We start from the raw sequence: 72,089 nt of genomic DNA, 5'->3' as shown, positions 1-72,089 counted from the left end.
ACTACCATGACGCCTTATTAACAAGTAATACCGATTCGAAATATCACATTTTCTGCCATTTAAATTCTGACAAATGACTTTTGCAGACAAATTTACAAAAACTAAGCTTTTTAATAGTTAATATTAAAAAAAAAAAGTTTAATCAATAATTCGCTAGAGCGCCAGACAGACTAATGAGTTATCATTTTTAATTAATCTCATTGGCTATAGTTACTCTTGAAACGTCAAATTAGTAAAATCTAGTGAGTTTGTCAGTGACAATAATTTCTCAAAAGCACTTTTAACACGGTTAAAAAGAGTTAGGATCGTACAGTCCCAATTATATTGTGAAAGAGAATGCATATGGATTCAGAATCCACTTTTACGCCATTTAAGAGAGCTAAATATAGTGAGAGCTTTACAAACGCCCACGTATCCAACAGCTATATTCGAAATTCAAAAAAGTCACGTTAAGTGTTACTTGCAAAAGATTTTAGAAAAGCCAACAGTGGTTTGGAAAGTGGAACCCAAGTGGTTAAACTGAATTCTTGTGGTAATTTCTGAGCTATTCTGCTATGAACGAAACAAGTTAGAAAAGTGGACCGCTCAACGTGTCCCTTAGGCTAGAATTACAACACCGAAGACCAGTTGGAAGTCGCAGTGCTAATCTACTTAACAACGCCCTAAGGGTTGACTAGAATTCCTCTTCAACTTTGCGCAAAACTAACTAAGAATTTCTTTCTAAGTTCCTTAACAAATACCGCTTCACATTTTTTTTCTCTCGTAATGTATTACCGAGGGAGTTGTAGCTATGTAACACCAATTTATTTACCTAGAAGTAATAAGATAGCTGAAGAAAAGTTTAACTAGAGAACCACTGGAACTAGTTAATTTTCGAAAAAGTAGGGAAACCTTATGAGAATCGTTTGTTACCAAAAGGTCTAAGCCTATAGAATTTTATCGTAATTTTCTGAAGAAAATCCATATCTTCCCAGAGATTTAAGAGGCCAGAGTGAGAAGCAAAAGGTCTATTTTTTGTTTCAGTAACTCAACCAACCCGCATAGCCACGCCCTGAAGAGGACAATATATTTGTCGAAACGTTGGCAAAAAGACGAGTTTGTTTTTTATTTGACCGATTCCTCGCCAATCTTCCATCCTAAGTAATAGGGTAATTTACATATAACAAGAATAACAAAAAAGCAGATCGTTTCGTTGTCTAGACAAACAGCGTAAAATCATAAATGCGGTTTTTGAGAAAATTTAAAAAAAAAATCATTAAATTATAAAATTCCACTGGATGAGGTGATATTTTGGGTTGGCAAATGCTGGCCATGACCTTTTTGTAAGGTCATCTAGATGTACCTAACCAAAAATACCAAATTTTAACTTACTTATTGTAGGATGAAAAAATAAATGCCATTTCAGTCGAGTAAAATTTATTTTGCCGAGCTTTCTGCCTAGGGACTAGGTCATCTTCAGGGCTGTGGAACAGATTTACAGATTGTTAACAATAATTCTATTAAAATGAATATGTATAATGTAACGAAATTTACACAAATTATTTACCTAATTGACAAAGCAATATTTTACATTACAGGGTTGGTGTGTCTTCTGCCTTGTCTGTTCATAGGCTGAGTGTGATCTGTCTGTATGTAATATGTGTTAGGTTGTGTGGAAGTCAGTGTTGCCAATTGTTTGATTGTTTGTCCTTTTCCTAAAAGACCAGATTGAAAAGGACAAATAATCAAATCTTATATACGAAATTGAATGCAAAGACTGTCACAAAAAATATATAGGCGAAACATCACAATATTTAAAAAAAAGACTGTACCAACACGCTTACGACACAAAACTAAAAAAGAACACCACAGCACATTCCTTACACAGCACAGAAAATCACCACACTTTCGATTTCCCAAACACAAAGATACTTAAATCAGAAACCAACACATAAAACAGGAAAGTGCTAGAAATGATACACATATCTAAGACAGAAAACAGTTTAAATTTCAAAACAGACACGAACAATTTAAACAACATATACGCAAACTTACTACAAAATACTTGACAATTGGCAACACTGACTTCCATACAACCTAACACATATCACACACAGACCGATCACGCTCAGTCCATGAACAGACAAGACAGAAGACACACCAACCTTTGTAATGTAAAAATATTACTTTGTAAACTAGGTAAATAATTTTTGTAAATTTCGTTACATTATACATATTCATTTTAATAGAATCATTGTTAACAAACTGTATATCTGTTCCACAGCCCTGAAGATGACCTAGTCCCTAGGTCGAAAGCTCGGCAAAATAAATTTTACTCGACTGAAATGGCAGTTATTTTTTCATCCTATTGAAACTATAAATCAGTCACCAAAAAGAATGAACAAAAATTACTTATTGTACCTTTTTGAGTCACTGTCGATACACCCACACTCGCACAACTTGTAAAAACAAACTTTTCCAGGGATATTTCCATTGAAATTTCAAAATTTAGAAATCAGGACGCCTACTCGAACTTGTTTTGACCAGTAGACCATAAAGAAAATCGATTTACTATTATTAGATACCTTGATTAAATAGCAAAGAAAATACTCTTGAATATAAATTAATAAATAAATGAATATAAAATCTACCATAAACTGTGTTTAAAATTGGTGCGAAAATTACTCTGTATGAATAGAAAATAATAAGGTAGTTATTTTAGTAAACCAAGAGCCTTGAAAGCCATCAATATTTATTGTTTAAAATTGGATAATGGAGTTGCGCTTTTGCACAGATAGCGGCAAAGTTTCTATTAAAAAGTTAAGACACAAGCGGTAGACCATTTACTTGGCTAATTGAAACGAAGTGAAAATTTCAATTATGATTAATTTAGTTCTAAGTAGTTGATGAGTTGCCAAGGCACGATGCCAAAAGATTCCATGCATTATTTATAACGTAAATATTTAGAACACAATTACATATTTCCTTTAATGAGAAATAAAACGGATTTCCAATGATTCTGGTTATTTTTCTCATATTTAAAAAAAAATAATTAATTGTATTCATAGTTTCTTGTGATAATGCTCTGTTTATTTACCTGTTTTATAACTTTCTGTTACAGGTGTAAATAAGCCTAATCTCGCAGATGAGTTTTTTTTACTGGTATACTTATTTTGATAAATCAATAAATAAGTTAGTAAGTGTAGTGTGAAAGGAAACATAAGCGAAATCGAATTATCTACTCCAAAGTGATAAATTTACGTCGAATGATGGATGGAAGTCGATAATCGGTCAGGGATACGATAAACATGAGCGCTATAAAGGATGGAATCAACGTTAAAAAAAGACCTTACTTTGTAGTTTAACAACCCAACCATTAATGTAACCATTAATGAAATCAAAATATTTCCAAAAAATATATTTTAGTGAAACTTATTTTTCATTGTGGAATACTTTTTGAATGCAACATTTTGTGCAGTAGACTAACAAAATATTTGCAAGTAATCCTTTACATAAAAAGGTTTGCACATGACTAGGAGTAACTGCAATAAAACCAGACTAGTCTGTAGTTCATAGGTCCCTAAACTATGGCCCGCGGGCCACATTTATCCGGCCCTCGCCGCACTTCAAGGAAGGGGCATCTCTTTCATTGGTGGTCATTGAGAGGAGCACTATATGTGGCGGTGCCGCAAGGCGCTGCGTCGCTCAGGTACAGTACTACTTCCGATGACGCGGGACGGATGCGTCACGGCTACGAAAACACTGTAAATATAACAGCAGAAGTAGGAAGAAAGGCAAAGCACTATAACCAAACCGGACATTGACCATCTCATTAGCCAAAAGCAGGTCCATAGTTCCCACAGAAATACTGGGCAGTTTGGTGATTTAAATTTACTTGTTCTTTATTTGAAATATTCTATTTGGTCCCGTTTTTTTTTGTTTTTTTTTACTTTAAAATAGTTTGTTTTATAGTTCGGCCTCCAAAGGTCTGAGGGGCTGTGAACTGGCCCCCTGTGTAAAAAGTTTGGAAACCCCTGCTGTAGTTCAAGGGCCGCCAAAAGTTTTTTGATTATCGATTATTATTACCCCTAAAAAAATTTGCTAATTCCCCTTATCGACCCTCTGTATACAAAAATAATGTTAATAACAGAACTTACATGTTTCCTAAATGATTTATTTAAATTTTTACGTAAACCAATGAGAAAGATGTTCTCGATGACGTTTGACAAGATTAGCAGTGTTTGGTTCGAAATTTGGTTAGTTTCAGACTTGAATCGCCTCGAAACTTCACCTTCAATTAGTTACTGTGCTTTGTTAAAATGGAGTTAACAAAACTGAAGCCAGGATTCAACCATCTAGGAGCTTGGGATTGCAATAAAAAAGGGAAATGCCGTAATATATAAGTTTTGGATATTTTTGCGTAATATTTAAATTCGTCCAAAATTTACTAGAAATTAAATTATTAAAAATCATTTTTGCTTCAAGATCAGCTGATAATGCAACGATTTCATCTTGCAAATGACTGTACTAACTCTGCTGTAATTACAAATGGCATTCTAAACAAAATCTTATTATACTGCATTACTGCCAATAAATTTGCGATTTAACAGCATTAGTATCCATCGACTTCTAGATCGGATCGATCCCTAATTACCCAGGGGCCAATATCGACCAATATCTCATGATCCCTCCTGTAGTTCAATGAAGAATGAGTTCAGTCCTATTAGACGCATTGAACTTACCTATATTTATCTGACACAAATTTCATTATAATAATATTAAGCATATTAAGAAATGATATTATGAAATTACCGGCCATCTGCAGCGAGACCGTAGCTACTATTAAACTATTCTTAGATTCATTGCATGACAAGGCTTTTTCGTGTTTGGAAAATATACATGAAAATTATCTATCCATAATCAACTTCATGTATGATATAATCAACACCTTCATTATTTGCATTGCTCAAGAATATTTTATTCTCCTGCCTTGTTTTTTTTATCAAACTCACTAAACAAGAACGTGTATTTTTGCAAACTTCTTTAAAAATATTCTGTTATACTCAATTTATTTTCTTACAGAACAAAAGAGACGTTCTAAGAGTTAATGCACGTTATTTATTAATAATATTTATAAGAGGAAGGATTAGTGCAGTGGTTAGTTTTCTGATCGTAGGAGCTACTTATTGCTCCAGTGATAGATAGTGTGTTATGTAAGGAGAGAACACTATCCGGTAAGGCACTGAAAGATTCAGAGCTCATGACGCACCTTAAATTGCAAAAACAAAAACAAAATCTAAGATTTTAACATTCAGAAACAATCACTTAGAGACGTAACATCAGCAGAATCAGAGTTAAACATTTGAGTGAAATGTTTTCACAAACTCCATATAAAACAGTTAAAATATGACTGAAATATTCGAAATTGAAGTTTGAGTTAGAATTCGAGTTTGTGAGTTAGAAATTTGTGAATAAGAGTGAATCGTATTAGCGCAGAATATTTGGTTTAATTAAAAATAATAGAAAGCCCTATTTTTAGTGTCTGAAATAGTTAACTTTGAATTTCAGAATCTATTTGCATTAGGGTTACAGTAATGTTTTTGTTTGTCTACAGGAGGCCAAATAAAGAAAATATTCTATTTCTTCGCTAATTGTAATTGGTTGTATTGTATTAGAAGGGCGGTTCCACCAAAAAGGGGAAGGAACGCAGGCAATCCGAAATTGTTCTCCGCCCACGCCTCATCTCATGAGAGATACTGGGCCTTTAAAACAACAAATCCGGCTAAAGATTGCCGAATAGCAGAACAATAAACTAACAAAGTAGCGACAGGACATTAGGGAGCATGGCAACTCAATTGCCCAGTGCACTGAATAAACCTAGAGAGGTTTGGTAAAGATTACCAGATGCCACAATCTCCGGTAGAGAGACATTTAACCTCCCGAAGACACGAGGAACCTAATCTTAGAATAAACTGGACACACCTCTTACAAAGTGCCGCACAGTCTCATTGGACTTACCACGGCCAGCACAAACTGGCGAGACTGGGTAAGGCCGACTTTGAAAAGATGGTACGCTAAATTCGCATGTCCATTCACAACACTTGAACCAACTGGCGGATCCGGGACCTGCTAAAGCTAACCGTAGCCGTTTTCGACAGGCCAAGAATTTCCTTAGCCTCTCGCACAATTCATTCACTCTCTTAGAATTTGAAAAGAAGGAAAATTAAATTACTGAGTGTAAAAAAAGAAGAAGAAGAAACATGGTATAGTTGAAGCTATTTGGTTGGTGAACAGCTTGAAGGCAACGTCATTAGAGACTCCGTTATATGGGTGACAGGAGAGAGGAGCTTGCCAAGAACAGCGTCATCACCAGGATAGTGCGAAATAGTACGATAATGAGTGAAAAAGAATGGGGGTTAGGGTTGTGTAATGTGTGAACATCAGGGACTCTGGGTGTAGACAATTAGAGAATGTATATGTAAACTTGCGGGGGGTCTGGAAGAGCGGGAAATTATAGGGAGTGAGAGATAGGGAGCCGACGAGAGAAAGATGATCGGGGCAGGGTACAATATATAAACAGGGAGAATTACAGCAGGTTTGTACTGGAGAGTTGGCTTCGCTCCAGGATATCCTACCACAGTAACATCACCACGCTGCCGTGAGCACAACCCCTACATCAGACGATACAGTCTGGTACAATGCTGCTGGGAGGATCTCTCAATCCTAATCACCACCACCCTCTCAGTCTATCCATTCTTACACGCATCCTCCATCTCACTTCCCTCATTTCACGCTTGAAAAGATCCTTGCTGCAAGCTTTCACAGTGTAATGTGCAAAAAATAGGTCCTCTGTAATCTCCACCGTCTCATTACTGGGCAATATATATATATATAATTAGCCCTCCAGCCTCATCTATTTTTAATCTAGTTCTATATATAGTTATACTATCGAGGTCGTCGACGAGAAAACAAAATGTATTTTACTGTTACTGTATGCATTTCTAGCCGGATTACGCCAGAGATTGCAATTAGCAAACCAGATTCTCGCCGGAAGCCCGGTTCAAAAATACAAATGTTAGCTAAATTTGAACGCTATGTATGACCAGACTATGATCTCGGCTAGTAGTAACTGAGGTACTTATTCCGACCTATACATCGTTAAATGTCCCTAAATTATGGAACTTAAGGGGTTATAGGCAGTCAGAGGCGCCAAAAAAGTCATTTTTTCAAATTTTTTTGAGGGAAAAAGTGTTTACTTTTTTATTCGGGAACTTTTGCGTCATATCAGTCCATGTTTAAAGAACTTATTGTAATTTTTTCGTTACAAATTAATAATAATTGTACTAATGGCGAATATTTTAATGCAACACGTCAAAAAAATGCAACCCTCTCGTGGACATGATATCTTGAGACTGGGTCATCTGAAATCAAAATTTCGAAAAGATTTCGTTAGTAGACTTTATCTCGTACTTGACCGAAGGATTTAGAAAAAAATTGAATTTTTAATTTTTGGGACAACTTTAAAGTTTGATTCACGATTTTCACTAAAAAAATTGACCATTTTATGTTTGTAAAACAAGTTCTATTCATTGAAAAAAAAAAAAATCCTTCGTCCAAGATCGATTTTAATATGTGTAAAAGAAATACGTAAAATTTCAAAAAGATCGGTGCAGTAGATTTTGAGATATCGTGTCCACCGACTTTGAAAACGTAGTTTTGAGAAAAACGCGTTTAAAGTTTTCAGCGGTTAAAGGTTTGCGAATAAAACCTGGATAATCTTTTTTTTAAACTTACACAGTGTCATCGATTCCAGGCCCATAAAATAAGTCCTCCATGTCTTCCAAAATGTCCAAGTTTTCCGATTTCTGCTGTCTGCGTAGGATTCTTGCCTCCCGCGTAGCAAGTTGAGCTCTGTGCTCAGCGATGGTAATTCGAACGGTCGGGGCTTGTAAACCCTTTCACACTTACAATTTTGCTCGGATCGACTTGAAATTTTAGGACAACATTCCTGAGATACTATACTTTAATATAAAAAATATAAAAAAATCGATTTTTTTCAAATTTCTGACTGCCTATAACCCCTTAAGTATTTTATGTTTGTTGCCCTATAAGTGTACCTAAGAGTCATTCTATGTTCTATAGAATGGTGCAATAAATATGATATAAACATATAAATATAATATATATGTATAAATAAATGTAATACAACGGCCACTTACTGAGTATGAATTTAAATTTCATGTATTCAAAAGTTTGTAGGTCCAGGTTGCACGTACTCGCTACAAAAAGTTTTCATCAGAACTTGCACTCTGATTCCAATCCTCTTGTCCACCAGTTATCATCTCACCACCATCCAGATCATCCTCCTTAGCGATTAAAATCAGCCAGTAGCCTCGCGATTTTCTCTTTTCTGAAGATCTAATCCTGTGAGACGACTTAGGGAGTGTTATCACTGGGTAACTTCTCAATTAGGGAGTTTGTAGAGGTGCCAGTTATTGTCATTGTTATACTAATAGTGCATCTAGCGCTGGTCTAACTAAACAAATAAATGAAAAAAAAAGTATTCAAAAATTAAAGATTAATTAAATAATTTCGTTTTTATTTTATTTCATATTTCTTATATTTCGTTTTTAGAAAAGTCAGTTAAATGTGTTAATCGTAAAGTTTTTTTATTTAATAACTTATATTAAAATATATCGTAAAATTGAATATAGTAATCAATTATTATAATAGTTGAAAATAATTTAAAATTTGCTACCGAATTTTGCTTTTGTATTAAGGAAAACTTAATGGAAACTATCAACAAATTAACGGTGCAAAGTGATCGATTTAGTATCACGGAATACAAATCAAACGTTTGACATTTTTCTGTACAAAATCAGCACTAATTTAGCTTACCTAAATTTAGCGCCTAGATGAAATGATTCTCTTTTTCGTTCAAGGAATGCCATAAAACTAGAGAATATGGTTCCGCATACTTAACTTCTGTAAAATGTTTAGAGCTGTTAAACGATTGCAACTGGATTGCACTTAGTAAATTTGTGCACCACGCTTATTGCTATAGACAGTTATTAGAAATTTATAAAATAAAAATAAAAATAAAATAAGAAAAATAAATAAATAAAACCTGTAATTTGAGAAATGAATTTAATTTAATTGCAACTCTCTCTCCAATCACTATACAGGGTGTTCAGCATAAGACTACGGTAACTTCGGGAGGCGATTCTGGGCATCATTTGCAACAAAAAATTCCATATAAACTATGGCTCGATTCGGCTCCGTTTTGTAGATATTTTTAATTTTATGTTTTTTCAAGGTGTTAGTACTTTTTAGCAAAAAGTTGTCTATATTTCTCAAACTATTAAAGCTACAGCTATTTTAATAAGCTCATTAGAAAGAAGGTTAAATTTCCTTTTAAATAAGCTAATTTGTATTCCAAAAAAATAATATCAAGTATTTTACTTTGTGGCCCAAACATAAGAAATAGCAAGTTTCTAAATTTTTTCCAAAAACTTTGAATTCATTTTTCTCAAAAACTTTTTATATGAAAAACCGTGCACTATTCAGGAAAAACATCTACATACGATCACCTTTCGAACGGTATACAATAATTGGGGTTATGTTAAAAATTGATGCAGAAATCTGTGATTAATTGCAAAAAAGTAGGCCTCAAAACAACGTCGGCGTTATGAAAGGAATTCTACCAAAAGAATATAACTGAACAGAATCATCAAATCCAGTACGATTTTTTGCAAACGTGAAATTTAATAATTAATTTATTTAAGAACTATATTCAAAAATATAAAACTTACATTGAAAGTAATAAAATAAAATAAGAAGAAGAAAAATGAATAAGATGTTAAATGAGTGATAAGTACCAATTTCAAAAGAAAGGATTTTCGTTTATCGAGTTTAGATCTGTGTGTTATTCTTTAGTTAATTAAAGAAATATTCCAAATAATGTGAATAAATCATCATTTCATCATTTTGAACTACTCAATAAACTTTTGGAATTAACAGGTTGTGAAGAGCTAATGAATAAGCCGAGAACTTACTTATCGCTATAATCTCCAAGTTAAAAACTGATATGTTTTATTCTAATACGGCTTATAAAAACAAAGAAATACAAGAAGAAGAAAAGATAGTTTAAAGTCTACATTTTCATTAGATATTTAGTTGTCATTTTGCTATCAATATGCCAACTCCAATATTCGAATATTGAATATCGCGATATGTCATACATCATTATTATTTTTAATGTAAGTTTTATATTTTTGAATATAGTTCTTAAATAAATTAATTATTAAATTACACGTTTGCAAAATCGTACTGGATTTGATGATTCTGTTCAGTTATATTCTTATGGTAGGAGAATTCCTTTCATAATGCCGACGTTGTTTTGAGGCCTACTTTTTTGCAATTAATCACAGATTTCTGCATCAATTTTTAACATAACCCCAATTATTGTATACCGTTCGAAAGGTGATCGTATGTAGATGTTTTTCCTGAATAGTGCACGGTTTTTTCATATAAAAAGTTTTTGAGTAAAATGAAGTCAAAGTTTTTGGAAAAAATTAAAAACTTGCTATTTCCTATGTTTGGGCCACAAAGTAAAATACTTAATATTAATCCTTATACAACTGTCCTACCGGACAGTTTTAATTATTTTGGAATACAAATTAGCTTATTTAAAAGGAAATTTAACCTTCTTTCTAATGAGCTTATTAAAATAGCTGTAGCTTTAATAGTTTGAGAAATATAGGCAACTTTTTGCTAAAAAGTAGTAACACCTTGAAAAAACATATAATTAAAAATATCTATAAAACGGAGCCGAATCGAGCCATAGTTTATATGGAATTTTTTGTTGCAAATGATGCCCAGAATCGTCTCCCGAAGTTATCGTAGTCTTATGCTGAACACCCTGTATAGTATATTTACAACACAATGAACTAAAATCCATTTGTCATATAATTTAAATTTAGTGTAAAAATTATTGTTCAATTTGTAAAGAGAACTTTTGCTTAAAATATTTTGTCTATTGTACTGTTATTGTAGGGAGCTCGCCTGACGGTCTTTGACCAAGGCATTCACGTTTTTTAGATTTTTTAAAGTATTTTTTTTTTTTTTCTGTTGTACAAAAAACGTTTAAATAAATAATAAAACTAGAGAATATGAAGAACTTGCAGAAACAATTTATTGGTAGATTGTAACGATAGCTAAAAACTAAAATTCTAAACATGCCGACAGCTTCAATTTTGTAACATATATAAAAGATTTTTGCCTTTTTAAGGAAGGAAAATAAGAAATGAATCCGGAGATGCTAGTTTAATAATTTGCTTGAAGGTAATTCGAACGAAGATCAAGAAATAATTGATAAAATTTAAAAACTAAAGCTGAATCTAATCTAATCTGAATCTTATTTAAAACAGAGGTAATGTTCCGTTAGAATGTATAGATATTTAAATATAACCGAACGACAAAAATTAACACAAAAAGAAGGATAATGGTTTATTGTCCGCAACTGGCTGATAGATCGCTTTACAAAACTAAAAGAACTGCATCACTGTTCTTTTATAAATAAGATTACATTTACAAGATTTTAACGACATTATTAACATAACTAGTGATGGTGAAATGGAATTGTGCCAAATTATTTGGTTTTTAACTACGGCTAAGATAATCTAGACATCACTTTCTGGTGTTCTTTTGGCAACATTGCGTAGTGGACTCTCGTAATTGTTTATTGTTCTATCATGCTGTTATATCACAGTTTAAGTAACATATAAATTGAGTAATCACCAGACAGTGTTGTCTGGAAGAAGCTCCCAGAAAGAGGAAATCTAAAGGCCACCAGCTGAATTTGAACCAGGAATATCCAGGTCGGATAAAGGTAAACGTTAAGCACTAAGCTAATTCATTCCCTTTTAACTTTTCCTTTTGGGTTGTTTACCCAAATCATTGCGGAAGAATTGTTTTTAAGGAGTTCTTCATAGATTATCTTTAGATCAACTTACGATTACGCAATGAATTTGGAAAGATGAATTAAACGCACTGCTATAAAATAAAGACTAGAGGAGGAAGAATTTGCTTGATAAACAGGAACAGAAAACGGGATAGATTAGTGGGAAGTTGTTAAAGAAATGAAAAGGATATTGATGTTCATTCGAAGGAATATTGGAAACGTAGAATGGCGTCGATTCGTCTGAGAACCTTAGCTTTGAATGGCTGGAATACTGGAAATCTGTTGGTTTGGTGGATTCCCCATATCGTATTTGTGCCGTAGTTCTTATCAACTCTACGGACTCCTCCACTTGTCTTAAGGAAAAATAATTGGATAGTTGAGCAATAACTTCCGTCCTTATTTTCCTTACCCCTCTTCTTCTTCTTCTTCTTCCTTTGGCACTACGGCCCTTGTAGGTCCTTGGCCTCTTTAAGCAGATTAGACCAGCTCTCTCGATCTACTGCCTTTTTTCTCCATTGGTGAATCTGCATTTTTTGGAGGTCATCCTCCACATCTTGTAGCCAACGGAGTCGCGGTCTTTTCCTCCCCAGGATGTCCTTCAAAAGCTTTGCGTGGGCCTCTCCCACGATCCATTCTTTCTAGGCGCTCCAACCATCTCAGTTCCGGGTTTTATCTGTTTTAGGATACGTAATCATGTTTTATTTAAGGTGAGCGGGTGATTGGCCCTCAGCGCCCGAGTCTGATGAAGGGACTGCCTTCTCAGAGCCTTCAAACATGCTCTCCCATCCTGGACGGCTTCCTAGGGACGGTAGCCCTAGGGTATGTATTATGTTAATGTGCTTGTGTAGTAGTGTATCATGTGGTTTAAGTACTGTTCTGGTGAGTGTGCATGGTGTTCTGAGCTAGGGTTACCCGTGGGGGCGCTGCTCCCCAAGTAACTGCATACAACAGACACCCCTTACATGAGGCTGATTGCATCCTAACTGGATGGGCGATGGGGCCGCCAAATCCCTACACCAAAATTTCTTACCCCTCTCTCAAGATATAAATATATAATTTCTTATAAATAATGTATAATTTCTTAAACATTTACATGAAAACAATAATTGATGTGTATTCTATGAGTTGTGACCATCATAAATGTTCAAACCTTTATGAATTCTATTTCTATTCATTAAATATTGAACATTGCCTAAAGTTTGCAATATTTCTTTCTTGTATTGTAGAATCACTTGATTTAGGTTAGAGAGTAACGTAATTCTGTTCAGAGAAAAAGATGCTACAACCAGCACAAGATAAGATAATACAGATAGGGGAGAAAAAAGTTACAGAATGTGGATAAACCAGTGTGGATAACAAGTAGGATTGGGTGAAATGTAAAAATCCTAGCTTTACCATAATCCTAGGTGAAGAGGTGTCGAATTGAAAGCATAATATATTATTCACTAGGAATGTATGAGGTTGGTAGTAGAGTGTAGTAAAGGCAACATAGCTCAGTATTAGAGAGCAACAGCAGGCTCTCTGGCAAGAAGTAAGAAGAAAGCGCAAGAAAAGGCTTCCTCATGCTGCCACAGTTACCAACAGCAGCCGGCTTAGCTAGGATATTGATCCTAAACATTGAGTTAGTAAGGTTGTAGCAAAAACTGCTAGTTACTGATAAGTAACTCTAGCCAACTGGGTCTTTATCGGTTTTGCCCCAGACTCCAAACAGAAAATGAATTCACCCTTCTTTAATGGATCACTGTCTTCTAATTACAACAAGAAAATATTATATATTATGTGCGCTAACATTATTGAAAATAGTGTCATTTTTAGTAAAAAATAATATAAAAATAGATGTATAAAATAAAATAAATAATTCAAATGAATATAAAGGAAATCATATTAAATGAAATATGAAACTTTCTTCAGTTATTTACATTATTAATTCATGAATTATCTTCAACCCTTTAGTCTCATCAAATAAAATGAACTTTAGTTGAATTAAAATGCAATAAAAATAGAATACAGTTGCTTTACTGGAGGGTTTAAAAAGAGTCTGAACTGTACCAACAGTTTTCCTAATTATTTGATATAATAATTACAAGAAACTGTAAATGGAAATATATTTCAAATAATGATTATAGATTTTGAATCATTAATATAATAACTCCTTAACAAAAACTTACAGTTTAAAATGTTAAGTATAAGGGTTGATTAAACGCCAAAAGGTACACAAATCAGCAAGTACCCAACATTTCATTCAAGCTTAGTTGATATAATTTAAGTAATTTTGCTGCATTAACTTTTCCTTCACATTTTTTAGAATTTATTAGATGTCACAGACCCTTATGCTGGCCAGTTCATTCATAATATTATTTTGTTATAATTATGATAAAATGTATATTATATCCGTTTTTAAATAGGTACTTTATTTTAACTCTATTCCGAATTATTCTTCGGATTTAGCTTTAATTTGCTTTTTATTCTGAGATGTCACATATATATGCAAAAGTAGAAAAAGACAAAGTTAGAATCGGCTACTGTTTAAATTTAAATCACGGATTTAAAAGAATATTTCAGTGTTGAATTCGTTTTACCGAAATATTCGTGAGCACAAATAACACACAGTTAATAACAAGTAGATTATTCAACAATAATGATTCATTTCTCAATTGTAATTTAATTTAGACCCCCTAATTTTACTTATAGTAAAATACTGGAATAATTAGATGTCCTAAACGTATGCATATCTCATTTATTTTATATTACATAACATATATTTAACATTGTGAGAAGAACAGCTACATTGAGAGTGTGATTGAAGAAAACTATATTATTTGCGATAAAGCCAGATAATTATTACCTATTATTATAAACGTTTGACTACTACATAAAATAACAATTACTTTAATCGAAGAATGAACTTAAACAGACGATTTTTATTAAAAATAAAATAATCGAAATCATTGATGTATGTTGGTGTAAGCATTTTTTTAAAAAAGTTTTTGAATTTTGTAGCCTCGTAATTTTTTTAATTTTTTATAACGTTTTCTTTTTAACCTGTAATTAATAGTTTGATTATTATAGATTATAGATATTAAAGTCAATCTACAGTGCTACTTGAACAAATATTTTGTAGATGAAAATGGCCAGCATAAGGGTCTGTGACATCTAATAAATTCTAAAAAATGTGAAGGAAAAGTTAATGCAGCAAAATTACTTAAATTATATCAACTAAGCTTGAATGAAATGTTGGGTACTTGCTGATTTGTGTACCTTTTGGCGTTTAATCAACCCTTATACTTAACATTTTAAACTGTAAGTTTTTGTTAAGGAGATTTTTGTACCTTTTGGATAGATTTTCATTTTGGTCTATTTTGCTAAGTTACATATCTGCTTTACTGTTTTTTTTTAAATTTGGAATAAGCAATTCTATCATTATAACCTGATAAGGTGTTAAGTAGGAACCGTAACTACCACTGGAGAGATCTTTTTAAAGAATGATTATAGTTGCGGTCCCCAAACCATCCTCAATAACAATTTTTTTGAGAAAGCCTTTTTATATAAAATAGGAAGGTATTTGTACGTAAAAAGCAAATTTAAACTGCGATTTCAGACCTTCCTTTTAAGAGGAGCAAGAAAAATAAACTGCGATTACAGTACTTCTCCCTAAAAGGCAAAGAGGCAAAGATTTTGAATCGAACGACAATTCATTACTTAATGTAAATAGGTTCACCCATTGATAATTTTAACGATTGCAGTACTTCCTCTTAGTAGGTGTAAGAGCATGATGGCACTTCACAGCCATATAGAGTAGCTTTAATCACTTCTTCGTGCTAAATTTTATCAAAATCGGACAAAGCGTTATAGAAATATTGGTAATAATAGTTTTAGAAACGGCCTTACTTGGGTGGGGCAAACTCCCCTCCATATGAGGCATAGCGTCGAGACTTTTAAAGTGCAAATCTGTACAAAATTTCGATTCGAATGACACTTCATTCATGAAAATCGGTTCACTTGTCGATAATTTGAAACGATTGCTATACTTCCCCTTAACTAGTGTAAGAGCAGATCGTCGCTTTAATGTTACGTAGGGAAGCCCTAACCCCATCATCCTACCAAATTTTATCAAAATCGGGCTAAGATTTACAGAGTAATTAGTAATAATAATTTTGAAGGGGGCCTTACATAAAGGGGCTAACACCTCTCCCATTCGGTGTACAGCGTCGAGACCCCCAAAAGGCACATCTACATAACATTCCGAATCGAATGACACCTCATTCATGAAAATCGGTTCACGCGTTTAGGCGCTACGTAGTTTACAAAAAAGGTAACAACAACAACAAGAAGAACAAGAACAACAACAATTTCTGAAAATGCCGTTTTTGCTCATTTTCGGCAACTTTTTTCTCGAAATCTATTAGGTCTGGGTGGTTGCAAAAAAATTACAGTCATAAAGGTGGGTTTGCCCTATAATTTAAAGAAAATTTGGGAATTTTATCTTTTATAGAAAAAGAGAAAAAAATTGTCAAAGTTGGGTGTTTTTCAACGTTACGCTTTTTCGTGCAGTTTTTGACGATCAACCCTTATACAACTGTCCTACCGGACAGTTTTAATTAAATCAAAATTACTGAACTTCTTAGACGGTCTAAGGACCATGAATTTTTTGATATTCGAGCGTGTTTTTTAAGTAAGTACCCATCAGCATTGGACGAATGCGCGCAGTGTACCTACATCCGTCAAAAAGAAACCAAACGTTATTAAGGATACATTCGACAGTGTTTACTTTTTTTTGTGACTAATTAAAATGTCTCCACCAATTGAGAATGCCGCGGACTGTGAAATACGCGCTGTGAATTCGTTTTCTTAGTGCTAAAGATGTGAAAGCGGCTGAAATCGCCGTGAGATCAGTGGAAGTTTATGTAGAAAGCATTATGAGCAGTGGAATGGTACCGGAAATGGTTTAGAGCTTTTAAAGATGGCCCCGCCGTGAATGTTCATGATGTCCAGGAACGAATTGGGAGGTCTTCAGTCATTACTGGTTCAGAGATCTGGTGCAGAAAGTTGATGAAAAAGTGAAAGAGAACAGAAGCTACCCAGTGACTTATCACCTGTTTCTGCATTTGTAGATGCATCTGAGTGGAAGATGATGAGGTCAAATCAGGTGGAAGAATTCTATGAGGATGGGATTCGAAAGCTGGGTTGTACGATACGATAATTGCCTTAATATTTTTAAGGTAGTGGAAATTATTTAGAAAATTAGATTAAAGTGCAAGGCTTTCATGTAAAAATAAAATTGTTACGAAAAGTATACTTGTTTTTCTTTTATTTCAAAATGGTACTTGAAAAACAAGCCTCGTCAATTTTCTTTTAATAAAATTGTATAATCTAGAATTTTTGTCTTATATTATCGTATTTGTTCTTTCAAAGTAAAGATTACTTTGCTGCCACATTAAACTGTCCGGTAGGACAGTTGTATAAGCGTTGATCGTCAAAAACTGCACGAAAATAGTGTAAAGTTGAAAAACACACAACTTTGACAATTTTTTTCTCTTTTTCTGTAAAAGATAAAATTGCCAAATTTTCTGTCCTATAATATAGGACAAATCTCCATTTAAGACTGTAATTTTGTTGCAACAACATAGATTAAATAGATTTCGAGTAATATGTTGCTGAAAATGGGCAAAAACGGCATTTTCAAAAATTGTTCTTCTATCTTCTTGTTAGCCTTTTTTTGTAAACTGCGTAGCGCCTAAACGCGCTAACCGATTTTCATGAATGAGGTGTCATTCGATTTGGAATTTTATGTGGATGTACCTTTTAGGGGTCTCGATGCTGTACATCGGATGGGAGAGGTGTTAGACCTATTTATGTAAGGCCCCCTCCAAAATTATTATTATTAAAACTGTCCGGTAGGACAGTTGTATAAGGGTTGATCGTCAAAAACTGCACGAAAAAGAGTAAAATTGAAAAACACCTCTTCAGTCGAACTCATCTTTTCGCGGCGCCCCCCTCTTTTAAATTTCGCGCCATGCTTTTCGCGCGTTTTGGTTCTCGCCAAACTTCTGTAGCCTCGCATCTTGTAACCTTCATTGTGTTTTCACTTCTCTTCTTTCTAGGCTACTGTGCATCTCGTCATCGGCAAGAAGAAGGAGCAACAACCGCCTTCCTGCATCCTTTACATCACACTTCTCTTCAGCATCAGCTTTTCTCCATCTACATCTGCAGGGTTATCTCGGTGTCTTTTGTTTTCCCTCTTTATGGCCCTGGCCCTTCAGGCCTTGACCCCACTTGGTGTCCAACCTTGTCGAGGTGGTGGGGCTTACGCACTAAGGGCACTAGAGATTAACCCTCTCTAAAACTATCGCGTTTTCCGCTTCTGGGTGTAGGCGTCTTCGCGCGCCTACAACACCCAACTTTGACAATTTTTTTCTCTTTTTCTATAAAAGATAAAATTCCCAAATTTTCTTTAAAATAAAGGGCAACTCCTCCTTTATAATTATAATTAATATATGTACGAATAGATTTAATCTTGTCTAATTATCATTGTTTAAATTACAATACATTGCATTTTGTTGGAATGACTTCTTGAATTTACCAGACTTATAATAACTAATTTGCACGAAATTGAAGTTAAATAATGAAGCAAATTTTTGTGGTAACTGCGTGTTTAATTTGCTTAACTTTCCTAGACTGTTGTAGTACATTATCTGAATGTGGGGAGTCGAGGATACCACTTCTGGTAGATGTAAATCGTTGATTAATTCACCTTCATACTATTATTTGTTATATGCTGTAGTATACTTATGTTAATTGGACAGAGGGAAATTAAAAAAGAACAATCAAAATAACCAAATATTGTGGGATGCCAAGGATTTCCCAGATAATGAAAGAAGGCATTATAACAGCTGGGTGGTTGAAGGGTTGCAGGAAGTAATAACTTTAACAACCAACAAATATTTAGAATGTTCTTGAAATGGTTTAGAGCTTTAGAGCGAACGTTCTCTCCCTTTTTTTCTTCATCTTTCTCCTCATTTTTTATTTCATTTCTATTATAGTTGTTGATGAGCAAAATAAGGTTGCCTGTGGATAAGGGCCTACTGTAGGCTCAGCTAGAGTGGGCGCTGAGCCAGTTGGGACCACGTGCGCCCGCCGTCCCTGCCCTTTCAGCGCTGCTGTTCCCTTCATATTTTCATTCCTCGCTCGCTTTAACTAAACTCACTTCTAGCAATCTCATTTCAACACTCCACCTTGAGACATATAAATTACTTACTTTAAGGTAAACACTACCCGCAGTCTCTCCTACACCTTCAACTTCTAATTTATAAAGCCCTTACTCCTCTTTCTCAACATCGCACAACATCTTAGATACATTTCTTGTTTGTTAAAAATTTCTTCTTTATTATATATAAATATATATATATTTTTATTTTGAAAAGTTATATTTCTTGCAATATTAGTTTGGTAAAAATCTCAACTTAAAAAAGAAAAAATAAGAAACGGCCCAGTAATAACAATTTTAACATGGCGTGCTTCTTAAATTATGAAATCCTAAAATTAACGTTTCTTATTTTACATAATTGAGGTAGCCGTGGTACAATGGTCAGAGAGAGAAATTTTTTTTTTTTTAATTATAGTAAATAAGTCAAATAGCAACATCAGTTTGATATTTATCCAGATAACAGCCATCTGACAGAAGAGTGACTGGAACAAATACGGCCTTAATCTTTCCAAATAATATAAAATTATTTTTATTAATTTTCCGATTTTTGCCCCAATTGGTGAATCGCCCCAGAAAATGAAACTCCACACTTCTCTGTTCTGCCAATCTTCTCACATAGTCTTTCTGTAGCCATCATTTCCTCCAAGACACCGTCCAATCACTGTTTTCTTAGTCCTTCGTGATCTTTTAACCAGCCGGTAGTCGATCATCACAAAATTACTATTTTCTCTTTACAAAAAGTTAATAAGTAAATAAATTTCTTATAATAATTTCGAAATCAACATTCATTCTTCACGATAATTAGAGAAAAATTAGGTTTTTAGAAATTAAAATTTGTTTACCAGAAATCTTCTTTAATTTAGCGCATTCCTAAGATAATCTGTTCCTGCTCAACAGTTACTACCATTCAAAATAATGTATATTTGATTTTCTAACAAAATTTTTGGATTCAAATTTCTTTCCTGAAGTAAATTTAGTCATAAGACACTAAATCATAAGAAGTGGAATACATTTTCGTTCTTTCCCTAGTTATGTATACAGGGTGACCAGAGTTATATGCTCCACCCACTTTTTTTTTTTAAACGGCGGGAAATTTCGAAAAAATAAAAAACACGTATTTAATCATTTTTAGTCTAGTTTATTTTCAGTGACTGACCCATTTTTTGAAACCCCTGTATCTCGAGATGCAGCATCCAACTATGTTTTTTTCAAATGGAACGTTATATTTTTTTGGCATATTTTTATAGTATTTATAGCATTTATAGTATTTATAGCTCCTAAAAATAACAAAAAAAATTTTTTTGAAATCGGTTAGGTTTTTTAAAAGTTATGGTAATTTTTTTTTTTTTATAAATTTTTTATTGGATTTTACCACTGCAACAGTTGTTGCAACAAGCAAATATGGTAAAAGAGAAAAGAAATAACAGGAAATCATGATTGGAGAAGGCACCCAGTGGTGTCACTCCAGTAACGTGCTTAGCTACACTGCTCTCACGATGAGAGAAGAAAAGCGGGGCCATCTTCTCTTCAATCTCCTTAGAGGATTACCTGGTAATGTGGAGGAAGATAGGTGTTCTATGAGAGGGTTAGGATGAGCTGCTGTAGAGGAATGAAATTTGAAGAAACGAGTGTTAGCAAGATCTGTAATGAAAGGGATTTTGAGGTCATTATGGATAGTGTGAGGTTAGATACATAGAACGGAGCGTTAAGAAGTTTTCGAAGTATTTTTGACTGTAATGTCTGGAGGCGTAGTGAGTTGGAACGCTTAGTCGATCCCCATACTTCGATGACGTATGACCAAATGGGTCGCAGTAACAGTTAGATATAGGAGTCTTTTGTTTTGTAGGTTGAGTTTCGAACGTTTGTCAAGTAGTCTGGCGAGAAGTTTGTAGCGTTGGTTAGTTTCTTGGCTTTTCATGTCAACCGTTTGTCTAGGTGCAGTCCAAGGTAGCGTACTTTGTCCACAGTTGGTATAGGAGTTTGGTTCAAGATGATGGGAGGTAGGATTTTCAGTCTGAGAGTAAATACTATAAACTTAGACTTCGTAACGTTGGTTTTGATTCTCCATTTGAAAAGCCAGTCCTGTAGGTGGTTGATGTGTGTTTATGGTATGTTTGGTATGTACCATATGTAATATGGTTTATGGTATGGTATGGTATGGTATGTGATATGGTAATTAAAAATATGAAAAACAAATTTCAGTTTACTGTCAAAATTACGTTATTTTTTTTAAAAAAAATCTATTCAAACTGGGCACAATCAACGGATAGGCAAGCCAAAACTCTGGACTCACACGCTCTGCTTGTAGAGCGGACTTATGGTGGCGAAGTCAAGATCTAGGCAGGCTAGAGTGAATCTCAAAGACCATCTTGTATTTTCCAACTCATCAAGTTCAAATCCTCGATCCATTCTCGTTATACTAGATCTCCTCTGATCTCTGTATCCCCACACATCATACTTCATGAACACTTTACCTTCATCTGTCCGCCATGCTCCTATCCTTTCCATCTTTAAATCCATTCTGTTTAATGATCTCCTTTCTACTCAGCTTCCTCCAAAATAATAATTGAATTCATAAATTTCTTTAATTTTAATTCTTATTTTTGTAAATACTTGCTTATTTCTTGTATTTAAATATCTAGAGTGCAGGCCAAACCAACAGGGCCTCCATCTGCACATGTACTTATTCTAAGGGAACAATAGTCACAGAATAATAAATTTATTTTTATTCATTCAGATTTCGACTTCAGTTATGTTTCCATCTCGCATCACACTTGCTGGACTGACTGACAATAAGAGAGTGCTACCGCTGGCTAGTTTCTCCACCTAAGAGTGGGGAGTTCCCTTGGAAGCTACGAGTGTTCCAACCGAATGTTAACAGAAGAAGCGTACAAACAAAATAAATATATATAATGAAATTATCAATAAAATAATTACTTATTCATTCATTATTATTAGGGTAATAGTGAAAAATAAAATATATCATAGTACAAACAGTACCATTAACACGCAGTTAGTATTTCGTGCACACCCTTCTAGTAATAACCCCTTCATATCATCCAGTTTGGGCACAAATTACCTCTACTGTATAAATTAACACAATTACACCCCCGCCAACTCTTTACACTTAATTTAACTCATTAACCTAATGCAGGCCGGCAGAAGTCAGCAGCTTTCCCTCTTAGATTGTTTACATAATAAGATAATCTCCTGGAGTGGGGAGATATAAGGTTGACATTATCAGATATGATAAATTTTGGAGTTAACCTATCTTTTAATTTTATGGGTGCGTCGAATTTTTTTTTTTTTGTTGTTGTTGAATATACTTAGAATATTATTTGTAAGTACCAAGACATTGGGACTTGCAATTTCTTTTAATACTTACACGAAAGGCTGCCTACATTGAGGGCCTATCTTCTCAAATTGTTTGGATTTTATTTGCTCCAAATACAGGGTGTACACGGAGGAGTGGTCGAAACTTCGGGAGGTGATTCAGCAGCTCAAATGTTTTTAACAATTATTATTTAATAAAACGGAAGTAAAAAATAAAGTAGCAATAAAACGCAGTAGTTGACTACAATTGTTTGTGCAACTTATTTTAATGACATAATGGAGGTTTTCTTTTATCAAAGTTAATTAATAATAATTCAAAAATAAAATGGTTATATTCTTTTTGTTTCTTCTCCAAAAATTGATTAGTTTTGAATTAATATTAATTAACTTTGATGAAAAGAAACCTCCATTATGTCGTTAAAATATGTTGCACAAACAATTGTAGTCAAGAAACTAAAAATTTGCCACAACTCATTCCCACTTCCTTGTTTGAATAGTTCGAACGATTTTTGTAGCAATTTTAACTAGGCACCTGCCTATTGTACTTTTTCACTTCTGAGTTTTATTGATACTTTATTTTTTATTTCCGTTTTATAAAATAATAATTGTTAAAAACTAAACTGGTTACTTTTCTATTTGTTCCTTCGCCAAAAATTGACAGAGTAAATTAGTAGTGAAAAATTGGTTACACAAAATCCCAGTTTTTCTGCATTTACACCCCTCAGTTCGGGGTAAGGTTTTATTAAAACCCGAAAAAAAATCCATATGGTATTGAAGCTCAATAAATGCCCAACTTTTTCTGAAATTATGTGATTCCTTGCTTCATTAATCATTGAGTAAATGCAGTTGAAATTTTTTAACAGAAATCATCGAGAACGAATTCGTTAGACATTAAAGTAAAAATTTCATTGTTATAAGAAACGTTTTGAGGCTCTGTATTGAGCATATTTATAGGAAATTTAATGCTCTTTCGTTTGGAATAAGCAGATTTGTTGTAGGATAAAGGATAGAAAAGTTACGGCCGTTTTTGTGGTGAAAAACGCGAATATCGACGGAAAAGTTAAGAATGCAAATATCTTGGACACTATTGAGATTCGGGCCATAGTGAATAGAATATTTTTTTGTTGCATTTGAGCTGCTGAATCACCTCCCGAAGTTTCGACCACTCCTCCGCATACACCCTGTATATTGCGAAGAAATGGAGAAGTTACACTGAGATAAACCACTACCCCTTCTAAATCCTATCTATTTTAAATTCTTTACTTTATTTAAAATTGTGTTTTAACTGCAGTTGTAAATGAGATTTCTAAGATAGTCGTCACTAAATAAAACGGAAATACTTTTTAAAGAAAATTAAAAAATAAAATGATTTGTTACTACAAGAAATTAAAATAAAATTGTGTATGAACAGATACATCTTACTGCTTTCTTTTGGCATTTAAGGCGCGTCAACATCTCAGGTTATTGGCGCTCGGAGTTTTCTTCAGCGCATTTCCGGTCTCCAGTCTTGCCATTAAGCGTTCTCTCATTACAAACAACGGTGTCCATCACTGGACAGTGAGTTTTAAGAAGCTCCTAGAATTACAAAAACAAAAAAATCCTATGGGCCAGCAGCTGGATTCAAAACCGGGATCTCCGCGTAGGAATCCAATACTCTAACCAAAAATAGTTAATCTCTTTCTGATTTAGTCACATCGTTAGTCAAACCTGATTTGGTAGTTGGACGTAAAACCCTGCTGAAAAACTATGATATACTTTACTTTCTTTTCTAAATAAATGTATGCATTTATAAGAACAGTGGAAGAGCTTCTTTAAAGAAGATTTCAAAAAAGTGATCAACTCATTGAGTAAAGTTTTACTTCCGTTATGGGTATTTTGTTTTCCAAACTCATAATTTTGGCAATACATTCGAGCCATTATTTACAAATCACGCCTATAAATACAATTGCGCTATTAAAAAGCAATCATACTCCCTTTAAGCCTCAACTGCTGTTTTATCCTAAATTTTATGATATTAATTGAAGAGCTTGGTGCAAAAAGGAGTTATCTACATTTTTTTCAGAAAATGTGTTTAGTGGCGCCCCCTTATTGTATGTTCAATTCTATATCTTTTGGTGAATAAAGACTCGTTTATTATTACTTATTCTCTAACCTAGGTTAGATTTGGAGCAAAAATGAGTTTTCTTCTGCCCCCTGATTGTACATTCTTTTATCAGAAATTAAGATACTTTCAAGGGCCCAGCTACAACGTGAAGTAGACTCTGATGAAAGCATTACCGATTGTTAGACTGGTATCCATTATTTACTTTGTACTTTGTAATGTATGAGTACATTGTGAGAAAAAATAAAACATTTCATTTCTATAATACATTCCTTACGTTCCTTGGGGAAAAAAATAATTATTAGGTTTATTTAATGTTTATATTAGGTAGATTTTTTTTTTTTTTTTTTTTTTGCATCAACAGCTGAGGTTATTGGCGCCCGGAGCTTTTTCAGTGCACTGCCGGCCTCCGGACAGTGTTCTCTCGTTACAGACAACACTGTCCATCACCGGACAGTGAGCTGTAAGAAGCGCCTAGGAAGAGAAAATCTAAGGGTCAGCTGCTGGACTCGAACCCAGGACCTCCGCGTGGGAGTCCAGTATGCTAAACTCATAGCTAATCCCTTTCCTGGTAGATATTATTATTTTTCTTTTTGACAGGCATAATAATATATCTAACATTCGCTTCGACAAGACACAAAATGCCACTTAAAAGCTCAAAAACAAGAAATCTGATCAAAAGTACTTAATATGTACTCAAGTTTTACTTAAAATTATGATTTTGGTTATAGAAATAACTTTAGCTTATAGCAAGCTTAAAAAATGCCCTAGAAAGTTCAAATTGAGCCCCAAATGACCCCATCACAATATATTAACTAATCCTTACAGCAGACACAACATAAGAAATACATCTTAAAGCATATTTAGTTTTTTGTCCCTACTAAAAATTTTAAAAAAACTGTAGATAACTCCTTTTTGCACCAAGCTCTTCAATTGATGTTCTTTAAAACATTAAAATAGCTCTTCTATAAAAACCTCCTTGAATGTTGCACATAAGTCATGTAATAAATCTGCTCGTTCTCCAGCTGCATGTTATAGTATATAGAACATTTACTTCCACAGAAATCTTTTGAAACAGTGACTGTTCTAAACAGTGAATAGTTTTTTATACTTCTGGAGTTAATAGTACACTTAATAAATTGCAACAGGTGTTTTGTGCAAAGAGATATTTCATTTAAATCATTTTGAAAATAATTTTTTAAGAGCCTACTAATTAAAAACATTTTAAAAAGCAAACAACAATAAAGTAAATATAGAACTAACACATGTTCAAATAAATTCTGAAATAATTACTTATAAACTATGCGATGGATCATTAACAACATAGACATATAGTATGTTATACGGTGATCAATGGCCAAGAGTAACCTACATCAAATTTTATATAAATATAAATATATATATATATATATACAATAAAAGGTTGACGGTGAAATATGTGCCCAAGACGCGAAAGAGGGTGGACGATAGACATTTACGATTGTCTGTGTAGCATGCTTGATTTCTATGTTTTGGAGGGGAATGAGTGAGTGATTCTATTCTCAGCGAGTACACCTGGCATTGCCTTTTGTTTGAACGTTAATCAAACGTTGCATTATATACAAACTTCTCTGTTAGTCGCTAGGTGTTAATTATAAACTCAGAGAAAACCTTCCCTATAGACCACCGTCTGTCAAGCACTATTTACATACAGATTTTACTTGAATAAAATATATTCTATTGTATTTAAAGATTTATAATGTGTGATTAATAATACTTTACAAAAATTTATTTTGTTATGTAAAATCTGCATAGATTGTATACAATTAGTAAATATGAAGAGTATGATGAACTGGTGCGGGAGGAGAGCAGGAGGAGAGAAACTACCCAGCGGTAGCACTCTCTATAGGAGAGAGGAGAATGTGAGGAGAATAGGAGGAGGAGAGATAGGAGAATAATGGCGTTTAGGCTTTCAGACTACAAGGAAGTCGCGGGGCCACTGGAGAATGTTGAGGTCGTTGTGAGGAGTTAGGTTAGTCACCGTAGAAAGGAGCGTCAGCTATCTGTCGGAGAAGTTTTGACTGAAATGTTTGTATATTAGTCCGTATGTTTGTAGGTTTGGCTGAACCCCACAGCTCTAGTCCGTAAGTCCACATAGGTTTAAGAATAGTGTTGTATATTAAGCGTTTGAGTTCAATGGGCAATTTGGAGCGTCGTCTAAGTAGTCTGTAAAGCAGTTTCTCACGTTTTGTCATTGCTTGTCTTTTAAGTCTAGTGTGTGGGTTCCACGTGAGTCGTTTGTCTATGTAGAGCGCAAGGTAGCGCACCAGATCTGTATAAGAAAGAGGATTGCTGTTGAAGAGGACAGCTGGACAGGAGCCCCACCGGAGAGTTACAAATATATAATTACAAAAAGATCATTTTTTAATCTTTAAATTAACTTCTTTACTCCTTGTATACAGCAGACATACCTCAACATCCAAATACCATCCTTTCTACCTTTGCTGACGATACTGCAATCTTATCTCCTCATTCTGATCCTCTTATCGCTACAAGAACTCTACAAACACACATCAACCACTTACGGACTGGCTTTTCAAATGGAGAATCAAAACTAGCGTTACGAAATCAAAGTTTATAGTATTTACTCTCAGACGGAAAATCCTACCTCCTACCATCTTGAACCAAATTCCTATACCAACTGTGGACAAAGTACGCTACCTTGGACTGCACCTAGACAACTGTTGCAGTGGTAAATTACAATAAAAGATTTAAAAAAAAAAATTAACTTCTTTTTTTTCAAGAATGATAGATTTTCAAATATTTGCGAACTCATAAAATTAAAAAAATAAGAGTTCTATTTGAGCAAACAGCAGTTGCTATTATCTTTGTTGCGTAAAAAAGTGTTATCATTTTTAACATTAGTATTATTAGTAATATTTTAAAATGGTGGTGCTAATCTCTTAAAGCCGTTTTACATTTAGTTTAATGTAATTAATGAAATGTTTCAGTTTTATAGTCTGGGCAGAAGAAAGTAGAAAAGGAAGCGAAAGCAAGACAATAGCAATGGTGTTTTGTAATTTTAGCTATGGTAAAAAAGGAAGGAAAACTAAGGAGTAGAATATACAGGAGTTGGGAAAGCGTGGCAGGACAGGGTAAATTGCGAAAGAGTTGCTGGGGCGTCTGGGGTAGCTGGGGCTATGGGCTGTACTGGTGTGGTGGCAACACTGTTCCACATCCACTATCCACCCACACGAAGAGGCGGCCTGGCGGTGGGTGTCCTTTATAAGAAAACTTTGTAGAGATTGTTAGAGGCATAATATGGACCACTCGCATGAAACAATGTCGCCTCTGTACTGGAGGTTTTCTTTGCAAAACTCTTACTACTGTTTGAAAAAGCTAGGGATACTACATTTCACAGCTCTGTTAGCTGTAATTAATCCATTTGCCAACAATTTTTCTCGCTCATTTAATTTAATTAAAAAAATCCTTAATTGGCAAGTTTGTAATTACTGGAAATGATAATGTTCGTTAGAATTAAAACATTTCACGTATGGTAAACTCTTGAATGACTTTAAGTTTCTTTCATTCACAAAGCCAACTACTCGTGAGATCATAAATGGGGAACGACTTAATGGACGAATAGAAATGTAGGTGTTAAGCGGCTCCAATCGTCTTCAATGCAATCGATATGTCCTTCCCACTCTCTTACATTTCGAATGCAACACGAACATGGATCAGTCAAGATGCTGACAGCCATAAATCTGCTCTTTTAAGATAAATGCACATAATTGGAATACTTACATTACTTTACTCACAATAAGAAGCAAGTATAGTAATCGCCTATTTTTCAGGCGGGGCTTAACGTGGAACTACCAATTAGGTGCCGTGGACAGGAGCGAAAGCACAAACTTTACTATTAATATTTTTCGAACAAATAAAAAGTAGCTTCGCTCAAGAATTGAACTGGGGATCTTCTACTTACAAATCCACATTCGTGACCACTACACCAACACCAAATCGTAGGAGCGAAATTTCGAGATAAAAAAATTGTGTTATCTGACAAAAACATGTCCAGTTCTTCGGGCGCTGAATTGTTCCAACTTCTCCAACATTTATCTACTACTTTTCAAATCGCTGAAATTGCGCTGGAGAAATAAAAAATTTTAAACATGGTTTGAGTCTAAAATGGCGGAACATAGAGAACCAATCTCAAGATAAAATTTCGGCCCTATCAACGTGGTCCTTTTACAGCATTCAAAATTTCTTTTGAAAATTGGAGGAAGAAGGGCAAATTTTTGGTAGCTTTTCTAACAACTTTAAAACGCCTGCGGTGCACAGATTAGAAATATGGAGTCGTAATCAAGTTCAAACTTGACAAAGCAGTAATTCTTCGTTGTTATTCCTCTGTAAAGTACCTCGGTATCACTTTTGACCAAAACCTATCCTGGAAAAACCATGTTCCCCAAATCTCTCGCCGCTCCATCAACATCCTAAAGCAGTTTAATAGTTCCCCGGCACCAATTAAGACCCGACAACTCCTAGTTTCCTGCTCATATTTTCCCCCATTTCGACTATGGTTGCTTAGTTTATGGCGCGGTCTTTCTGGTGATATTGAAGCTAAGCTCAAGCGCTTCATGAACTGCTTCATAAGATTTATTTACAGCATTCCCAGAGACACTAGCATTTTGCACTACTACGATGAGTTGAAGTGGCTTTTTCTTGTCAACTTATCTTATTTTTTCCCCATTTCGGCTATGGTTGCTTAGTGCATGGCGGTCTTTCTGGTGATCTCGAAGCTAAGCTCAAGCGCCTCACGAACTGCTTCATACGATTTATTTACAGCATTCCCAGAGACTCTCGCGTTTCGCACTACTACGATGAGTTGAAGTGGCTTTTTCCCTGTCTATCGCCGCTAGCAATTTTTTGACTTCATTCCTTTTCCAAGTTATCCAATCTCAAAGACCACCTTATATTTTCCAACTCTTCCAAGTTCATATACTCGATCCATTCCCGTAATATTAGATCTCGTTCCTCTGATCTCTATATTCCCTCACACCGTACTTTGTGCTTTGGCAAATCCTTCCTAATTCGCGCTACCTCTCTCTCGAACTCCTTACCATCATCTCCACCATGCTCCTACCCTTTCCATCTCTAAATCCCTTCTGTTCAATTATCTCCTTTCTACCCAGCTTTCTCCGAAATAATAATTGAATTTTATTATTTCCTTAATTTTAATTATTCATTTTTGTAAATACTTATTTTTATTTATAAATATTTAAAATAAAGGCCAAACTAATAGGGCCTCCAACTGCACATGTTTTTATTCTTAGGGGGACAATAGTCCCAGGGTAATACATTTATTTTCTGTTCTATCCTAATATATTGGATTTCTTCAAGGTTTTGGAATCTTTGATATCCTTGCAATGCCTGTTCTTATGAAAAGGATTTATTAGGAATAATTTTCCGAAATCCTATTCGTATTTCTAGCGCCAAATTTGGGGGTAATTTACCGTAACGTTTTCACCTTTTTTTTTTTAAACATTCAGCTAACCCCAAAAATATTTTTTAGATGAAAATACTTTCGCTTAAGGAAAAAAACAACAAATTACTGTAAAATTTGTGTTCAATAATCCGGAAAGAAGGCAATTTGATTTAAACATTTTTAATAGTATAGACTGGAGTCTGTTTTTTTAACTTGTGAAATGAGGTACTCATGTCTTCGAAATTATTAGCGCGGAGGGCAATGATTAATGATGTCCGTTCTACGAGTAGGCGTAGGAGCGACAGTACACCATATGTTGCACATATGAGAGAGAGGACTTGTTACAACGTTATGAAGTTCCCTCTTGCATTTCACTTCAGTTGACTGTCTGAAGGCGATGTCCGCAGTCTCTTCGCCAAGGAAATCTTTACAGATAATATTCGTTTTAATGTTAAATAATGTTGTAAACGTTCAATAACAATTCCTCAAATATTCCTTCATTGTTATTAGTGAAAGGCTTAATTAAACCAACAACCTAATCACAAACTGATCAAGTTATTACATAAGCAATACTGTTAATTAGCATTAATAACAATAGCATGCTGTATTTCGAAATTGTTTTATTATTCGAATAGAATATTAGCACATAAGATTCTAATAATAAATAACCTTGGCAAAATCACAATAAATATTTGTATTATGGATACAATAACACTTGAATGAAACTATTGATTAAATTTATGAAAATCGGTTCACGCATTTCGGCGCTACGTTGTTTACAATAAAGGTAACAAGAAAGAGAACAATTTTTAAAATGCAAATTTTGCTCATTTTTGGCAACGTTTTTCTTATAATCTATTAAATCTACGTTGTTCCAAAAAGATTACTTTTGTAAACGAGATTTCGCCCCATATTTTAAGCAAAATTTGGGAATTTTATCTTTTATAGAAAAAAGAGGTAAAAAATGGTCAAAGTGGGGTGTTTTTAAACATCACTCAGTTTCTGACGACCTTAAACAACTGTCTAACTGGACAGTTTTAATAATAAGTGTTGGCCAATTATATTGGTATGCTTTAACTCTCAGCCTACTTAATCAATCTTAGGTCAATAAGGGCAAGAATATAAATTAATTCGCTGAGGATTGGGCAGACGTTGCACTAGGGATTTAAGGATTGATCCGAATAAAGTACAAATTTTAGAATGTTTAGGGCAAAGATAAAACGGAACTAGTCTTTGTCTTTAAGTGAGAAACGATTAAAAATAATGCATACAAATTATTCTACCAGGAAAACAAACCGTAAATATGGCGAGTGTCTATCATCATTGATTGTGCAAGACTGTTGATTTGGATTCATCGTCAAGTTCGTGAAGAAGTCGGCAGCCTTTCAAGGAAACGTTCCTAAACGCCTGATCCACAATTCAACAACGGCAAATTGTCACGTCAAGCTGAACTCTTCACGGAACATTTCTACGGGAAAGGGAATACAATTGTTGCAGTTTCTGTTCTTCTCCTGATAAACCTGGTTAGGCTGACATGGATCGCTTCTCTTGAACATTATTGTAGGGTCTACAACAATCGCCCCACTACTTAGAGAACGCTACTATATCGGCACTACACATTGCCCAACCACTATTAACACAGTATAGTTCTTCGAAGCAAATCAATCTAGGCTACGATTTATACTTTTTCCAGTATTTTTGAAGAATACATTATAAAGGGGCCACCCTATCTGTCACAAGCAGTACTGCTCTAAAAAATGGTTATCTGAAATTCAAACGAATTCGAAAATCTCCAAAATTTAACCTTCAATATCTCATTACCGATTATCACTAAAACATTGCAATTTATACTAGTTATAGAGCAAACTTTTCTCTACAATTCGGTAAAGATTTCATTGAATTCTGAAAAATACGAAGAGAGATACAAACGTTTGAAATTTGAATGAATTTTAAATTGGAATTTGAACGTATTTGAAAACCTTTTTTTTTTTTTTTTTTTTTTTTTTTTTTATCTTTTATTTGAAATTTACACCTGCACTCATACAGTACAATAAGTAAATATGCTGGGCGAACAATAAAAATGGCGTGGCAATCATGAATGATGATCATCCAGTGATGACCATCATTAGTTTACCAGTTGGTCACGGGGCCAACGGCGCCTCAGCCGTCTTTGGGGGTTGGAGGGAAGTGTGGTTGAGAATAGGTTTGCAGCTAAAGGATTAGGGTGAAATGATAGTTTTTGGTGGAATGTGTTGTAGCGGGTTTTGGCAAGTTCTGGTATAAATGGAATGTTGAGGTCTGTGTGTATGGAGTGGTTACTGACATAAAAGGGAGCGTTTACAATGCGGCGGAGTATTTTAGATTGGAGTGTTTGTAATCTGTTGATGTTAGATCGTTTAGCTGTCCCGTAAAGTTCAAGTCCGTAAGTCCATATTGGAGCAAGAAGGGAAGTGTACAGTCGACGCTTGTTCTGTAGTGTTAGTTTTGAGCGTTTGTCCAGTAGTCTAGCAAGGAGTTTGTATCGTTTGTGTAATTCAGCCCGTTTAAGTCTCGTATGAGGGTTCCAAGTTAGTCTTTTGTCTAGGTACAGTCCAAGGTACCGCACATGGTCGGCTGGTGGGATAGGAGTGTTATATAAGAAGACAGGTCCAAGAGTTGTTCGTTTGAGTGTGAAGACTATGTGTTTGGATTTGTTTGGGTTGATTTTTATTCGCCATTTTTGGAGCCAGGGTTCTAGTGAGTGAAGGTGAGATTGTAGAGAGCGGATAGCGAAGACAGGATCAGTATGTGTGGAGAGAATGGCAGTGTCGTCAGCGAAGGTGTATATGGAGGTGTTGGGATTTGAAGGTAAGTCGGCTGTAAAGATTGTGTAGAGAAGAGGAGCTAAGACGCTACCTTGTGGTACACCAGCAAGGACAGGAAAAATAGATGATCGAGAAGAGCCTTGAGTTACTAGGAAGAATCGGTCGGAGAGATAGGATTTGAGTATAAGATAGTATGTGCTTGGTAGAATACCCTTAAGCTTCCATAGCAAACCCTTGTGCCATACTCGGTCAAAGGCCTGTGAGACATCCAAGAATACTCCAGCGCAGAAATGTTTAAGCTCCAGTGATGTAGCGATGGTGTCCACAACGCGATGGGCCTGCTGGATTGTAGAGTGGCAACTGCGAAAACCAAATTGATGATTTGGGATAATTTCAAGGCCATCAAAACTTTCTTGAAGGCGTGGTAGGAGGAGTCTCTCAAAAATTTTGCCTAGAATCGAAAGGAGGCTGATAGGGCGGTAAGAGGAAGGTAGATGCGTGGGTTTTGAAGGTTTAGGTATCATACAGATGGTGGAGAATTTCCAAAGAATAGGATAATAGGTAGTTCTCAGTATTGAATTGTAGATGGTTGTAAGGAGGACTATTGCTTTTCTAGGAAGTTGGAGGAGAATGTGTGCTGTGATTAAATCATAACCTGGACTCTTTTTAGGGGGAAGATTGATAATGGCCTCCTTGACTTGCTTGGGTGTGAATGATTTAGGAGGAAGAGAAACTGGTAAAGGAATGTCCAAGTCGGTATTGACGTCTTGGGTGTGTTGTAGATTTTGGGTGTCAGGATGTGGGGTGAAGACGGAAGAGAGGTGAGCTGCAAGTAAGTCAGCTTTTTCTTGATCAGATTTGGCCCAGGAGTTGTCAGCAGAACGGAGAGGGGAGGAGGTTTGTTGAAATTTTAATATTCGTCGGGTGACAGTCCAGAGCGAGTTGTCGTCAGTGGTAAGAGATTTTGTATAGTTAGCGTATTGGGTGTTGTAGTATTTTTGAAGTTCGTTTTTAAGCTGTCTTGCAAGATGATTGAAATTTTGTTTGTGGGAAGGATACCTAGTTCGCTGCCAAAGAGATCTTGCTCGTCGCTTTTTAGTTATAAGAGTGCGAAGTAGGATAGGTAAGTTATAAGGCAAACGTTCTGTCCGTGTAGTTGTACAGTATAAAGTCGCTTGCCATATGCTTTGCTGTATGGCAGCAGCGAAGTTGTCAACAGCATCATCTAGCTGTTGGGGTGTTTTAAGAGCTGTTTTAAGTTCAATTTGTTGTTCGAGTCGGTCTCTAAATAAGTCCCAGTGTATCGGTCCATTGAGCAATGTAGGTTTTGGAGGGGATGGTTTGGGGTGAATATCCATTGTAAGTATGACGGGGCTGTGGTCGGATGATAGGTCATCTAAGGTGAATGCGTCAGTATGGAATGGTGAAATGTTGGAGCAGATGAAAAAGTCAAGCAAGTCAGGCCGTTTATTTAGAGCAGTTGGCCAGTAAGTTGGTTGAGAAGGAGAGATGTAGGATAGGCTTGTTTGGGAGAGTGCATTGTAGAGAATGCGTCCTCTTGGGTTTGTCACTCGACTACCCCAGCGAGGATGTTTCGCGTTGTAGTCACCACCGCTCACAAAACGGGAGCCCAGTGATTTGAAGAAGGAAAGAAATTGATTGTGATGAATTGCTTGGTTAGGAGGACAGTATACGGCAGCAATGTTGTAATGGAAGGGTTCACTATGGAGGGAGATCACAGTAGGCTGTATGTAGTTAGTGGCATTGTAAGGAATGAAGAAGTGTGATAAAGAGGTTCTTATAAGGATGGCTGAGCCGCCATGTGCAGTGCCGTCAGGGTGGTCAGTTCTATATAGTTTGTAGCCAGAGATGTAGAAGCGTGTTCTTTCCGTGAAGTGCGTCTCTGTGACAAGTGCAATGTCTATTCGTCTTTCGTGTAGCAGGATCTCTAGTTCTTGTCTGTGATTAGTTAGTCCATTTGCGTTCCATAATAGTATGGTGATAGAGTAATTAGTAAGTGGCATTAAGGAGCGAGGCGAGGAAGTAGAGTGTTGACAACGGTGGTTAGTAGAGTTACGAGAGGAGTGAGAAGAGTTTTGAAATCAGAGAGGAAAGAATTTAGTAAAGTGGTGATGTCAGATGAAGAGGATTGGAGAGGTGGCTGAGGCGGCGGTGGCCCCGCAACAACCCTGGCATAAGACGGGTGATTAGTGTTGGTGGCTGAGATGTTGTTCCTCTGAGTCTGTGGTTCAGTATTCCTAGGAGTGCCAGAAGCAGCTTGTTGTCGATTGGATGTAGACTTAGTTGCTTCGCTGATGGCTGAGCGATGGTTGATGCCCAGTGGGGGCCTTCGTGATCGTTGGAGTTCTCTGTGTACCATACATCCTTTGTAGTTAGCGGGGTGTTCTCCGTGACAAAGAGCGCATATGGGAGGTGTTGTGTTGTGTTTGCCACACTCCTGTGTGAGATGTTCACCGGCGCACTTAACACATCTTGGACGATGCTGACAATAACTTTTTGTATGGCCGTATTCTTGACAGCGTTTACACTGCACAATTAGTCTCTGTTTGTGGGGTTCCTCGACCTTAATTTTGGTGTAGCATAACAGTTCCAGGTCAAAAATATCTGTATTGTTAGCCCTCGGCTCTAGATCTACGAAGAAAAGAGGCAATGTTTGTTTGGAAACTGGGTGAATAACCGGTGCGACATTGCGGGTAATATGCCCATGTTTCGCCAGTTCTTGTTGAATTAGCTCAGGAGGTGTTGACTGATGCAGGTATCTTATCACGACACGATAAGCTTTTTCTTCTTCAAGCTGGTAGGTGTGATACTCAGCTTTTTTGTCTTTGAGGTAATGTATAATCCCTCTGTAGCCATCTATTGTTTTGGCGTGAATAATGAGGTCAGCTGCTCGCGCCTTGCATGCGAAGCTGTTTGGTCCTGTTATTTGGCTAAGGGCTTTGCATAAATCAGCGTATCTTGTAACATTTTTTAAGTAAATGGGTGGTGGTTTTGGGATACGCTGAGGCCCAGGGGGTGCAGATGTGGTTTCCATTTCATCTGGAACAGCGAGTGGGGAAAATGGGTTGTAGGTTGGTACATCCGGAGCCACCATTGCTTTATTCGTAGTATTCTCAGTTATGGAATTTGGCTCTGAACTTGGACCTGGTAGTTGTCTGGCATTAAGTAACGAAGGTTCGGTTGCTATAGGAGCTTTTGCAGGTCGGATACTTTTCTTATTGGATTTCGGTTGTGAGTTGGATTTTCTTTTTATTTGTTTTGTAGTTATTGATGAAGTGGATTCGTTGTCCGTTGAAGAGCAGCTATTTGTGACTTCGCTAGGTTTCATCATCGTGAGTTAGAGAATGTGGCAAAAATGAAATTAAACTTGCGAAGGAGGAAGGTTGTTAATTAAACTAGGAAGAGAATTAAAAAAAAAGGAAGGAGAGGAAAAAAAAAAAAGGGCAAATTACTCACACACTAAATGAGGTTAGTTTTTATAGCAGCTAATTGTCACTTCTCCGAACAAAACACGAAAAACTAGTGTTAATTCGCTTGCACAAAACAATGTCCATAAGAAGTGTTTTCAATTTATAATTACAGTCAGTAGTTTACACACTTTTAAACTTAAAAATTATGAGAAAAATGCAGACAAAAAAAATTAGCAATTTGTTTACATTGGCAATCATATGGTCGATTTGAAAACCTTAAAAATTTAACCTTCATTACCTCATTAACTATTAACACTAGAACATTGCAATTTATACAAGTTATAGAGATTACTTTTCTGTTCCGTTTAGTAGATGTAAGAGCATGATGGCGCTTTAGAGCCACGTAGGGAAGCTTTAATCACTTGTTCGTGCTAAGTTTTGTCAAAATCATACTAAGCGTCATAGTAATATTAGTAATAACAGTTTTAGTGTGTCGGTTTCAGAGTGTACAGCGTACAGACTTCTAAAATGCAAATCTATACAAAAATTTGATTCGAATGATACTTCTTTCTTTCAAAAATCGGTTCATGGTCAATCATTTGTGACGATTGTCATACTTTCCCTTAATAGGAGTAAGAGATGAACGTCACTTTAATGTTTTTTAGGGGTACCATAACCCTTTCATTCTGCCAAATTTAACCAAAATCGGGCTAAGATTTACAGTTATAGTAATAATAATTTTGGAGGGGCCTCACATACATGGGGCTAACTCCTCTCTGATTTGATTTACATCGTCGGTACCCCCAAAAGGTACATCTAGATAAAATTCCGAATCGAATAACACCTCATTCATAAAAATCGGTTCGCACTTTTAGGCTTTTAGACTTTTAGGGTTGTTTACAAAAAAGGTAACAAGAAGAAGAACAAGAACAAGAACCACAAGAACATGTTCTGAAAAAGTTGTTTTTGCTCATTTTCAGCAACTTTTATCTAGAAATGTTTTAAATCTAGGTTGTTGCAAAAAATAGTAAAGTTATAAAGAAGGAAGGATTTGCTCTATATTTTAAAGAAAATTTGGGAATTTTATCTTTTATAGAAAAAGAGAAAAAAATTGTCAAAGTTTGTTGTTTTTCAACGTTACTCTTTTTCGTGCAGTTTTTGACGATTAACCCTTATGTACAACTGCCCTACCGGACAGTTTTAATGAATTTGGTTTTGTCCTAAGAAATAAATCAAAGTAAATAATTTGGTGTAGCATTGCTGCGTAAATAGGTGGTTGCGAAATTGAAAGTTTGACAAACGTTCACTAAATTTACTGACTGATGAGACTATTGTATAAAGATTACTGAAAAATGAAAATTTATCCCACCCATCAATGTTTCAGTATTAATGTAATGCGTGTTTATTAAATATATTGTTTAATATCCAATTTACACTACCATTTCCTAATAAATACAGAAAATTGAATAGATGATAGAACATTGAACGGTAAATATAGCAACGGCGGCAGATTGGTCCATTAATCATAAGAGGGAGATGATTGTAGCTTGTAGTAGAACTACAGGGAGACTAGGAGCTGCAAGCAGTGGGCGGTAGGAGCAGGAGGTTTTGTTTTTCAGCGGCCCAGCCCTTTAGTAGGTCGCCTGCGGCAATCAGCAGGAGTGGCACTGACTGCGGAGAAGGACTTCTCCATTTCCACCCTCAACTCACACACTCTCGCAAACATTAGAAGAGCGCAAAACTTCTCTCCCCCTTCTTGCTCATCCCACATCCAACCCTCCAATCCACAACAATCACACATATTTGCATAAAGAGCCTGAGCGGTTCTTTAATTGGTCTAATCTTCGTTGGGAATTATTGTGATTATGAACAATACTTCATGCCAGTGCTTGCTGGGGCGAACTGGCCCCATTATGGACAACAATGGTTGGATGTAGACCTGGAGACTGGGGAATGGTAATGGCGGCCGGGTATGAGGAAGAGCAGCTTAGCCTTGCTTTGTCCCCTTGCATTCCTGCCACTTGTTTTACCTACTTTCCATTCTCTTTGTCGCTAGTATCTATTTCTTGCACGTGTAAGGATGGCATTTGTGTAGGTGGTACTGACGTTGACACCTGCAATCATAGTCTCCTTCCTCTCTGGCGGTATATATCCTGTGAAACCTTCTTTTTTCTAGCCTTGACAGATTTATTTTTCAAATCTACAAAAATGACCGGGCGATCCTTTTTTCATGTAAATAACTAATTTGGAATTTCCTTATTCTAAAAAGGAGAGAAAACACTTTCAAAAAGTCTAATAACGAGATTACACCGAAAATACACGAACTCACTTTAAGTGTTTTTGATGTTACGAACTGTGTACAAACCAAATATCTCCATTTCTATCTATCAACACAATTTATCTGTTTTTATATGCACAGCTGTGCAATATAAAGATAAATAAATAACTGTATTTTATGTAATCAGCCATGCTGACGCTGGAATTCCGCAAGACAGCATTCTAGGCCCAGTTCTGAACACAATCTACTCCTCAGACATACCTACTTATCCTCAAACTACTCTTCTCACCTACGCTGACGATACAAAGATCCATTAATAGCTCACAGAAACCTTAGACTCATCTCACCTCCTTAGAGAAATGGTTCAAAAAATGGGCTATCAAACTGAACGTGACAAAATCTCAGCTCATTATCTTCACTCTTCCTCCTATCTTTTACAATTTAATTCCTTTACCAGTAGTCAACGTAGTCCGCTACCTTGGGCTTTACCTTGACAGAAGACTTACATGGAATCCTCATACACGAGTTAAGAGAACAGAACTCAACAGACGCTTCCGACAACTGAAAAGATTACTTGACAACAGATCAAAACTTACTCTGGACAACAAAAGACTAATATATGTAAGTATATTAAAGCCAGTCTAGGCTTATGGCATCTAACTGTGGGGTTCAACCAAACGCTCAAATCTGCAAAGGATCCAGTCCTTGCAATCTAAAATTCTTCGCTCTATAGTAAACGCTCCTTTCTACGTCACCAATCAAACCATTCACACAGACTTGAACATTCCTTTCGTCACACAAGTTGCAAAAACACGTTACAGAAAATTCCATCTTAACATTCAAACACGTCTCAATCCACTTGTACAACATCTATCTTCAGAACATTTCCAGACAACACTTCTAGACGTCTTAAAAGACAGTGGCCTCGCGATCTCCTCTCTGATGAAGAGAGTCAAATAGAATTTAGAATGTTTTTTGGAGTGTTACCGCTGAGTTGATTGTAACTAAATAATGATTATCAAAAAAAAAAAAATTATGTAAACTTACATTTTACAGGGGGTTCTGTTTTGTCAATTAAATTTCATAAACAGTTTTAATGATTGATGTTCAGAAAAACAAATAAAATTATTCCTGTAGTTACACAAATAAATTGTATTTAATAATAGATAATACATAATGACTAGGGAACGGATTCATATGTATTTACATACAACATATTTTTCTAGGCAATTTACAGACGTTTTTCAACTAGAAGTATTCATACTGACACTTTTTAAGCCGTTTGAGTCTACTTTTATTTCACATATTTCCACATATTTGGATGTTATCGCATATTTATACATATTTGATTAAAATAAATAAATATTTCTACATATTTAATCAAAATATGTACATATTTTTTCATATTTTTCATTTTGGGCATATTTTCATAATTGGGAGGTGGTTGACAGGAACTGTGAACCACAGACTGTAGGGCTGTGAATCACAGTGGGTACAATGGTTATTGTAATTTACACAGAATGCTGCTAAACAGTGACGGGCACTTGTTAGTTCTTTGAAGTAACCACTGACGTTGAGGGCAGGTATATTGCCAATGCAGTTATTGGAAAACTTGACAGTGATGCTGATGTGGATTCAAAGCCATTCCTTTTGAACTGTGAGGTTCTCGAAAAATGCAATCATTCCACCATTTCACGATTCTTCGATACCTCAATGCATATCCTATGGCCCAGTGGAGTTTTGAACGAAAAAGTTCTTTTGTTTCTCTCTGATGCTGCCCCCAACATGGTCAAGGCTGGGCAATCTATTCAGATATTTTATCCTAATGTAATTCATGTGACGTGTATTGCTCATGCCTTGCATCGAGTAGCAGAAACTGTCCGATCTTTATTCAGTGACGTAGATTCCTTAATCTCCTCGGTTAAAAAAGTGTTCTTAAAAGCACCAAGTCGCATTAAAATGCTAAAAGATCTCTATCCAGACTTGTGCCTTCCACCAGAACCAATATTGACAAGATGGGGTACTTGGCTGGAAGCAGCTCAGTATTACTATGAAAACTACAATAAAATCAAGAATGTCCTTTCACTCTCGAAGACGAAGCAGTAGCGATAAATACAGCCAAGTCTGTATTCGAGAAACCTAATTTAAGGAACGACCTTGCATTCATTTCTGACAATTGCGTATTTCTTGCACAAGCCATTACCCAACTTGAGTCCCAAAATGTTCGACTGACAGAAAACGTGTCCAACGTTAAAAAAAGTCGTCGAAAAGGTGGAAGGAATACCTGGGAGTAAGGGAGATCCGATCAGATCAAAACTGGTAGAAGTACTGAGCAAGAACAAAGGGTGGGAGACCATCTGCCAGATTTCTGATATTATCAGTGGAACAGAAGTCACCTCAGAACATCGTGTACCCTTTTACAACCAACGAGATAACTTCTTTCAGCAAGGCACCTATAACATCTGTAGATGTTGAACGATCTTTTAGTCGTTACAAGTCCATCTTACGCCCAGATCGTCGTCACTTTACGTTCCAACATTTGAAATTTCATGTGGTTGCAAACAATTTCGAAGAGTGAAGTTTTCAAAATTGAAAATTTAACACATCTTTTTATAAATAGTAAAAATGTTCTTTGTTGTATAAATCATTATAACTTGTAAAAACGAATTATTTTGTTCCTAATAAATTATTATAAATTGAAAAAATGTTCTTTTCTTGTATAAATAATTATAACTTGCCCCCCCCCCAAAAAAATTCCATTTTCATAAAAAAAAATGTCCATTTTACTTAAATATTCCAGAAAATATTTTAAGAAAATCACATATTTTCCACATAATTGACGAAAATAAATGCATATTTTAATTAAATATTTGGCATTTTTAAATACATAAAAATCCGTTCCTTAATAATGACAAACGTAGTTAAATAATAGTGTAAAGTAAGAATGGAGTTCACCGTCTCTCTACAAACTTAATGCTCCTTGAAAGGAAAAGAAATAGGTAAAGTAATTATAAAATATATAACTGAATGTACGGCCTACACTAAATAAATTAATAAATTTTGGACAAATTTAGAATATTACTTTCATATTCAGACTTGAATACACTAAAAAAGATGAACAAAATGAGTTTATCTTTTAAAATAAATTGAATTGAAAGTAGTTAGGGTTCAATTAGAAGGATAAAAGATTGTCCATCAATTCTTAATTATTATTATTATTACTGTTATTTATTCACTATGAAGGATCTTAACTTGAGTAATTCTATAATATAATAATACATACATACTGTTTAAATCTTGGATTGAACTGATTGAGAGAAGACCAGTTAAATTGGTGTAATTATCTACATTGAGTATATATTTAGGTAGGTGATGCTTTCTAAGAGGTGAATGTATTGGACAGACCAGGAAGATGTGTTCCAGGCTCTCTTTACAGTTTAAATTACAGAGGGTACAAGCAGAGCTTGTCTCTATGGAATGGTTATCCATTTCTATTTTTTCTTTTTTTCTGGGTATAATGGGCTGGCCATATTGTGCGTTCAGAAGATGGCAGATGGGCCTAGAAAATCCTGGAATGGTGCCCCCTAGATTTAAAAAGAAAGAGGGTGGTAGACCAAGAGATGAGGAAATGCTGCGGCGGAGTAACATGGAAGAGAATCGCCCTAGACAGAGCAGAATGGAGGAGAGAATGAGCTCAGTGTATGCAGAAGCCTGGCTACCCCAAGGGTAATAATTAAAACAATTAAATCAGTGATGAATTCGGTAGAAATAAAATAAAAAATAATTACAGTAGAACCTCGATTAACCGGGCTGACCTCCCAACCCGGAACACTGAAATCCCGGTTAAACCGAATACACAGTATTACGTATTAATACATTACTGTTTCGTCCCAGAGATCAACTCCTATCTTAGACGGCAAACCTTTTTTTTATATTTAACATACATACATAATGACCCTTCAAGAAAATCAGGTATAAAAGAGTCGCTGCCACGCCTACAATTATGTTACATCGGAAGAGAATAAATTTTCCTGTCGCCACCCGAAAATTAACTTTTGTTTCGACTCCGATTCAGGTGTTCTTATAATGACTCAACATGATCCCGGTTAATCCGAATCCCGGTTAACCGAGGACCGGTTAATCGAGGTTGTAATGTAAATAAAATCAAATATGTTGGGTTAGTGTTGGTGTATTAGTGCAGTGCTGTGAATTGAGCGTTCGGTTGAACCCCACAGTTCGATGCCATAAGCCCAGACTGGCATTATGTAAATTTATTTAAATTTAAATAACTTTGAATTAAAAATATATACAGATTATGTTAAAGATAATAATTAATTTTAAACTAAGAATAGATACATTTTATTTTTAAATTTTGTAATTAGCTTTCACGTTACCCTTTGGGTAGCCACAACGTTAGCTGATTTAAATATTTAAATGTGTTGTTTAAAATATTTAATAAATGATTTTCATTTCATTTCGCATAAGTCATTACAGAAGTACATTTTGTTAAATCATCATTTGGAACGTCTGTCCAATTGTCTTAAGAAAAGTTAGGTGTCCTCAGTTTGTTTCTAGTCTATCCTAGATGGGAATTTCTGGAATACCAGTCTTTTGTCCAAGTATATACCCAAATATACGGCTGTTGGAATAAGGGTGTTGTCAAGGGATAATCTGAGAAATGGCAAGCCAGATGAGGTGAATACAACAATAGTGCTTTGTCTTTCGTTAATTTTTTGTTCTACTCTCTGTTGCAATTCAGGTAAAAGCATTTGAAAGATGACTCTTTTAGGATTTAGGTTCAGCAGCGAATGTGGCGATGATATTATTGGAGGTTATCCTAAATTCATATATACAGGGTGATCCATTTAAAACGCACCAATCGCTAATAACTTTTTAGGAAAGCGGGAATCCGTCAAAATCCATTACATATGTTTTTTTGGGTCTAGTTTTCAAATGTTCAACTCCCGATGCTGTATCTTCATTTTTGGCGGACTTACGGCCAAAAAAACTGATCGGGGTTTCATAAGGAAACTCCTTGGCAAGATATTCTAACCGTAATCATAGGTCAAGAAGTCTTGCATACGGGTCTACATTAACATGATGCGATGGTTGCTTTTATTTGATGATAAAATAAATTTATCCTGATTCACCCACAACCATTACATTACACTACATTTTTTTAAAATCTTCAATTATTATTATTTTTGTTCTTTGTGTCACAAATAACAGTTTTTGCAGTCAGAGGACCTCCCAAAACTTGTATTTCTGGTGGAAAATTAATATTGAAAACCGATCTCGAATAAAATTGTAACTTTGAACTTAAATATCTCGACAAATATTAGGGATATCGAAACGGGGTTAGCGTCATATTTCACAATTTTTTATGCAGTTTTTATAATCATTGCCAAAACCAATGGTCCTTATGAAACCCCAATCAGGTTTTTAGCCGTAACTACGCCAAAAATAAAGATACAGCATCGGGGCTGAAAAATTTGTAAACTAGACTAAAAAAAACATATAGTTTATTTAATGGGTTTTGCCGGATTTCCGCTTTCCTAAAAAGTTATTAGCGATTGGTGCGTTTTAAATGGATCACCCTGTATATGTATTTGTGTGTGTTTAAAAAAAAAAAAAAAAAAACAAAGATCGAAAAATCGCTAGTTGTGTCCCCTTCCTTCCGCCCATAAGTCCAAAACCGTACATTTATCCCTAAATGGGATAAACCAGTGCATTAGAAACGTTCACAGTCTGCATCTGACAGAAGTCATTGTAGTGTCACTCTCTGCTAGTTGACAAATCCAGTACATGTATTTATGCCGTGTCAACGGTGTATGATTTCAACTGAATTTGGTTCAAAATCAAGTGATTCTGGCTGATACACGTTTAAACGGAAAAGTTTTATTTGTTTTTTTCACTCGATAAACATTGTAAACAATTGAATACCAAAATTTGTTTGTTAACTGCAACTTGTGTTTCTGTTATTCTAGCTAATCAAAATATTTTATCTCTTTTTAGTATTCAATGCTATAAAAATTATAAAGAAAAAATTGACTCGTAGTTTTCATTTCATATTTCTGTCAAAAAATAATTCTGCAGTCGTTCTGTAAAAAATTTCCATTATATACTTTATATACTAAATGCAATTTCTCGTTTTATTCAATAGCGATTGCAAGTTACTCGTAATCAATAAGCAGTACTGTCAGAAGAGAAGTTGATCATCTTTAAAAGAGAAGAGCTGCTCATCACAAATCATAGGTAGTGCTGCACGAGAAACGAGACAAATCCCGAGACGAGACTTGAACAACCGAGACCGAGACCGAGATCGAGACATGATATATATCTCGTCGAGAAATCTCGGTCTCGTCTCGGTTTTTCAAATATTAATTTTTAGCTACAAAATTATAAAATTGTGTTGTTTATTAATAAATAATCATTACGGGTATTGAATTAATTATTAAAAGATACGATTTTATTATATATGTTCAATATTACTACATCTATTTGACTTCGAATTACATAAGTAAAGTAAGCAAAGTAAAGTAATCGACTATTTTTTCAGGCGGGGCTTTACGTCCAACTACCAATTAGGTGCGCGGACGGAGGCGACTAGCAAACATACTTTACTGTAAATTTCTCATATTAACCATTAAATAAAATCCAAGGCCTAAGACCGGAAATCGAACCCAGTACCACAATACACATTAGCTTCGCAGGTCTCGCACCGCTCGGCTACCGTGGCAGCCCCCTTCGAATTACCTAATTTTTACATAAATTTACTAAATTTCACTATTCATATCATTCATTCATTCAATTTCATAAATTTCACTATTAATAATCTAATACTTTGAACTTAGATATTATTTGAATTATATTTTAGAATTTTAGAATTAATGAATTTGAAAAAAAAGACTATCTATGCACCTAAAAAATATTGCCACAAATTTTCGTTTTTAAGATACACTTTGCCCAAGCATTGATACATAAAAGAGCTTTTACTGAGTCAAAAGTTAGAGAAGATCTTCTATTGGTCATTATCATCGCAGCTTGCGAAAATAATCTTTCCGATGGCACTGAAGTTGTACAGATACTAAAAATATCTTTTGCCATTCTAGACAAATTTTTGAAGGAATTCTCAAGTGTTTTCCACCATTCTAAAATGTCGTCTACTGGTGCTTGGTCTAATTTGGTGTAATTAATTATTTCTGTCTTCCATGCTTCGGTGATATTTGCTGATTTTTGAGCAAATGGTGCAAAAATATTGATGCAGTCGTCGTCGTCGTCAAAAGGTGGATCATCAGATTCTTTATCTTCACCAACAGCCATAACTAATGGAGCGGGAAGTTTGTTGGGAGGTGTATTTTTTATTTCACGAATCGACTTGATATAGGAGGCAGATATGTTATTTGGGTCTTTCATATGGCGCGTTTTTAACATCTTTTTGAAATTATATAAAGATATATAACAGTAATAGTAATATATGATGCATTGAAGTGTAAGTAGTTGTCTTCTTTTACACACATTTTCATTACCAATATATAAATTAAAATAATTATTAGAAAATAATAACATTTTTTGAAAAGATTATTAATAGCAAACCACTTTTAATACTTAAACAAAAATTTAAAAAAACCGAGACCGAGATATCTCGACGAGACCGAGACCGAGATATCTCGACGAGACCGAGACCGAGATCGAGACTGCATAAAGTCTCGCCTCGTCTCGGTCTCGTGCAGCACTAATCATAGGTCACACTAGGCTGACGCAACCCTACGAGTACTTGATAGCTGGTATAAACCCCCCCAAAAATGCCCTTGTTCTCGGTCAAAGTACAATCCTCAGTATCTGAGTGAAGTACAAATAATTCTTAAGAAATGTGGCAATCTACAAGATTACAGAGATAAAATAGGACTAACTCGTAGTATACTAGATCTAGGCTCAAAGTCAAGGCCAAAGTATTCAAATAATTAAAAAAGTTATGTAGTTGAGATGGGGGCACATTTGAACAGAATTTACATTTTCTGTTACAGAGTGCACAGAATCGTATTATTGAACCTTTTTATTTTGTTTTCTACAACTTCCAAGTCTTCTTAACAGATCTACATCAATAAACAGTTGGTACTTTACATAAATATCTATATTTTTATAATTTAAAAATGTTGTGTCAAATGTTAATATCTGTCCCACTGGAGGGGTACCTTTGAACACAATATAAAATAGAAAGAAATGATATTTCTTTACTCTGAATCTACCTTCTATCAGTTATTTCTCTCACTACTACATTACTTTCTCTTATAAACCACTGATATCTAGTTCAAAAATCAAGAATGACTCAGTTCGGGATGTTGTACCCGAAGTGATGGGTTTAGGAAGTTTGAACAAAATGTTCAGTTTGTTGCGCTTCTTAATGTAGGTTCGGACCACTTTCCCCTTCTCTGCGATTAAACAAAAAAAAAGTCACAAACTTGCAGGTCGGTAGGGCACATTTTAACTGAGATGTTGAAATGTGCCCCCTATCCTTCCATAAAAGAAAATATAATATCCAACACTTTTTGCAAGCAAATAGACTTTTGTAAGTACTAGATTTAAGAATACGAACTCCAAATGTTAATATGGACTAACAATACTTACACTTTGTCCACTACAATCTTCACAATACACTTCCAAAGCTGCAACAAAAACTTTACTTCCACCTTACAAAATATAACATTCCTCAATTCTGACTTCTACAAACAATGAAAACGAAAGGTAACTCTGTCAATTATAAAACAGGTCTACCACAACATATGGAGAAAATTACCAATCATAAATGATTTAAATATTTGTGCGAGAAATTAAAACTGTCCAAAGGTGCCCCCTGTTCAGATGTGCCCCCTCTCGCCACTATATATTTCAGGATTAAGATTTAAGATTGAAAAGTATTAGATGTAGTTTCAGTTTAGTTTAAAATTGATCATACGTAGAGTGAGGCTTATCAGGGTGCGAAAAATATCGTGTATTTTGCTCCCAATAGTGCTCCCAAATGTAAATGTTAAATTATATTACAATCTTATTAGATTGTTAGCAATTTTTATTGGCTTAAAAGTATAAATTTGATTGAATGACAACCTTAGTGTGTATTTATTAGAATGATTAGGTGCAATCGGCTGGGATTACTGTAATTATCTTAGAGAAAGACGTAAAGCAAAGATGCATTTCGAAATAGTAAATATTGATGCAACTTTAAAGTAGTGTAAAGTTTTTCCCAAAAAAAAAACTTTACTTACACAACTAATGCCTGCCACTAGTTATTAAATATGTGGGTTTGATTAAATAATAAAACTCGCTAAAGTTGTAAGTAATAACCTGATTTATTCACACATTAACATTAACTAACATTAACATTTACTAGCAACTAACGCTATTCATTACAGTCACCATTTACAACAGTCACAACAGTTTACTGTTACTTACTCACTTCGTAACGCCACAAAACTGTTCCCCGACTGACCACTGGTCCGCACTGCACCGAATTGCACTAGTCTCAGCTGCACTAAAACAGCTCTACTCATCAACTGACTAATTTCCCAACTAGCTACCACTGAAGCACTCCACAACACTGACTCTCTCTAACTATGTCTCAACACTGACTCTCCAAGACTAACTCCAAACTACAAGACTGTAAAACTCTTAGAACTCCTTAAAACTCGATTAAAACTTGATTGAAACTCGATTAACACTGACTAGAAAACTATGTCTCAACACTGACTCTCCAAGACTAACTCCAAAACTAACTGATTAACAACTCGTTAAGAACTAACTTCTCCAGCTGTGTCTGCCTCCTTTTAACTGGGTGCCTCCCTCCAACTGGGACTGCCCTCCTCCAACTCTCTGAGCATAAGTTTCCACGCCCTCCTGACGTTCATTGGCTGGAGAAAACATACTGCCACCACCTCAGCTGTGAGCCGCCTCCTCCCATTCTTCGTCTCTCTCCAACTCCGTCTGTCTCACTCTCACCTGTCAATCACAGGCTGGGAAACACATATGCCACCACCCCAACTGAGGCCTTTCTCTTAGCTGGCTTTTACACAGGTCACTAACTCCTTGAACAATCTAGCCCTTTCCTTTCTAGTTCAAGTAAAGACCGGCCCTTTTGTCTACACAGTGGTGGCCTGTTACCGGCTTTAGTCGCTTAACCCCTAGAACAATCTAGGCCTTTCTTTTCTGCCACAAGTAGATACCGCCCCTTTTGTTTATGCAGTGGCGGCCTGTTACTGACTTTGGTCGTTCAACCTCTAGAACAATCTAGGCCTTTCTTCTCCGCCCAGGTCAACTTCGTTACAGTAGCTAACGACAATTGCAGTTTATGTGCCTGAATAAACAACAAATGTACACTTAATTAGTATGTTTACATTTTTAAATTCATCATGAAAAAAATATAATTTGTTTAATTCAGTATTAACATTTATTTTAAAAATTCTATTTTGGAATCCAATCGGATTATAAAAATTCAGCTTCTATAATTTTCCATTTTTGAGATATTTTGTTATCATACACACAATGGCACAATGACGACGTAATGGTATTTGTGAAAAATTAATTCATTTTTTTTATAGGGTTACCAACTTAAAAAAAAAAAAAAATTCAACAGTCCTTTGATAGATAAAATTATTTTAAATGACAAATTTAGATTAATAAGGTTCATATCTTGTATCATTTTAAAAGCAACTAAAAGCTAATGGCAATTATTTTAATGGCTATAACTAAGAGAAAGTTTGGTTGCATGAATTAATGAGAACATAATACATTCATTGGAGAAACAATTAAATTAATGTGAGCCAGTGCTACATTATTGGTTCTATATTCCTTTTTACGTTCAAAACCAAATTGAACAGGAATGTATGATCAATCTAATTACAAATTGATTGCTAAATTGTTTGTGAAAATATGAACTATTTTGGCAAAACAATGGTCCAAATTAGATTTTGTATTCCTTATTAAATTCATGAGAGGTGTTGTGAGGGGTTTCTATAGCAACAAGGTGTCCTCTCCCTCTGACTGCAGAATTTCTGGGCTGTGATATGAAATTAGCATAGTCGTGGTGCGGGTGTTGGTCTAGTGGTCAAGAGCGTGGCTTTGAAAGTGGGAGATCCCCAGTTCGAATCCCGCGTATCAATACTTTTTATTTGTTAGAAAAAATTGTTTACAGTAAAGTATGAGCTTCCGCCCCCTGACCACGACACCTAATTGGTAGTTGGACATTAAGCTCCGCCTGAAAAAATTGGTGATTACTTTTAATACCTGACGTTTGTATGCAACTTATTAAGAGCAATTAGATCCATTCTTAACTCATACCTTTAAACAAAGATGGTATCTCATAGTACGAAAATAAAATTATCTTTCTTGGTTCCAAATTACACGTAATTAGGACAAATTTACTCTGTACATTTAACCAAATTGGCACCTCATTCACGCTCTCACTATGGTTTTTCTATGAAATTCTATAGGTGAAGGTAGAGTAAATTATACTGCTAGGGCACTTTTGGGGGGATGGTTTATCTAGAGAGCTGAATTGGGCAAAATTTAGTCATCATTATAGGCGCCACGGTAGCCGAGCGGTTAGAGGCGAGACCTGTAATGCTAATATGTATTGTGGTACTGGGTTCGATTCCCGCCTTTAGGCCTTGGATTTTATTTAATAGTTAATAAAAGAAATCTGCAGTAAAGTATGTTTGCTAGTCGCCTCCGTCCATGATTCTCTAATTTGGTAGTTGGACGTAAAGTCCGCTTGAACCATGACCAGAGCAAGATGTTATCAAAGAATATCCATAAAGTCAAAGAACTTTTGGGCCAATTCGGGCATTTGTTCCTCCAGATCCAATTCATTTCATTCATTCTCCATTCATTTCAAACTGCTTATTCTTAAATTTTTAGTGATTCAGTTTATCAGGTATAATAAAGCTTTACTTTCATTATTAAAAGAGAAAAAGCGTCTTCTTTTGGGTTTTCGCCATACAGCCAGCATCGCCTAGGTGCTTATCACTAGAATATCACTCACTCTCCATTCTTACTTATAAATACATTCACTTCACTCATTCATCCCTCTACTATACACAACTATTTACATGCAAACTTACAACTAATGGATGGATCAGTACTCTATATTCCTGCCATCCTTATACAAGCTTAACCTCGTAGCTTAACCGAAATTAAAATCTCGTAATCCTTCTCTAATCATTTTCTTCCATTCATTCTGTAACTTTTAAACACATTCATATTTCATTGCTAGCTCTACTATAGATTTAAGCACTTAGATGTTGGTGGAGAATATTATGTCTTCGTAGCGAAATGGTGCATCTAAATAACTGTATAAGTAGTCAAACATTCGTTTCCTTTCTACCACGTGGACATATCATTGTTAAATGTTTGAAATCCTCCTCCTCATTGCAATCTACGCAAAGAGGAGAGGACCTTTTGTTGATCTTTGTGAAGATACGATCCGCACACCGCGTGGTTCGCTCTTAGCCTGCTTATTGTCGTAAGTTAAGAAGTTAAGAATTCACTAACAATGAATTTAACACTAATTAAATCAGAAAGAATACATAAAGAATAAAATACGAACATATGTGCATAAACGTAAATTTTGGGGGAAAAATCATAGAGTTTAGTTTTGTTTAAAGGCATAGAGCATTAAGTTTAAATAGAAACGGAAATTTAGACGAAAAATCTTAAAAATTACTGAAATAAATGAATACAGATTGGGAATGATGCGTTATTTCAGCAAAAATTTCATGCTATCCATAACCAAGATGTGAGGTCATTGCAAATATTTAGCTTTTTTTCGTGAGATAATCCGTTCCCAACAAACGCTTGCACATATACAGGATTTGGTATCAGGGGAACTCAAAAAATTTGATTCAGTGTAATCTCCATTACGAAATGTTGAAAGACCGTTAGAGAAATAAATAAGCGAATAAATAAATACAAATGTACCATGGTGTACTGAGAAAGCAATTACACTGAGGGATCAACGTGAAGTGTAATTTATCGTTAGGTTCTGTTCCTTAGAGCGCCTAATTCTACAGGAAATCCTTTAATCTTCATACATCTGTAGGTTGTACAAAGAGAAAAAGAAAAGACTCAATTATGATTACAGATAGTCTTGGAGTTACTGGACAGTAGCTGGAAGATGTAAGTACTTGTAAGCTGTATGCAATAGAAAACCACAGTACAGTCTAGACACACTGTAGGAAGGGAGTTTGCCCAAAACAAGTGAGGACCCCTCTAAAATTATTACCAATAATAACTCTGTAAATCTTAGCCCGATTTTAATAAAATTTGGCAGGGAAAGTGTAGCATTCAACATTTTGCATTTTGATTTCTCTTAGCCCATTTAGGAAGAATTACTACTGTAAATGTAGTTTAATTATTATTACATTTCTTAACAAAAAGTACAGCATTCGCGGTTATATCTTTAATATGAAATTGCTATTTTCCTACAATAAATACCTTCTAACTTTATTCGAAATGTTTTCGCAAGGAAATCGTTGTTGTGGAATCTTTGGGGACCGCAACTCTAAGCATTCTTTTAAAAGATCTCTCAAGTGATGGTTACTCAACACCATATCAGGTTATAATAAGAGTATTGCTTATCCTAAATGTCAAAGAAAATCTGTAAAACAGGTATACAACTTTACAGAATAGACTTTTAAAGCTTCGGAATTTTCGGGAAAACGTGGTTATCCATTATTTTAATAGTTAGAATGATTATAAAAGAAATATTTAATTATTACTTTCAATAGATTGTAAAGGAGAGGTGGGCACATTTGAACAGAATTTACACTTACTGTTACAGAGTGCACAGAATCTGTATTATTGAACCTTTTTATTTTGTTTTCTACAACTTTCAAGCAGGGCCGGATTTACCTATAGGCTAACTAGGCTTAAGCCTAGGGCCTCAAGATCAAGAGGGGCCTACATTTAAATTGTTAGCAAAATTTTAGAATTAGTTCTTGACTTTTTTTTTTTATTTATTACCCATGGCACATTTTTTTTTTTATAAAGGTTAGTACCAATAACAACATGTTTCATTTAACATATTGATATACATGGTGTATGCGGAGGAGTGATCGAAACTTCGGGAGGTGATTCAGCAACTCAAAAGCAACAAATAATATTCTCTTCACTTTGGCCCGATTCTCAATAGTGTCCAAGATATTTGCATCTAAATGGTTACTTTTCTTTTTGTCCCTTCTCCAAAAATTGGCATTTGAGTAAATTAGTAGTGAAAAGTCGGTTACGCAAAATCCCAGTTTTCTGCATTTACGCCCCTCTGTTTGGGGTAGGGTTTTATTAAAAACCAAAAAAATCCATATGGTCTTGAAGTTCAATAAATGAGCAACTTTTTCTGAAATTATGTGACTCCTTGATTCAAGTATTCTGAACAGATCTATGTTGGTACTTTACATACATATGTATATTTTTTTTAATTTAACAATGTGTCAAATGTTAATATCTGCCCCACTGGTGGGGTACCTTTGAACACAATATAAAATAGAAAGAAATGATATTACTTTACTCTGAATCTACCTTCTATCAGTTATTTCTCTCACTACTACATTACTTTCTCTTTTAAACCACTGAAATCTAGTTCAAAACTCAAGAATGACTCAGTTCGTCATGTTGTACCCGAAGTGGTGATGGGTTTAGGAAGTTTGAACAAAATATTCGGTTTGTTGCGCCTCTTAATGTAGGTTCGAACCACTTTCCCCTTCTCTGCGATTAAACAGAAAAAAAAGTCACAAACTTGCAGGTCGGTAGGGCACATTTTAACTGAGATGTTGAAATGTGCCCCCTCTCCTTCCATATAAGAAAATATAATATCCAACACTTTTTGCAAGCAAATAGACTTTTGTAAATACTAGATTTAAAAATACGAATTCCAAATGTTAATATGGACTAACAATACTTACACCTTGTCCACTACAATCTTCACAATACACTTTCAAAGCTGCAACAAACATTTTACTTCCACCTTACAAAATATAACATTCCTCAATTCTGACTTTACAAGCAATGAAAACGGAAGGGAAACTCTGTCAATTATACAACAGGTCTACCACAAAATATGGAGAAAATTATCAATCATAAATGTTTTAAATATTTGGCGAGAAATTAAAACTGTTCAAAGGTGCCCCCTGTTCAAATGTGCCCCCCACTCCACTAGATAAAAAAAATTAATTGGATTTAGGTTACAGAGAAAATAATTAGTTTTGGTTGTACTAAAAGATCCATTCCTTGTGCCCTTATGACACTTTGTGCCACCAATTGAAACAAAGCGCTTGTTTCAGACATAATCCTCTGGAGCTTTGGCCAGCAGTAACTAGACGAGAATAACTCTAATAGAAAACTAGGAGTTGAACGTGGGGCTAACCCCTTTACACCACAAAAACTTTCTAGTAAAGAAAACCTTTAATAATAATAATAACAAGAAATATAAAGAGAATATAAAACAAAAACAAAAAAAAATAATATAGATAGTGGGAAAACATAAAAAAATTTGCAGAATAGCAACGGGAAAAATAATGATTCCAAAGAGATGCAGTACATTAAAAAGCCAGCTAAAAGAAAAAAAGAGCGAACAAGAAAAGGAACAAAAAGTCTCAACAGAGAAGTTACATTGCGAACAATAGCGCTGTCTGTATCACGCACCAGTCATTAGGAAAAAGGTTATAAAATATCTACACCATATAAAATTTGCAGTTTTTTGTCTGTCTACATTTTTGCTATTGATACTTAGACGTGCTTCTGGCGATCCCGTGTAATATTAAATGTACCATATAATAAATTGTGTAAGCAATCTATTTGCTTAGACAATTCAACCGGCAGACTAAATTATTAACTAGAATACTCAATAACAAAGTGCTCCTAATTAAGTTTTTTTTTTTTTTTTTTCCTGCCGGCGCATCGACGTCTATAGCCATTAGCGCCTCCTAATTAAGTGAATTCCCGATAACAATCAATAAATTTGTTGGTTACAGATTAAAACTGTCCGGTAGGACAGTTGTATAAGGGTTCATCGACAAAAAGTGCACGAAAAAGCGTAACGTTGAAAAACACCCAACTTTGACAATTTTTTACTCTTTTGACGTGAATACGTCTTTAAATTTGAATCATATGGTGGCAATCCAAAAAACCTAATGATAACAAAATCGGGGGATACAGTTTGGCATTATAGTTTCGAATCTATCGTCTACATCCAAAATTAAATTAGACTACTGGATAGCTAAAGGATCAAAGAATTCATTACGATAAGGGAGGACTGCGACGCATCGCGCGCGGTGAAGGGAGAAGCGCCGCCATTTTGAGATCATTTTGCTGCGTATCGAGATTTGCAATTAGTATAACTTTTGACTCGATGTTCGTTTAAGTTTTAATCGTCAGCTGTCGTCACAATCTATCGATTGCATATAAAATATTAGTGTAAAATAGTGACAGTGAATATAATAAGGTGTTAGAATACAAAAATATTATCAAAAATATATAATGTCGGCCTGTACTCATCGAAAAGCCAAAACCAAATACAGAGATCGTATACGGTTGGAAAGGACTTCTCAAGAACAATCAAATGGTAATAATAATACACCATATGACCGAGTCAAGCTGTGCCGGGAACGTAAAAGAATGAATGCGGCCGAGCGGATCAACGACGGTGTCAGTACATCTGCAGCTGGGGCGGTTGAAATTAGGCAAGTGGATGATGAAATCGCTTCTAAATCGACAACGGACTGTACAGGCATAGATTGTGTTCGATCGTCGATTTGTTTCCTTTGATTTCATCCTAAATACATAAATAAAAATATTTTATATAAAAAATATAACCCGTTACGTACAACATACGGCCGTGTCCATGACGTTAATTTTTTCTAAAAACTAATTTTCCTAATTAAATCCAAATTTTCTGGGAAAAATGAATTATCATTTTGAAAGAAACAATTTGTTTTTCTTTTCAATTTAATTTTCAGTGGAGTGAAAATGATTCAATAATTTATAAAATCATTAAATTGAATTTGTTATTTATGAGAATGGTAATTGTGATGAATGTACGAGTATTTGCCAAATCGTATTTGCCAGATCGAGGTCATCGAAAAGTAATATCGTTCAATTATGAATAAAGTTCTAATTACTCGATGACCGTTGCTCGGCCACAGTCATTATCATTGGACATTTTTTTGAGTAACGCTTGCTCAGGTTGAAGGATATGAGTGGCCCTAGACTACATTTTATTATTATTACGAGGTGTGGCTATTATATAACGAGACTATTGCTGCAAAACATTTTATTTTAAATTTATACATATTTAGTTATTATCACCTTCAATATACACCCCTCCCCTATCCCTACAAAGCTCCATGCGAATTTACCATTGTTCGAAACAGTGCTGGAAGTCTTTTTCTGTGAGCTTCTGCATGACGCGTGCCGCTTTTTCTTTCACAGCTTCAACGGACTGAAATCGTGTTCTTTTTAATGCAGATTTGACTTTGGGGAACAGATAAAAGTCACATGGGGCCAGGTCAGGCGAATAAGGCGGATGGCCTAAATCCTGGGATGTTGTACTTGGCTTAGAAACGTCTTGACAAATAATGCAGTGTGAGCCGGCGCGTTGTTTTGATGGAGAACCCATGAATTGTTCTTACACAAATCGGGTCGTTTTTTGCTTACTCTTTCACGGAGTTCAGCATGTACCTCATGGAAGTAATGTTGATTAAATTATAATCGATATTTTCATCCGTTTTGGACGTAGAAGGGCGAACCACTCGAAAACTCGCGCGCTTGATTAACATTCATCGCCATAAACTTCTTTTAATAAAAGATAAGTTTCAGTAGCGGTTTTACCAAGTTTCATTTGAAATTTCACGACAATTCGTTGCTCTACTACATGTGTAATATCTTGTTTTCGGCAAAACGAAACCAACACCTCTTACACAAACAACGGTTCCGGTCAGACAGATTTCTCTAGAAAAACGTGAGACGCTGCAATCGAAAGAGAAAGCTTTAAGCTGCACAGCTGTCGGTCGTTAGGATTTGGCGAATGCATAGTTCTTCTGTAGCAGCATCAGTCACGTTATTTAATAGCCACTCCTCGTATTATTATTATTATTTGAAATTTAAGGTGCGCCAACATCTGAGGTTTTTGGCGCCTGAAGTTTTTTTAGGGCATTGCCGGCCTCCGTACAGTGTTCTCTAGTTTCAGACAACCCTGTGAGATGAGGGCAAGAAGGTAATTAATCAGCAGTAATGAATGTGAAGATAAGTCGCTAGTTGGTGCCCTGAGTTATAAGCTTCAGATTTCATAATATAATAGAATAAGATTTGTAAAGGTAAATTGGAATGGAAGGAAGATAGTTTTTAAGCTAAGAGCTAATAATTAAAAAATAAATAAATAAAATCAGCGTTGACTGGTCGAGCAGCGAGACCCAACGCAAATTCGCTGGGTAATTTCAGCTGGGTAATTTCCTAAATCATTTATTAATACAAAACAAAAAAATGCTCTTAAAAACTGGGACATGGAGTAACAATTTGCACACATTTCTGAAGACTTCACAGAACAAAGAAGACTAAATCTATAACGTTATTTCTGCGACTTTCTTTACAATATTAAAAAGAATTAAATATTTATGTTTACTGTTCATTATTTTTGGTGTCTGATTCATTGTTTCAATAGGATGAAAAATTAACTGCCAGTTTCAGTCATGATATATTTTAATTATGCTGAGCTTTCGACCTAGGGACTAGATCATCTTCAGGACTAATTTACAATGTATTGAATAATTGAATTAATATTTATTTCGATAAATATATACATAAAATAAATAATGAAGTGTAATGTACAATACATTTTAACCTTTCATAACAAGTGAGGAACGAGCAAGATTAAGTGAGTAGGATAGGATTGCAGGGAAAAAAGGAGAGGAGAAAACCTGCAGCTAGTGTAGAGAGTTAGAGGAGTATGTTTTATTCTTTAGTGTCTGTAGGGTATAGAAGGATCGTAGGAGGCTATGTCGCGGCAAAGTGGATTAGGATGACAGTCTAGAATGGAAAGGAGTTTGAGCAGAAGATTTTGGATATAGGAGTGTACGGGAATAATGGACGCAGTTTCGTGGAGTGAGTCAATTCTAGTGCACCGTGGAGAGTCTGTTGCGAGTCTCAGAGATTTGTTTTGCGTTGTCCTGAAGTTTCTCGATGTAGCTACTACAAGTGAGGGCTCCAGGCGAAGCAGGAGTCCTAACATCGGCCTAATGACTACTTTGTTGAGGAGGAGTTGGTTGGTCACAGTCATTTTGGAGTCACGTGAGAATAGAGGAAATGGTAGTCTTGTAGTCCAGTTTGCCTGAGATTAGTTTGTCCTGAACGTGTATAGTGGAAAGTCAGTTTGTTGTCCAAAGTTAGGCCTAGGTACTTAACGTGGGTAGACCACAGTGTTATGGGTTCAGATGACTTGAAGAGGAGAGAGTTGTTGGTTGTGGATGTTGATGGATAAATAAAACACTTTCAGTGTCGGTATAAGACTTTATGTATTTATATGACTGACTGCCAAGGACTCTATACTTTACACTACAAGAACAGAACAGACTGACTGACGTGGCTAACCGATGTGTACAACTCAAGTGTAAGACTTTGAACTGAATTACAGAATCTCCGAATCTCCGAATTGAATATATATATCTCACTGAATTAAATATGATATGATGATGAATATGATATATATGATTGAATATGATGCTCTTTGACTTTCCTCTTGTTCTTATATACCTTCGCCGAGCCTCCCTTCTATGTGTCCAAGGGGGCTGTCCCTTTCTCTCTGGCTAGAGTGGGTGAGTGGTGGGGTTTCACTACCCCTACGCTAGAGTGGATGAGTTGTGGGGGGTTCACTACCCCTTGAGGGGTTCAAGGGGTAGTGAACCCCCCACAACAGGATCAGAGAATTATTATGGCTAATTTGTCGATTAAAGGAGGGTCTGCTTTTGGGGGAAGAGTATAGCGTTAATCTTGTCGAAAGTTAATTTTAATTTTCCACTTATTGCAGAATTTTGTTAGTCTGTCTATTGCTGCAAGAGTACTCGTAAGTCTGTAGGTGATGGTGTCCATTCTCCAAGATGACGTGCATAAAGCCACGTCATCAGCGTACAAGGACATGAGGAGGTTTGGGGAGAGGTTTTATGTAGGTTATGAACAGGATAAGACCTAGGATGGAACAATTTACAATATGATATTTTACATCATTAAAGGGTTGTTCTGTATTCTGTCTTGTCTGTTCATGGACTCTATGAGTCCCTAGGTCGAAAACTCGGCATAATAAAAAATACGAGTATATCATGACTGAAACTGGCAGTTAATTTTTCATCCTATTTCTGTTTATTTTAAAATATGAAAAAAAAAAATCGATTGAACTTAAGAGAAAATCGATTGAGTAAATGCATTTTTCATGTTAGCCAAAAATTTGGACTTTATTTTACTAGAATTAAATTTTGAGTGTTTCATTTTGTATCTTTGTTTAGCCTAAATTGTGACATTTTCCTGTTAAAATTATTATCTTTCTAGAGGTCAGCTGCAGCAGCTCTTTGTCACAATAAAATTTTAAAAAAAGTCAGCTCCAGTTCTAAAAAAATTAAGATTTAATTGCTAAAAGAAAAAAAAAATAATGCTGGAAGGAAGTGAGTAAGAGAAACGTCTTCCCAGAAAATAAGTCCGGATATTAAACATTAACATTTTACCTGCCAGTAAATATTTTCATTCCATTAAAGCTAAAAATAATAAGAGCAGTAATAACAATGGTAATAATAACACTTCCTTGGAATATAATTTAATTTAATGTTACTTTTGGTTTCATTCGCATTGAAAGTATTATTAATATAAATATAAGTAAGTAAAGGTTTTTTGTTCTTCTTCTTAACACTTATTTCTAGAGAACTTATCTTGTTTGGTATCCAGGGAGATTTCCTGCTTTATACTAAGTTAGGAGCGTTTGTGTAAGTTAGTTAGAAGTTCTTGCTTAACTTGGAATACTAATAATTCACTTCTTTACTGATGCAACTTTCCAAGAATGAGACCGGTAATAAGGTCACAATTCTTTCTAGGATAAAAAAAAAGTTCAAATCTTAATTCAAACGAATTGACCTCAATCTGAGGTATAAAATGTTGAAAAGACTACTCGACAAACATTCAAAACTGATCCTGACGAACAAAAGAAAACTGTATACCGTCCTACTTGCCCCAGTATGGTCGTACGGAATACAGCTCTAAGGAAGCGCCAAAAAATCTAACATCAACCGACTTCAAACCTTACAATCTAAAATTCTAAGAACAATAGTTAACGCTCCCTTCTACGTCTCCAATCATACTATACACTCTGATCTAAATATTCCTCTCGTCTCTGAAATAGCCTAATCTCGTTACACAAAATCTACACAGTCATTACAACCCTCTGATCCGCAACATATCTACAACACTTCCTTCAAATCCACAGCGCAGACTAAAGCGGGCGGTGGCGGCCACGCGATCATCTCAACATATAACACCGATCTCCGTAGGATGGTTGCTGTGTAAGCCTGCCAACGTGGCGAACTAACGGCTTCCATCACTGGATGGTCGTCGTTCACTCCACTCACGCCTCTTGGCGCATATGCATATGCGCGGGCTGTACTTAAGTGATCTACATGAACTTAAAGATTTCTGTGAGCAGATTTAGCATTAATTTGGTAGCTCTACGATTCTAGCAAGCATTCTGCACTAACTTTGCATTGCTTGCATTTTTTTTTTTTTTGGAATTAAAACCACTTTACTGAATAAAATTTTATGGTTTTTAGAGCTGAAAACCTCTTTTTGAAGTTCCCAGCGACAGAGATGAAGATTGGAGTATAGTATTAGAAAATTCATCAGCTTAGATGTCGGGCAGTAGAAACGTTAACTATTTAATACAATGGAGGATAAATAGTTGCAACATCTATACTTATGGCTCCGAACATACGAGTTGAGAAGGTTCCTTTAAAAGGGCCACATTTCCATCTTTCCGGCAGATAAATGACGATATCTCGGCCTAAGCGACAGCAATCGCCTCCCGCACTTCTCTCAAGTAACAAGATTAGTCAGTCCAGTAACTGACTTAAAATAAATTAATTTATTTATTTTGAGTAATTATTATGATGAAATATTTTAGTTAATGATTGGAATTTGTGTAAATTGAGTCCAATAATGATGGAACCGTTTTGTGGTGGTCAAATACTTTGGCCTCAGTTAGTGTCCCTTCCTGAAGAATATAAGTTAGATGGCGGGAGCTATGTTGCTCAAAATTAATACCTCTGCTACACGACTGAAATGAATCAGCTATCAAATGGTCAGAAGTGATTGCTCTTCAACAAAAATAAATAATAAAGTCAAAACTTGGGACCAAGGAAAAGGTAAAAGAAATAAATAAATATTAGAACATTAATAAGGCAAGGGATTTAGTAGTAACGCGATGTAACAGGCTATCCTTAGAAATTCTCTTCCAAGGATCCTCTACGTTTCCCTGTCAGGTGATGGACATGATTGTCTGAAGCGGGAGAATTATGACCATCTTATTTCCCTCCGCGCCCAAAAACCCCAAAAAAGCCAATTAAAGTGGTAAGATGTTTTTAATTGAAAAACAATTTTAGAGAAAAGCAGGTTAGCAAATTTACCTCCTTGTTCGACAACCCCCGCACGGTATCCATTATTAATTTCTACTTGTGCGAGGTAGAAATGGCGACTCAATTAGCCTAGGAAATTGGAGATGCTAAGCAATGATAAACATTTGTGATAAACATGTGAAGCCCATGCTCAATTAGAATGCGGCATTGGGAGTGTAATTAATGATACCAACAATTCTATGGATTCATTATTAATTTAAGAATCCTACAATTTCTGTCTTTCTTCAAAGCTACTCCGAAATAATTGGTTAAAATGTGACATATTAGATTTTTATTAGGTTTAGACTTGTAACCTACCTAGACGAACCCAAAATTGTATTTTTACTCTGGGTGCGGGTGTGTGCGAGAGAGAGAGAGAGAGAGAAGGAATGAGAAAGAAAGGGATGAAGGAAAGGGAAGAATGAGAAAAGGAGAGAGGGGAAAAAGAGGCGAGAAAGAAAGGGATAAAGAGAGAAGGTGAGAGGGGGAAGGGGAGGAGAGAGAAAGAGGTAAAGAGAAAAGGAGAGTTGGGAAAAGGGAATGAAAGAGAAAGGGTTAAAGAGAAAGGCGTGAGGGGGAAAAGGGAATGAAAGAGTAAGGGTTAAAGAAAAAGGAGAGAGGAGGGAAGGGGAAGGAGCGAGAGAGGGGTAAAAGGGGAGGAGCGTGAAAGGGGTAAAGAGAAAAGGAGAGAGTAGGAAAAGGGGAGGATAGAAAGTGATAAAGAGAAAGGAGTGAGGGGAAAAGGGAATGAAAGAGAAAGGGTTAAAGAGAAAAGGAGAGAGGAGGGAAGGGGAAGGAGCGAGAGAGGGGTAAAAGGGGAGGAGCGTGAAAGGGGTAAAGAGAAAAGGAGAGAGTGCGAATAGGGGTGGAGAGAGAGGGAAAAGAGGAGGTGTGAGAAAAGGAGAGGTGATAGAGAAAGAAAGAGGAAGTCACACTAATTTTCTTGGGCTCTGCAGCCAGCATTATTTTTCAGTAGAAGAACTCTGTGACGATTAAAGAAGGGTATGAGTCGGCTAGTGCTTACAGAAGTAATATTTCGTAAATAAAGGAAAAAATACAAATATATATGGTGTTATAAGATGGTAAGGATGGTTTGGAAGATGAGTTGTGACCTAATTTTGGAAAATATATGAAGGGGGTCTGAGGTGAAAGGTGCGAAACAGAATGATGAGGTGTTTGGAGGTTGCGGCAGCGTAGAGTCCTTTCAGACTTATATAAAGTAGCGTAGTACGTGCTAGAGATGGCAGTCACACGATAAAGCACTGAGATAGCCCGTAGACTCACGTCACCAAGTTTGTTAGTGATAACGTTACCTAGGGGGTTCTTATTTTATGACTACCATTTGCCGGAACACGCATAGCTAGTTTAAATATTTTCTATGTCACGCTGGTCCGCACATGTTTAGTTAGGAAGTCAAATGAGATTCGGGGTTGGCGAACCACTGGTTTTTCGGATGATTCTCCAATTTTTTCCCCCACAAATATCGATTATTTTCTTTACTGGCCGATCAAAATATTGTAATTATAGTGACGTAGCTTTCCTTTTAGGTAAGGCTTAGCCTCCCAATAATATTTTGGCGAAAAATGAAAGGATAGCTTTGAATGGTTTTTGTACAACTAAGTATATTCCTATTAACAATAAAAATTTTTTTAAAAAAATTATCCAAATTCATGGAAAATATTTTTTTTCTGAATGTATTATTCACTGTTTTAAATTTTCAAGAGAGTGGCTCTAACGATATTTTTTTTGCGTTTTTTTGTGCTACTATCAGAGCGTTAGAGCTATAAGTAACAGTGATACAATAGAGTAACAAATAATAAGGTAACGAGTGTAGAAGTTACCCAGTGGTAACACTCCAAAACATTAGACTATTAGTCACTCTCTTCACTGGAGAGGAGATCACTGTCTTTTAAGACGTCTTGTCGGGTTGTCAGGAAGAGTTCTTGAAGAAAGATTTTTAGCTAGAGGATTTGTATGAGATTGCAGGCTGAAGTGGAGTTTTCTGTATCGTGTTTTAGCAACTTGGGTGATAAAAGGAATGTTAACGTCAAGTTGGAGACATAAAATGGAGCGTTTACAATAGTTCGAAGTATTTTAGATTGTAATGAATATAAACAGCGATTTTTAATTAAAGCTCAATCCGCTATCTACCATACATTGTATTCCCAATTCACTTATAATTCAAACAATAGTTATTTAAAGTTAAATAATTTTGAACATATATCAAATTTTGCATTAAAATCAGAACTGAGTCATTACCATTAAATTATAAGCCCTGGTTAAAAGACAGAAATTTTGTTTGTTCTTTGTGCAATCTAAATGCTATTGACACGTTTCATTTTCTGGCAGTGTGCCCAATTTTAAAAGAATTTAGATTAACCTGCTTTAAAAGGAGCCAATTGGATAATGAGGAATGTGTGTTCTATCTCAATGGCGGAGACTGGATGGGTTTGGTTAAGTTTGTTGCAGCGGCGTCCTCCTACAGAAATTTTTTAATTAAATAATTTAATTTTTAGTTAGAAGGGGAATATTATTATTAGTGTCACGAGTACGTCTTTTTGTTCATACTATTTATTTCTTATAATTTGTTATTATTTTGTCTTATTTTGTACAATTTCTAGTTTGATAACAGCTTGACAGACGGTCGAAAGATCATTGTCTAGTGATGTTCTTGAACATTTCTGTATGTACTTGGAATAAGTAAAATCAATAAACATCATTCATTCATTCATTCATTTTAGATTGTTGCGATTGAATCCTTTGGAGATTGGAACGTTTGGTTGAACCTCACAGCTCTATTCCATCCAGATGGGTTTCAAAATAGAAGTATAAATCAGTCTTTTGTTGTCCAGAGAGAGATTTTGATCTATCGTCTAAGAGTCTCTTAAGTAGTCGATAGCGTCTGTTTAGTTTTGTTCTTTTAAGTCTAGTATTTTAAGTCGACAGGGTTTCCAAGGGAGTCTTCGGTCTAAGTAAAGCCCAAGGTAGCGGGCAACATTCACTACTGGTAGAGGTGTTAGGTTATAGAAGATTGGAGGTAGAGTAATGCGACGAAGAGTGAAGGTGATGTTTTAACGATTTTAAGCTATTTTCTGTTCAGTGCTCTGGGTGGTCTGCAACATTTCTTTGGATAATATTTTGTGTGCCGTAGTGGCTGTTAGCATCTTGGGTACGCTGACGATCAAGCGGTCAAAATGCCAAGAATAAATAAAAGAAAGTTCCCCCAAAGTATAGTATCCTAGAGATATGCTACTGTCCATGGTACTCCCAATTTATCATGGGATAAGGATCTAAAAACATAGGAGGATCACTAAGTTTGTTTTTCTAATGTCTCGTCAATATTAAAGTATAAATTGCAATTGATCAAAGAAATACTGTAATAATCTAAAATAAATGATTAATCCGATTGTAGCGGGAGAGTATATTATTGGTTATTATGTTGGCATTGGATACGGTGTAAGTAGCTTAAAGGTACAAAGTTTCGAAATGGGGTTCTCCGTAAAGCGCTCCAATGAACGTAATAATCCAGATTATATTATTGAAACCATTTTACTCTGTCTCTCAACAAAAAGGGAAATAATATCAATATAGAAATTACTAAAAATAATTAATATTGTAATAATATCTGCGTTCATTTATGTATTGAATGGTGGGCGAACCCTTTTCACAATTCTTGTAAAAAAAGCCAAAAAAACTGATGAAAAAACTGTATTGTTACTCATTTTTTTGGGGAAAGTTGAACACGAAAATAGCGGATTTCAGCTATGAATACATTTATTGCTCCTTTTCGAGTTAATTATTATATCGATTTTATAACCGTGGATGGAGAAGGATATTCTCTTTTAGGAGCTATGAGAGGAAGGAATTGGTTGGCATTGAGAAGAAGGAAAGAAGAAACCTAACTGCAGCTAACTCCCTTCGTCCAAAACTTCTCTGGTGAGTCAGTCTGGTTCCCTTGATCTGGGGGAGTTGAGGGAAATGTTATCTTCAGGGAGTGGTTCCTTTGGTGGTTCCTTCCTAGGGTTTTCTCTGAGTGTCTGGGTAGTTATTTAGGAGAAGGACGTTGAAAGAGAGGTATGCACCTCATCTAGCCTTAACCATGATATTTGGGGTAATACAAGAGGGTATCGCTAAGGCAGGGTATGCTGGCGCAGCAAGTGGTGATCCTTGATTGACGGTCTAGACAGGGGTCCCCAAACTGTTTACACAGGGGGCCAGTTCACTGCCCCTCAGACCGTTGGAGGGCCGGACTATAAAAAAAAAAACTATGAACTAATCTCTATGCACTCTGCACATATCTCATTTTAAAGTAAAATAACAAAACGGGAACAAATAGAATATTTAAAATAAAGAACAAGTAAATTTAAATCAACAAACTGCCCAGTATTTCTGTGGGAATTATGGACCTGCTTTTGGCTAATGAGATGGTCAATGTCCGGTTTAGTTATAGTGCTTTGCCTTTCTTCCTACTTCTGCTGTTATTATTCGGAGCCGTGACGCGTGCGTCCCGCGTCACCGGAAGTATTACTGCACATGAGCGACACCGCCACATACCACCAATGAAAGAGCTACCCTTCCGAAAGTGTGGCGGGGGCCGGATAAGTGGCTCAGGGGACCGCATGAGGCCCGCGGGCCGTAGTTTGGGGGATCCCTGATCTAGAATTTCCTCAGAGTATCTGGGTGAGCGATTTCATCCCTTGGGACTGCTACAGGATGAGTGGCCTCATCGCTGAAGAACTCAGTATTCTGACTTCTAAATATAAAAACTCCATTGATGAAGAGAATTCCAAAGTATTGGTACAACTTTATATTTGATTCTTTAAAGGATGCACTTTAGCTCATCCGCTTTCCTCGTACCCCAAGACCTTTACGAGAGAAACTCGATTGATTCATGTTTATATTTTTTTCAGGTGGGGCTTAACGTCCAACTACCAAATAGGTGTCGCGGATGGAGGCGACTAGCAAAAAACATGCTTTACTGTAAATTTCTTTTATTAACCATTAAATAAAATCCAAGGCCTAAGGCCGGGAATCGAACCCAGTACCACAATACATATTAGCTTTACAGGTCTCGCCTCAAACCGCTCGGCTACCATGGCGCCCGATTCATGTTTATATCAAACGTTTATTTGCAAGTAACCTATGTTCAATCACACATCCGTATACTAAAAATTAATGATAGTAGGTGTAATAATTCAAATAAATACATTGTTGTGTAGGACAGACAACTAAAAATAAAGCGATAAAAATGTCATAAGTCGAACAAACAAGACAAAATGTTAGAACAAATAATTTAAAAAAATAAGACCTAACTAGTCTTACTCATTTAATGATACATAAAAAAGCGTACAAAATTTATTCAGCCGCAAATAACTAATCTCATTAAATATGGTAGTGAAAAATGCCCGAATAATCAAGTAGGCAAGTCTGTGAAAGCTCGCGGAGTGGACCTCCTTGAAGAAGTCACCAGTCTTCAGATGTTCCTCACGGCCCTTTCACAACTCAGTAACGGACAAGCTGAGACGTTCTAACCACATGTCCTTAGAAACTATGCGCATGAAGCCAAAACTTTGAATGCCAATTGGGAGAACCATTTTCTGGCACAAAACTTCTCCTCTAACTCTTCCACTAAGAAAATATTCGGTACCTAAAACCTGGGTAGTGAAGACCTATCAGGCTCTCTGCGAACTTCAAGAAAGAGAGCCAAGAGAAAATGCTTACTCCAAGGAGACGTACGGTAACTTGAAGGCTCCTTTTTCAACACTGTTTTCTTCTATTGTCAACCATCTTCCAGCATTGGTCACCCTGGAAGACAGCGGTAGGCATCACGAGGAAGTAGACATCGCAACTCCGCAATAGGTTCCACAAAAAAAAATTGCTGTAAACGGAAGGGAATTCATCTCTTATAAAACGGCTTCTCCTGATCAACCTGCTCAGCCTGACATGGGTCATTAGCTTCAAACATTAACGCATGGTCTACAATAATTGCCTCGCTACCTTTCTATGGAAACGCTACCATATCGGCATAACGCGTTGACATAAGACTATACCTTTTTTTCATGGCAAATGTACCCCATTTCCCTCAGCTTGATATAGATCCAGTGTTTTAAATTGTGGCAGCTTGTTACTATGAAACAAAAACTATATAATCAACAATAAAGCCATGAACATAAATACACATTTATGGACTGTAAACCTACAAAGAGAAAGTAATGTTTATGGCTCTTGCAATGTGTAAAAAATAAAAAAAACAGAGAACTAACAGTAATTGATTCACAGCATGTTTTCTTAGTTATTGCAAGAGCTGAAGGAGAATCACATTGCCAACCAACCCAATAGAAACCAATCTCTATAGACGTTAAAAAAAAAAAAAAATGAACCTGCAACAAATAATCTATTACGTAACAAGTGGCTTATATTTTTAAAAATACATTGTTTCAGAAATAGTATGTCTATAGTGCGAGGTGGCGTAGTAGACTGTGTCTGTAATTATTATTGTCAGAAGTTGTGCCAGACAGTGAACGGCAACTGTTCTCATAATGCCCCTGCTGTTATTGTGGAAAAGACAGAATTAGATTTGTGTCTGTCTAAATAAAGCTGCATAGATTGTTTTAACATTCCAAACTTCTCTCCTTTTTTTACCCAAATTGCTCTTTTCTAAATACTAAAGTGCCCACATACTTCTTATTGTTGAACAAATAGTTACTGTTGCGAGAAATAGTTTTTTTTTTCTAACTCGAGTTTCCGAAAATTACTGGCAAGGATTACTTCCGGAACAGTTACTTTTTATTAATAAGAATAATAGAAAGTGAACTGTTATTGTAAAAAAGAGTTATAGTAACCATTCAGATTTCATATTTTGAGTTATTACCAGAAATAACATTTTGACTCTGAGTCTGAAAAAGTATTGTTTACAAATTTTCATATTTCTAAATCTATAAAATCTATTTTAAATATTTTTCAAGAAAAATTCTATTAAGAACACTTCTGGAAGCAATCAAATATTACACTTAATTTCCAAATTTGAAGAAAATTGACATTTAATTCTAACTAACATTATGCAAAATATAAAACAGCACAATGCACCAAAATGGCAATATTAATCTACCCCAATCCCTTCTCAGGATGATAAAATTGAATATCCTATAAGAATTGTTCAATTAAAAGTTATTGATCTGCTAGAATACAGTTTAGTTTAGAGAAAATCTTAGGATTAATTTTCGGAAAAATCACTAGAAAGTGGAAAATCCATTAAAGTTCTAGTTTTGGAATATTCTTCAAGCTTGGAATTCCATCAACAAATTTAATTTTTCTTCTTTAATTTATGAAACACAAAATCGTCCAATATACTGAAATGGCACGTTAGAGAGAAGCCAGAGCATAGGAATGGAAGTGCCCTTAATTGATATTTGCTGGTAAATAAAAATTGCATACAAGAGTTACAGCGAATCATAAAAAAAAATAAAAAATAAAAGCGGTTGTGAGAACTTCATTGGCTAAATTGCAATCGGGCCGAATTATTAAGTTTCATCTTTCTGCACTTTTTTGTTTTTGAATTACAAAAAAAAACGCAGACAGAGAGACCAGTTATTTTGACACCGAGTATCTCAAGTCCAGATATTTTGACACCGAGTATCTCAAGTCCAGTTATTTTGACACCTAGTATCTCAAGTCCAGTTATTTTGACACCGAGTATCTCAAATCCAGTTATTTTGACACCTAGTATCTCAAGACCAGTTATTTTGACACCGAGTATCTCAAGTCCAGTTATTTTGACACCTAGTATCTCAAGACCATTTATTTTGACACCGAGTATCTCAAGTCCAGTTATTTTGACACCGAGTATCTCAAGTCCAGTTATTTTGACACCTAGTATCTCAAGTCCAGTTATTTTGACATCTAGTATCTCAAGACCATTTATTTTGACACCTAGTATCTCAAGTCCAGTTATTTTGACACCGAGTATCTCAAGTCCAGTTATTTTGACATCGAGTATCTCAAGTCCAGTTATTTTGACATCGAGTATCTCAAGTCCAGTTATTTTGACACCGAGTATCTTAAGTCCAGTTATTTTGACACCTAGTATCTCAAGACCAGTTATTTTGACACCGAGTATCTAAAGTCCAGTTATTTTGACACCTAGTATCTCAAGACCATTTATTTTGACACCTAGTATCTCAAGTCCAGTTATTTTGACACCGAGTATCTCAAGTCCAGTTATTTTGACACTGAGTATCTCTAGACCAGTTATATTGACACCGAGTATTTTTCATGGACTTCTTTCATTTTATATTTTCAGCCTAATTTACTCGTCTTAAGAACTTTATTGGCCTGCTGTAGTAAAGTAAAAAAAAAAAAAATCAAATAAATAAAATCAAAAACTTCTCGCTACAAAAACTGCATTCTTTTTTATCTGATCGTCCCAGTCCGATAATTCGTCGGAACTCAATACTGGCTGCTAGACGATCCCAAAGACGACTAAGAATACGCAGGCCGCGCGATTTCCTAGGTCTTAAAGTAAATAATCAATGCTTTCGGGGAAAGAATTCTCCGATTCACAAAATGATGATTCACTAAATTCACTAAATAAATTGATTGATTTGTTGCATGCATCTAGTTAGAATTAATTAGTTTTTGCAGCAGCCCATCAATTGTAAATATCTTAAATAAATAAAATTCTTTAAATTTTGAATTGAAGAAAAAAAAGGTTATAAAAAAAAAACTTGTGCATATAAATAAAGACGGGGGAAAAAAATTGAATATGCTCGTACAAACAGAATAATGGCGACTTCTGAATATTCTTGTATTAAACAGTCACATCCGCACTACACTTTAGCCTTTTCTGGATAACTCTGTCTGATTCCCTGTCCTACAAGTTGTGTCAGCCAGTGGTTGTATACTGACGGTTCTTCACTTATACTGGTTAAGGGGATTTGTTAGTCAAATTTTTGTTGTTTTTTTTTTAAACCTATGAAATTCAAAAGGCACTGATGGATGGGAGAGAGGCGTACCAACTTAACGAACCTAAAAATTATGCAGCGATCTCATTAAAATTCTTACTTCCTTCAGCCAACAAATTATGGCAACATTGAGACAGAGGGAGAACATTTATTTCTTATTGTATTTTTAAATAATTATCAATGAACACATTTTAGTAAAATATTTGGTAAAATATTGTGATGGATAGAACTTACTATTCGCGGGGAACTATTTGAATGTACGCCTTGAAAATAATTTCCTAGCAGACCATTTTTATTATAACGTAAGGGCTTAAAATTTGTAATCAATTAGAGATATTTTATGACTTCGATCCTTCTACAGAGGAAATGTCATCAATACACCAAGTTATCTAATAAAGTGATTGCCTTTTTGTTGCTAATATTTATCTTCCACGAACTTCTAGCTATTTTGTTTGCTAATGCAATGAAGTTTGCAATGATGAGGAATGTGGGAAAATAAACTAAAATATTTCATTGTTTTTGATGTGACTGACTGATTCACTTATCCAGTAGGAAGAAATAATATTTCCTATTTCGGTCATCTGGGGGCCAGGTCATTTTCAGAGCTTATTGCCAATATAATATTTCATAAGCATGCAGGACAGAAGGCACAACAGCTTTATAACAATGTAAAAATATTATATTGTCAAAAAGACCTGAAAATGACCCTAGGTCAAAAGCAACGGCAAAATAACTGAAATTATCATTATACTTTCTTCCTTTTAAAATATTTCTTTAGAAGTGCCCAAAACTTGTGTAGGCTGTGTGCAAATACCTCTTTGGTCGGAGATTAGCTCTTCGCAAAATGATAAAACCTGAAAGAAATCCCACTTCTCTGTTCACCGCGTTTTATTTTCTTTTTTTTTATTAATTTTTCTTTATTTTTGCACTCAATTATAAATAGAGATTCTCAGGAAGTAAAGAGGGATTGGAGTTTAGTAATGAAGCTAATTTTTCATGAAGCCAATTTGAATTTGAATATTGAAGTTTCAATCTAATTTTACACTACAAAAATATGTGCTTAATGTGTGTGTTTAACCTACACTATGAGGTTATAGTAAGTAGTACATTATCCAAATGTGAAGCATTAGCATATGAAGGGATATCGCGACTCGTTAATGCCAGTAAATTTGTTATTTGCTTTAATATCTCTAAGTATAATCATGTGAACTAAACTGTAATAGGAAAATTATAAATAATAATTCAATTGGTCAAGTATCGTATGCATGTTCGAGGATACCCCTAATACTGAAAGGAGACCCTAAATAACTTAGTGGTCGAAGGTTTATCGGTGATTACTTAACTCTGCTGAGTGCATTGTGTCTTTTATCATGTTCGGACATAGTGTACCCAATTGAAAGCATAAACTATTTTATTAGAAAGATGCTGTAATTGACACATAAGATTAATTTTTTTTTTTGCGTTTATTTATGCTACAATCAGCGCGATGGCGCTATAAGTAACAATGATAATAGAGTAAAAAATGATAAATAACGAGTGGAGAAGTTACCCAGTGTTAACACTCCCAAACATTAGACTATTAGTCGCTCTCTTTACTTGGGAGGAGACCACGAGGCCACTGTCTCTTAAGATGGGTTATTGGGTTGTGAGAAAGAGTTCTAGAAGAAAGATTTCGAGCTAAAGGATTTATATGAGATTGCAGGCTGAAGTGGAGTTTTCTGTATCGTGTTTTAGCGACTTGGGTGACAAAAGGAGTGTTAAGGTCAGTGTGTATAGTCAGGTTGGTGACATAAAATGGAGCGTTTACGACAGTTCGAAGTATTTTAGATTGAAGAGATTGAATCCTTTGGAGATTGGAACGTTTGGTTGACTCCCACAGCTCGATTCCAAA

The sequence above is a fragment of the Rhodnius prolixus genome, unplaced genomic scaffold (genome assembly GCF_049639745.1).
Source record: "Rhodnius prolixus isolate KJV_2025 unplaced genomic scaffold, Rpr scaffold_8, whole genome shotgun sequence".
NCBI lineage: Eukaryota > Metazoa > Arthropoda > Insecta > Hemiptera > Reduviidae > Rhodnius > Rhodnius prolixus.
Note: the sequence above shows the minus strand (reverse complement) of the source record.